This window comes from Salarias fasciatus, unplaced genomic scaffold (assembly GCF_902148845.1).
Source record: "Salarias fasciatus unplaced genomic scaffold, fSalaFa1.1, whole genome shotgun sequence".
Lineage (NCBI taxonomy): Eukaryota > Metazoa > Chordata > Actinopteri > Blenniiformes > Blenniidae > Salarias > Salarias fasciatus.
This window is the reverse complement of record NW_021941390.1, coordinates 78524-149506: the sequence shown is the minus strand read 5'-3', so window position 1 is coordinate 149506 and position 70983 is coordinate 78524. Positions and strand designations below refer to the sequence as shown.

Genomic DNA, 70983 nt, shown 5'->3' with positions numbered 1-70983 from the left:
TCATGTGCAGATCAATCCAATATTTCCATTAAATTGATCTTGACAGGAGATCTGCTTGGTTTTCTGCATTTTATTTCACATGTAATGTATTAAACAGTACATGTGGTGTTAAATTGCAAAAATTCTTTATTCAGGGAGGGGGTTTAAGATGCAAAGGTCAAGTCACAGAAGAAAGTATTTTAATCTGTGAAGGTGAAACCAGAGAAGTGTCTAAAAAAACCCAGTTTCAGTTGATTCTGAAATTTCATTCTTAGTAGACTGAAGGCACAACTGAAGCTACAGAACAATGAGTCTGGTGTCAAATTACATGCCCTTGAGACTGCAGGGAGGAGGTAGTTTAAGGAACTCTACAAAAGTCACTATGGACAGGGCCTCTGTCACTCAGGACAGAACTGAAGCTTCAATGTGAGGCTGATGTCCAATTACAAGAAGCGGAAGGTTCAAAGGCCTGGTTTCAGATCATGTGAATGGATCTGCAGTAAGAAGAGCAATATTAAGAGAGACAAGTCAAAATGTGGAATGACGTGCAGTATATAAAGCCAGTCAATGTAAATTCAAGCAGTAAACTGTTCATTGCCCATACCATCAGTGAGAACAAGCTCAAGGTGCCCAGTGTCCACATCTACTTGAATGTTAAAGGCAGCCACTGCAATATCTGAATCTGAGCTCAATGGGAGAGAAGATCTGAGAATTTAGAGTGTGGAGCTGGAGGACGGTGCATGACCACAAACAATCTTCTGTGTGTTCCAGCTGGAGTTCATAAGGTTCACAGGATTTCTGCTTGGTTTTGGTCCTGGGGCTGATAAATGAGATTTTCTCCTCCACCTCAGCCAGTTACTCCAGGAATATGATCCCTGATATGAATAATGGAGGGTGTTCCTCCCCCCTGGGACCAGGCTTCAGGGACAGCTTTCACTCCAGAGGCCTAGATTAACCTGCTTATCCAGCTAACTTCAGGGTTAACTTGCTTTTATCTTCTAGAGCTAACTTCAGGGTGAACCGCATTTTTCCCTATCCAGCTAACTTCAGAATTAACCTGGTCCTCTCCAGCTAATTTGAGGATTATTAGGCAGTTAGCAGTATGGTCCTCATTAAACATGTCTTGCTGTCCTTGTGTGTTCTAGTGTTACCTGCTGACGTCCAGCAGGTATTGGTGGTTAAAGAGGAGATTCCTTGGAGCCCCAGTGTGGATCAGGAGGACCTGGAGCTGGGCCACATAAAGGAGGAATTGGAGGAGGAGGTCCCTGGCAGGCTCCCTTTCACTGTGGTTACTGTGAAGAGTGAAGACGACGAGGAGGAGGAAGAAGCAAACCTTCCAGGCAGCAGCTCCAGTAAACTGAAAAGAGGAGCAAAAGCTGGGACCAATCCAGACGGCTCTGAGACTGAAGTCAGTCTGCATGATGGTGAGGAGGAGGAGGAGGAGGAATGGCAGGAGCCTTCATCAGATCCTGGGCCTCACAGTAAGAACCAGCTGAAGCAGGGCGAAGTGGGAATCAAACCCTTCAGCTGCCCACAATGCCGCCGGCTTTACACCCACAAACGGTCGCTCATCAAACACTTGAAGACTCATTCGGAGAAAAGCGTGGCAAAGGAGAAAAAGTTCAAAGCAAACACGCAACAAGGGGAGAAAATCTTCAGCTGTAAAGTTTGTGGACAAAGTTTTAACAGAGAGCCGCATCTGAAGACACACATGAGAGTTCACACAGGTGAGAAGCCCTTCACCTGCAGCGAGTGTGGGAAGAGCTTCAGCCAGCAGAGCAACCTCACCACACACACCAGAGTGCACACCGGGGAGAAGCCCTTCTCCTGCCACGTCTGTGGCAAGAGCTTCGGGGGCCCGGGGACCCTCAACCGACACATGAAGGTCCACACGGGCGAGAAGCCCTTCGAGTGTGGCTTCTGCAGCAAGCGCTTCAACCTGAACACGCACCTGAAGAGACACCTGCTCGTCCACACGGGCGAGAAGCCGTTTGGCTGCCACGTGTGTGAGAAGATCTTCACGCAGCAGGTGGACCTGAAGAGACACATGAGGATCCACACGGGCGAGAGGCCGTACGGCTGCGACGTCTGCGGGAAGAGGTTCAACAGCAAGTCCAACCTGAAGAGGCATGCCGCTGTGCACGGCCCCGTGCACACGGAGCCCAGGCGCTTTGTTGTTGGAATCATCATGAAGAGTTAATGGTGCAAATTGACTTGCACTGTTTTGTGTGGCTACACCTGTTGTCTTGTTTTTTTCTGCTGCATACATTAAATGATCTTAGACAGTCTTGATGTGTTGGTTACACTCAGCAGGACTCAGGTCTCATGACCAACAAAAACCACCTTCTGTCAACATTTACAGTTTACTACACGTGACCGGGACTTCAAACAAATGTGCAACCGGTCACGTAACGTCACAGATCAGTGATCTTTTTCTCTTGCAGTTGCGCTCTATGACCACTAGATGGCTCTGTCTCCATTGAAATACAGTCCCTCATAGTCCCATTAAATCAAAGCTGTTCCAGCAGTTATCAGACAAAAACTTTTATTCTGTCATCAACCACTGACACAGGCTGCATGTCCAGGTCCACTGTTTCAGCTGAGAAGCTGCTGATATGCTCACTACGAGTTTTACAACATTTCTTTGATTTTTGTCTGTAAAATCCTGCATGCTAACCTGTGAACCGCTAGCGGTAGCAATAAATATTAGCTAGCGGCAGCAGCAGCATCTCTCCCTCCAACCTGTTGGGCTGTTCAATGGTAACTGGTCTCTGCTGTTGTAAACCACCTTTTTCAGACTGGGCCTCCACCCAGCAGTTTTTTCCACACAGCACTCCTTGTTAGCTGCCATCATGTCTCCGAATCAAATTAAATGCAGCTCTTCATGTGGGCTTTTTTTTTTAATCACGTAACATTACACCATGTATCTGTTCTGTATGAGGATATAACTGCACTACAGGGAACATTTGTCTGACACTTTCATGAAACATCACCCCAAAAAACATGATATATATCAGAGAAAAAAGAACTAGGAGGAGTAAAATAACATGTACACAGTTATAGATTTTTCTAAACAATTTTAATTTGTCATCTGTGTACCTGTTTACATGTGTAGACGTTGACACCTCTATTTTGTATGGCTTTCTCCAAACGGGGGTCACTCTGGGGAACACAGCCTCCACCCTGTAAATCAGGGGTGGGCAATCCTGGTCCTGGAGGGCCACAGACCTGCATGTTTTCCATGTCTCCCTGCTTCAACACACCTGAATCGAATCAACATTCATGGCCAAGTCCAGCAGAAAGCCAGATAACGAGCCTCATTGCAATCAGCTGTGTTGAAGCAGGGAGACATGGAAAACATGCAGGGCTGCAGCCCTCCAGGACCAGGGTTCCCCACCCCTGCTGTAAATGATAAAAACAGCATCAACAAGTCACATTCACCCATTCACACACAAATGGTGAGCTGAAGAAGTGTGACACTCTTTGCAGACTCACAAAGCCAGGAACTCAGATTCTTTACATTAGAAACTTTTTTGGGTCAGAGAGGGGTCTGTTAACCACTGAAATGCTTCCAGGTTTCAGAAAACAGATTTGATTCCCCTCCGTGTCTTACCCAAGGATGCTCAGATGTGTCGGCGGTCATGGCAGAGGATAGAACCAGCAACCTTAGAGACGGCCCCTCAACTGCTCCCCCCCATAGTCTCACCACCAGGTGTCAGCAGTGAGCAACTCTTTCCAATCAGAATGTCCAGAATCTCCTGTCAATACAAATCAAACGAGCATTATTCATGTTAAAAAAAATAAAGTGCTTCACATTGATGAAAAGAAAAAAAATCTGTATTAAAATAGAGCAGCACACACAGTTGCATCCTTGGGAAACTCCACCATTGGGGCCGTCCACACCGGGAGAAGTCGTAGGTTGTGACCATCAGACACAGGTATAAAACGGTATAAAATATTGACATAATACAAATCTTCCAGCCATCGATTTGTGTCTCCCCGCCTCATGTGAATACCCTTTTCCCCACTTATACAGCTGTGTTTAGTGTTTTTGTTGGTTATTGTCATATACCGTTTTACTGCTAATAAGACTGATGAAGCATAATATCACAACAGTGTTGTTGAAAAAAATGCTAGAAGTGGGGAAAAGGGTACTCACGTGAGGCACACATCGATGGCTGGGAGATTTAACTCGGCAGTCCATGTGCACATGCGCAGTCAACGTCTCGACGAGGATTACATAATGGAGGCACATTTCGACAGAACATCGGCTCAGCTCCCTCTTCACCACAGCGGACCGATACGGACCGCATCACTGCAGCCGCTGCACCCATCCGCCTGTCAATCTCATGCTCCAATCTTCCCCCACTCATGAACAAGACCCCAAGATACTTCAAGGTCAAGGTCAAGGTTTATTTCTATAGCACATTTAAAATGCAGAAAACTGCCCAAAGTGCTGCACATATTGATAACACCATAAAAAAAGAAAAAAAAACTCCTCCACTTGAGCCAGGTTCTCTCCATCGACCTGGAGGGGGCAGACCACCTTCTTCCAGTCAGGAAGCAGTCACCAGTAAAAAAAAAAAAAAAAAAAAATCACCAGTTATTAAATTCTGTAATATTCATAATGTATAGTAAAAGTTCTGAAAATTCACTGATAACAAAGAGGAGAGTAATTGTTGGTCTGGACCATGTTAGAGTAATGGGGGGGGGGGGGGGGTGGGGGGGATCTGGACCCTGTCAGAGCAAGGATTCCAAAAGTGTGCTGCGCAAGAAGAAAAATGTAATGGCGGTCTGGTGAAATTATACAATTAGTGTTAATTTTTTAAGTGAGATTTTCCATACAATAAAACTGTCCTTTGTAATCCCTTTTATTTTAAATTAAAAATTATTCGCTTTTGACAGATGTAGAAGACAGCTGCTGTCTTCTACGCACCACAGAATAAGTGCACCAACTCGTTTCATTCCTTCCTTTAAAACTGCTGAACTGGCTGAAACTGGGAAAACTGTCAAGGGCTCTGCCGGACGAAGTTGATTGTCAAGAAGGAGGAGACGGACCAAGAGATAGCCAGTATTTCGAGGCAACAGAGACAAAGAGAAGAACAGCAGTGCAGCGGTTGTGAACCCGGGAAACAACCAGGACACCAGAAACTGGAGGTACCTTCCCGTGGGTACTGGCTGGTTGGCTGCTAGCCAGCAAGCTCAGCTGCACCTTCACCATCTGACAGCTCCGTACCGGACTTAACCCACACCTGCAGGTCACAAAAACTGAAACACTGATTGCTGACCTGAGGGAGGATGTCCGCCGGCTGTCAGTGGACCTCAGGGAGAAAAACGCTCTGCTGGTGGAGACCCAGGCAGTGGCCCACGAGCAATCCCTCATAATAGCGTCATTCTCGGTCATGGCTGATCCAGCACCCCGGGCCCCCTCCTGCTCCACGCTGGTTCAGGGCAAACGATAGCCAAAGTCCACCGCGGTTCTGCCTCCATTTCCCATCTCGAACCAGGTCCTGGCCCCGGCACAGCACCATGACGACAGCAAAGACTGGCGTCTAGCCTCCAGGTCCGCTGCTGGTGTGCCACCGCTCCCTGCCTCCATGATCCACCAGCCATGGCTTCTGTGGTTCCTGCTTGCTACCTGACACGGGGACAGCCCCCGGACCCAGACTCGTGGGTCCTCCATTGCCCCAGATAGGATACTAGACAGAGAAAAACAGTGGATGAACCTAAAAACACATAAGCCATCATGTGATTGATTGTGACTCAGAGGGAATTCCTAAGTCTGCTCAAAGTGAGACAAAGTTTAGACAAAGTAAACTCTTTAAGTCAGGGATGTCAAACTGAATCCTAAAGGACACCCTGCATGTTTCTACTCTCTTCCTGCTGCAGATCACCTCAGTCTCATGTTGGTGTTGTCCTCAGGCTTGTAGAAAAGCCCAATCACTGTAATCAGCTGTGTCACAACTAAGAGAGCTCCAAAACATGCAGGGTCACCGACCTCAAACGACTCATATCACTGATCCCCCCAGTTTTGGCTCGTGATGGGATTGTTTCTCACTTTCACCTCAATGTTCCAATCAATCAAACTGCCCCTGAAATCTTATATTTTATCAAAAAATGAGGGATTTCATGATTTAACATGCATTTCATCGCACTTCTTGATGTATGCAAAACTCTTTGGAAGTTCTGTGACTTTTTTTTTCATTGAATATTTGTAAGTTATAAAGCTATGGATTACATTTTTCCCCATGTGAAAATGTGTTTCAACTTGATCTGACTGAACAGTGGATCCCTTCTGAAACCACCATGTGAATCCCTCCAAACAAACTGATGTTTTCTCCCCTATCCCCTCACTCCACCTGGACCAGCAGAAAGTCCCGTTCTCTGAGCCTGGTTCTGCAGAAGTCTCCTCCTCAAAGCCTGGTTCTCCTCCGAGCCGGGTTCTGCAGAAAGTCTCCTCCTCAAAGCTGGTTCTCCTCTGAGCCGGGTTCTGCAGAAAGTCTCCTCCTCCGAGCCTGGTTCTGCATGTAAGCGGCAGCAGGGTCTAGAGGACTTTCCACTTCAATAGAAACTGTACTGACAATGCCACTCTGGGACTTATACCCAGAGAATGGATGATCTATGGAACGCCATGTCCTACATCAGTGGAGCCTTGTCCTGTTCCTGTAGAGCCCCTCACCACCATGTTATTTTTCTCCCTGCTTCATCAGACCTGAATGCAATGACAGGCTCATCACTGGTTTTGTTTGGTGCTTGGCGACGACAGAATCATTAGATTCAGGTGTGTTGAAGCAGGGACAGAACTAGAACATGCTGGATAGGGGCCTCTGCAGGAACAGGAGTGGGCCCCCTGTCCTAGAGGGTTCCCCATAACAGAGTATACAGCCCAAACGCATACAGCCAGAGTTAGAAAAATACTAATTTAGTTTTTTAAAACATATGAAGGTGACTCTAATTCTAACAATCAAAACTTAAAAAAAATTAAAAAGAACAAAAACAAAATCATTGGGAGCTCCAAGGTGTCTGCCGATGGTGACCTGTTGACCCTACAAACCAACACAAGGAAAGAAAGAACACAAAGAAACAAAAGGGCCACAAGCAGAGGTCGACCGATTCATCGGTTTGGCCGATTAATCCGCGCGATAGGACGTTTAACAAACTATCGTCATTAATGGGCAAATGGCCCCGATAGTGGCCGATGGCTGTTTTTTTTTTTTTTTTTTTTTTTCTGCTCCTTCCCTCGGGGAGGGGCTGCTCTGCACACGCAGCGGCGGGGGGGAGGGAGGGGGGGAGAGAGAGGGGGAGAGGTAAAGAGAGAGAGAGAGAGAGAGAGAGAGAGAGAGAGAGAGACGGAGCGTGAGCAGCGCAGCAGCAGCAGAGAGAAGGACGCGGAGACGACGATACGTATCACTGTAACCCCTCATGCACACTGGATGCAGTCCAGCTCCGGTCTGGCTGCAGTCCGGCTCCGGTCTGGCTGCAGTCCGGCTCCGGTCTGGCTGCAGTCCGGCTCCGGTCTGGCTGCAGTCCGGCTCCGGTCCGGTACACCGCAGCACTGTGATTCACACCACCCGCGGTGTCTCTGCAGTCTGCTGGAGAAGGTTGCCAGATCTGTCGTTATCCCCCGTAGACAATATGGAACCCGTTTTACTCAATAGAAAGCAGCCAAACCGCCGTCTCGGAGGAAAATGCACGTTAAAACTGTGTTTGTATAATAAAAACACATCATAAACACATAATCATTTCATCAACCCGTCCAACGTATTCAAAAAAGAAGCTTGATTTGGCACAAACCCGCCCAGTCTGGCAACATGGAGCTGCTCCGCTCACAGAGCTGCTTTGAGCCATTTTGGAGTCATTTGATTTTCCTGCAGTGACGAAGAACAAAAGCGCTCATTCTTCTAAAGCGTATAATGACTACATGACGTTGTTTGTTCTGTATTCTACCAGAAGAAGTAAAAAAAATAGAATATTAAGGCAAAAACACAACACAGGTTTTATTTTGAAGTCATTTAGGCCCAATCCCAATTCTGTGATTAATCCTCACTCCTCAACCTTGATCCTCAATCTCAAATTAAGTGCCTTCTAAAAACAAGTGTTAAGGAACGTAATGTCACTTGGAAATGGGACAACCCTTAAAGACAGTTACGTCCTTGGACCACAGGGGGCAGCACTGTGCAGCACTGCGCAAGAGGGTAGAAGAAAGCCAAAAGTGCAGTGTTTCTGCGTGGCGGCGGCGGGGGGGGCAGTTTTTGGACTGTCAGGAAGGTGCTATTAGTGGCTAGTGCGATGCTCCTTTGGACCATCGGAAGGAGAGAGAGAGAGAGAGCGCACACGCGTGGAGTGCTGTTTTTTTTTTTCCCCTCTCCGTTGTCCAGGCGCTGCATAATTTAGCGGGGGGGAGGGGGGCCCGAACTGAAAAGGGTCTGGCGGAAAACCTGAAGTGAAAGAGCAGCAGTATTGATTTGGTCAATGATCAATAATTTTGCATGTGTGACCTTGTTAATAAATGCATTCAAATGAATTTTCATGATTTCTTTCTAACAGCCTTTGTAAATATTATCTGTAATAGAAACTTAATGCAATTGCTCCCAAAGTAATATACAACATTTTTATCCATAAAATAACAGCAAAACAAGCTATTTAACAAGCATTCTGGGTTATCCTTAACTCCAAGGTAGGTCTCATAGAATCTCAAAATTAAGGGAGATAACGCCCCTTCGTCTCGCTCCTTTTCTCAACTTGTTTAGGAATGGGACAACACTTCACGGGAGCGCGCATTTTGAGGAATGAGGAGTAAGATTGAGGATTAAGCAGAGAATTCAGATTTGTCCTTATTTTGGAACCCGTATCACGTTTCCTTCTGGCACCCGGCTTGCTTCTGTCTGAATTGACGCAGTAGGGCTCCGGCGTCCAGAAAAATAGGATCCTTGCGGAAAGCGACCAGAGCTCCGCAGAGGCTCCGGAGCCAGACCAGAGCCGGACCATGGCCGGTGTGCACCACAGCATTGATTTTAATGACTACGGATTAGCTGCGTGTCCGGACTGCAGCCGTTCCGGAGCCAGACCGCATCCAGTTTGCATCTGGGGTGAGTGTATTAAAACCTTCACAAGTTGAAAGTCAACATACATAACCTCCTTTGTGGAGGAAATAAGTACCACCTGTTCAACAAGCATAAACATGCATCATATGTTAGCATAAACAGCGACATTTCCACAGCCAAGTTTTACACAACCACATATGCTTGTTAAAGGTGTAATACAGGATTTTCTTCTTTGCTTTGTGTAACCGGCTGGTTAGTGGTGATGCCTCACAGCTGTGGCAGGAACCAACGACCAGCTGGGTTGTGTTGGGGGAGGGAATAAATTCGGCGAGCGCACGCTTCCTCCCCCTTGGCACTTCTCTGTGGGAGCAGGTATGTGGCACAGGCTCTGGCTCTGGCTCGGCGTTTGGCATATATTAATATTTTCTATTTTGTTTCTTTTTAGGTTCCAGTGTGTGGGTCGGGGCAGCCGAGTTGCCTCTGTTGCCTTGTTTTGTCTTGTTTTATTTTGTTTTTCTTTTTTGTTTATTGCCCTTTTTTTCCTTTCTTCTGTTTCTTTCGACTCTGCCCCAGCTGGGTCAGTGCGTTAGCTGGTTGGACTGTTAGGTTGATTTAATTTGGTCTTGGTTGTCTTCTTGGTGTGATTCATTGTAGGAAACACCAGGCAAGGCTCAGGAACAGACCTGGGGGGTGTGCGTTGCTCAGCCGCGTTTTAATCAAGTTGTGTGTCGTTGCTTTTCACCATATTTATCTTTAAGGTGGCGAATATTGTCTGGTTCTGTGTCCACTGGAGTAACAATAAAGTATGTACTTTTTACCCTCTACATAACTGCCTCGACTTCCATTTCTGAGCTGTTCTACATTTCTCTCGGTTACACTTTTGGCGTTGTCGGCAGGATCAGCTCACAATTAGAGGCGTGTGGAGTTTTATTTAGTGTTTGTGGACATGTGGTATTTTACGGTTGCACTGTTTGTGGTTCCGAGCAAGCAGTTGTTGTAAGCAGAGCATAGTATAGGTAGTTTTTTTCTTTTCTCGTGTTTTTTTTCTCTTTCTCTCTTTTTTTCTTCATTTTTTTTTTCTATCAAACAAGGCAACAGTTGGCGCAGCGTGGGACTTGCTGCTGGTCCTGGGTGGCTGCTGACTGAAAACCTGGGTGGCTGCTGCTGAGTTGTTCCACGACCATGGCGGAGGAGCTGCAGGACCTCAGAGAGCAAGTGCGACAGCTGCGAGAGGATAAGAGGCGACTCCAGGAGGAGGTCGCGGCGCGGGCAGGAGCACAGCCGGGTCCGAGTGCCCCCAGGACAATGATGAACACTGCCCCCCCTGAACGCATCATCTACCTCCCACGAGAGAGGAAGTGCCCTATGTTTCGGGGTACTCATGGTATTGGGGTAGATGAGTGGGTGGATGAGGTACAGGCCAGTATGAGGGCAAGACACCTGGGTCCTGATGATCAGGCCAGTTTCATTTTTGATCATTTGGAGGGTGAAGCCAGGGATGAAATCAAGTACAGGCCACGTGCAGACCGTGATGACCCAGAGCGAGTTTTAACTATTTTGAAGGATCTTTATGGGTGCCCGAAGTCTTACGTGTCTCTGCAGGAGGATTTCTTTTCCAGGAGGCAGTTGGAGGGGGAATCACTGCAAGAATTTTCTCATGCCTTACACTGCTTAATGGAGAAAGTTGTCGCTAGCGCCCCAAATAGAATGACTAACTCTGACATTCTGCTGCGTGATCAGTTTGTGGAGAATGTCAAAAATTCTGATCTTCGCAGGGAACTGAAGAGGTTGGTACGCAGCGATTCTTCATTGTCCCTACTGGATGTACGCGCTGAGGCCATTAGATGGGAGCGTGAGGGCAGCCCAGTGAATAGTAAAAGTAGCTCTGTTTCCCCTTTTTGTGGTGTCCAAAGCTCTAGTGTTCAGCGTAACCGAGATGGCCCACCGAGCAGCTCCACTGCTGAACAACTTGCAGCTTTGACCATCTTGGTGCATAAGCAGCAGGAGCAACTTAACCAGCTCACCGAGGCCATTAAGGCAATGCAGGCACCCCTGGGCCCCAGGCAGAGTCGCTCGAGTAACATTATTTGTAGACGGTGTCAGCAAGCAGGCCATTATGCCCGCGAGTGTGATAATGCCCGTGTTTCATCTGGCCCTGCTAATCCCCCTCACGTTGCCAGAACTCAAGCTGTTGCTGTGGCTTCTCAGTCAACGGAAAACTAGAGCCGCCTAGTGTGCAGAGCCAAACACTAGGTGGGGAATTGGCAGGCTCTGCAGACCCTAGCCAAGCAGATGAGGCGCTGGTGGCCCGGTTAATTGCCCCTTGCCCCCAAGTGGACATTAAATTGGCAGGGGTTGAGGTTAGGTGTGTGTTAGACACAGGGTCTATGGTATCCACCATTAGAGAGAGCTTCTTCCGAAAACACTTCAGGGATAAGTTGAAGTCTTGCCACTGGTTACAACTTCGAGCTGCTAATGGTTTGGGGATACCTTATGTAGGCTACATGGAACCTGATGTTGAGGTGTTCAGCAACTTGATTCCTAGACGAGGTGTATTAGTGGTGAGGGACCCCCCAGAGCAGGCCACCCCATCTGAGGCTCCAGGGATTTTGGGAATGAACATTATTAAAGCCTGTTATGATGTTCTCTTCGCAGAGCATGGTCCTGCATTGTTTAACGTTCCTGGTGCATCCGGCGTCCCAGAGGCATGGTTGAGAGCCCTCCAGTTCTGCCAGCAGGCAGATACCAAGACCCCTAGTCCCCAGGCAGGGTTAGCAAGGCTTAGGGGAAGGAGGTCAGTGTGGGTACCTGGGGGTACTACCAAGGTGGTTGCCGTTACTTGTTCAGAACAGTTGGGGTCTTCTGGGTCGGTCTTGGTGGAGCCCCTCACCTCGGAACATGGGCTCCCAGAGGGGCTGTTGGTTTCCCCGGCACTGGTCAAGGTTATCAGGGGCACTGTTTACATCCCGGTGGTTAATGTTGGTGTTACATCAGCGGTGCTTCACCCTCGTCAACCCGTAGGGCTTCTGTCGCAAACAGAGGTTGCAGGTCTGCCACAGGGGGTTAGTGAAGTCAGGCCTAGACAGCCACGGGGAGTTGCCACAGTGAACTCTCAGGTTCAGGGGAGTAGCTCGGTGCAGGAACAAATCAGGGCTCTGGATTTGTCTGTTCTTTCAGAGGTGGAGCAGCATAAAGTGAGGGCTCTGTTGCTGAGTCATGAGCCGGTGTTTTCTGCATACGATGGTGACCTCGGCTGTACCGACCTAATCACGCATGACATTCCGCTCCTTGATGATGTCCCGGTGCGGCAGCGTTATAGGCATATTCCTCCGTCCGAGTATGACACCGTTAAAGCCCACATTCACCAGCTGTTAGAAACCCAGGTGATAAGGGAGAGCTGTAGTCCGTATGCTTCCCCTATTGTGCTGGTGAAGAAAAAGGATGGGACTCTGCGTCTTTGTGTGGACTATCGGCAGTTAAACCGGAGACCAGGAAGGATGCCTTTCCACTCCCTCGCATTGAGGAGTCCTTGGATGCACTATCGGGGGCAAAATGGTTTTCTACAATGGACTTGGCCAGCGGCTACAACCAGGTACCAGTGACAGAGGGTGACAAAGCGAAGACTGCTTTTTGCACCCCATTTGGCTTGTTTGAATTTAAACCGAATGCCATTTGGGTTGTGCAATGCACCAGGAACCTTTCAACGGCTGATGGAGAGGATGTTCGGGGGTGCAGCACTGTCAGTCGTTACTGTTATACCTGGACGACATCATTGTCTTCTCTCCTGTGTTGATGAGCACTTAAGCCGCTTGGACTCTGTTTTGAATCGCCTGCAGCAGGAAGGACTGAAAGTTAAGCTGCAGAAGTGTTTTTTCTTCAGAAGCAGGTTCGGTACTTGGGCCATTTTATCTCGTCAGGAGGGAGTTTCCACAGATCCAAGCAAGATCTCTGCTGTTGCTGACTGGCCGCATCCAACCAACGTTTCGGAGCTCAGATCTTTCCTTGGTTTCGCCAGCTACTACCGACGTTTTGTGGAGGGTTTTGCAACGCTGGCTGCTCCCCTGTATCGGTTGGTTTCTGAATCAGCTGGAACAAAGAAACGGAGGGGACAAGGCCAGGGTTTGGAGGCTGGCTGGACCGAGGGTTGTGAGGGAAAGTTTCCAGAAGTTGAAGTCCTGCCTGGTAAGCGCCCCCACCTTGGCATTTGCTGACTTTCTCTCCCCTTCATCCTTGAGGTCGATGCCAGCCATATGGGTCTAGGTGCGGTGCTGTCACAGGAGCAGGATGGCAAAGTGAGACCTGTCGCCTATGCCAGCCGAAGTTTGCACCCAGCCGAGAGGAACTATAGCTCCATGAAATTGGAATTCCTGGCCATGAAGTGGGCGATTACAGAGAAGTTCAGGGAATATCTGTGGGGTCAGACATGTGTAGTTTGGACAGATAACAATCCCTTGAGCCACCTAGAGACTGCCAAGTTGGGTGCCACGGAGCAGCGATGGGTTGCTGAGTTGTCTGCTTTCAACTACAGTGTCCGCTATCGTCCAGGCCGCATCAACAAGAATGCAGATGCCCTTTCCAGGCAGGCCATGGTTGACACCCCCGACAGGTTCGGGTGGGTCCTCCCGGGTACAGCGGTGCCTGACGTCCTGCGGAAGTGGACAAAGCGGGGGAAGCAGCAGGTTGCAGTGCAGTCTGAAGTGACCGTCCTTCCCTCTCGTACCCCAGCGGATCTGCAGGTTCTTCAGCAGTCAGACCCCACCATTGGAGCCTTCCTCCACTTCTGGTGCCAGCGGAGGGAGCCCAGCCAGTCCGAGAAGCAGGAACTGAGCCCTCAGGTGGGGGGGCTGGTCCGTCAGTGGGGTCGAATTGTGGAGGCTGGAGGTCTCCTGTATCGTCGGCTGTTTCGTCCGGATGGTGGGGGAGGAGGTTCATCAGCTTCTTCTGCCGGAGAGCCTCAAAGAGGAAGTGTTGATGCAGCTTCATCAGAACCACGGGCATCAAGGCATTGAGCGGACCACCGAGTTGGTGAGGCAGAGGTGCTACTGGCCGGGGATGGGCCACGAGGTGAAGGAGTGGTGTCAGCGTTGTGAGCGGTGTGCCCTTGCTAAATGCACACAGCCGAGGGTCAGAGCACCCATGGGTCATCTACTAGCTGCTAAACCCAACCAAGTGCTGGCCATTGACTTCACTCTACTGGAGCCATCCCGAGATGGAAAAGAGCTTGTGCTGGTGATGACCGATGTCTTTTCCAAGTTCACTCAGGCGATACCAACTCGAGACCAGAGGGCAGCGACGTTGGGGGGACGTTCTGGTGAAGGAATGGTTTTACCGTTATGGAGTTCCAGCCCGCATTCACTCTGACCAGGGGAGGAATTTTGAGAGTGCCTTGGTTGAGCAGCTGTGTGCGTTGTACGGAGTGAAGAAGACCCGAACTACACCCTATCATCCACAGGGAAACGGCCAGTGCGAAAGGTTTAACCGAACGTTGCATAACCTTTTGCGCACTCTCCCTCCAGATCAGAAGTGCCACTGGCCCAAGCATCTCCCCCGCTGGTCTTCAACTACAACTGTACTGCTCACCAGTCGACGGGTGAGTCCCCACATTTCCTCATGTTTGGCCAGGAGCCTAACTTACCGGTGGACTTCCTGCTTGCTCATCTTCCTGAGCCCTCTGAGGGAAGAGTGTGTGACTGGGTGGTGGAGCATCGCCAGCGGTTTGGACGTGGCATTTGGGACTGCCAAGGACCAGATGGCGGGCAGCAGCCAAGTGGCGAAAGGAGAGACACGACCAAAGGGTGTTGGATCAGCCATTGGCAGCAGGCCAAGGGTGTATCTGCGGGACCATACAGCTCGTGGCCGTAGCAGATCCATGACGCTTGGGGGGTCCCCGTCTTTGATGGTGGTGAAGCCGCCGGAGCCAGGCGTGGTGGTGTATTCGGTCGCCCCAGTTCAGGACCGGTCTCGGTGAAGCAGGTGCACCGGACAATGTTGAGCCGGCCCTGCCTTGTTCACCTGTGCAGATGCGGTCCAAGTTCTGCGGTCACCGGAAGTGGCATCGAGGTCGCAAAGTGAGGAGGAGGATGATGTGGACGATGGAGTATGGGTGGTGTTACCGGCACCCACAGGTGATCAGTCCACCCCAGCTCACTTAGCACCCGCACGACAAGCGCTCCTGGAGCAGCAGCCTGAGGTGGGGACAGCCACATCCCGCCCTCACACCCTGAGGGACCCTTGTGCTAACCCAGTTGTGCCACGCAGAACGACCAGGACAACAGCAGGGCAGCATTCAAATGTGCATCGTCTTCCAACGGTCAGTGCTGGGGGAAGCATGTCAGGCTACGGCCTCCCAGGTAATGGGGGTCTGGCAGTTTTGGATGAAGGCATTTTTCGCCCCTGGACTTAGTATTATTTATCAGCGGGCCGCTGATAAAACTTGGGGGGGGTGAGTGTAACCGGCTGGTTAGTGGTGATGCCTCACAGCTGTGGCAGGAACCAACGACCAGCTGGGTTGTGTTGGGGGAGGGAATAAATTCGGCGAGCGCACGCTTCCTCCCCCTTGGCACTTCTCTGTGGGAGCAGGTATGTGGCACAGGCTCTGGCTCTGGCTCGGCGTTGGCATATATTAATATTTTCTATTTGTTTCTTGTTAGGTTCCAGTGTGTGGGTCGGGGCAGCCGAGTTGCCTCTGTTGCCTTGTTTTGTCTTGTTTTATTTTGTTTTCTTTTTTGTTTATTGCCCTTTTTTCCTTTCTTCTGTTTCTTTCGACTCTGCCCCAGCTGGGTCAGTGCGTTAGCTGGTTGGACTGTTAGGGTTGATTTAATTGTGGTCTTGGTTGTCTTCTTGGTGTGATTCATTGTAGGAAACACCAGGCAAGCTCAGGAACAGACCTGGGGGGTGTGCGTTGCTCAGCCGCGTTTTAATCAAGTTGTGTGTCGTTGCTTTTCACCATATTTATCTTTAAGGTGGCGAATATTGTCTGGTTCTGTGTCCACTGGAGTAACAATAAGTATGTACTTTTTACCCTCTACATAACTGCCTCGACTTCCATTTCTGAGCTGTTCTACATTTCTCTCGGTTACATTTGATTTCCGGGTGGATCACCTAAATAATTGGGTTTGTCTGTTTGTCAGTCCTTTCTGACGAGCTGGTTTGTAAGGTGGTTTCCATGTGCTTGCGCCCAATAAGCTTCTCCCTTTTGTGCATTTCAGAGTGTTTCTGTAGCCGTGAGCTTCTGAGCTTAGTACTTTACCGATGGCGAGTCTGGACATATAGCACTGCAACTGTTTTGGAAAACAAGCTTTATGTATGAGCGAGGCGGATCACAGAAACTGTAAACAGAGCTGTGCACGCCCGGAAAGGAGGAGATCGCGCATCGCTACGCTTCCCCCGTTACCTGGGAGAAGCAGGAGAGCCGGCCGGATGGTCTGGCGCATGCGCGTTGTTTAAAAAGTGAGTAACAGACGTTTGGTTTCGTCTTTTTGAGAAAATCCTGTATTATACCTTTAAGCTAACAATTAACAACTTGTTGAAAACACACTAAAAGAAAGCTGTCTCTGTGAAGTCAGTTCATCTTAGTTTGCCATGAATCTTAAAGTTTGGCAATTTTAGCCGCTGGTTGAGACAAACCAGCCCCCCCCTAGCCCCGCCTCAATTTTTTCCCACAGATATAATGGAGGTTCTAGTGACTTTGCTATTGGAAACTTTACTGTTCCTGCAGTGAGTTATTTAGGCTATATTTGGAAATGAATTCCAAATTTATTCTTTCAAAAAAGATAGCCTTGTGGTGGATCCACTTTGTGAGAGAGAAGAGATATTCCACAAAGAGGACTTGTACCTTTCAGAGGGGAGGAGTTTCCGGGGTGATTAGTGGTTATGTGTTTCAGCTGTTGTTTGTTTTTAAAGGTGAGTAGTTTTAGTGGAATAAAGCAAGAAAAGTTTTCAGCTCACCTACGTCCCTCGTCTCATTGCTTCAACTCCACATTGGTGACCCCGACGTGTACGAACTGTGTCTGACCACGAAGCCATCCCTGGAACTCCGATGCAGGTCGCTGCCACCGACGTAGTTAGCAGTAATGCTAATACCATCTATGCTGCGGCAGTCAAGCTACCCGACTTTTGGCAGCATAACCCACGGCCGTGGTTCCAGCATATTGAAGCACAATTCCAGCTGCGGGGGATTACGCAGGATGCAACAAAATATTTCCACGTGGTGGCAGCGCTGGATGCTTCCGCCACAGTGCGCACCATGATGCTGCTGGAAGCGCCACCAACAACCGTGAGGTACGAGGCGTTAAAGACATTCCTTCTGGGGCTGTACGAACTGTCGGAGTTGGAGAAGGCTGACCGCCTGCTTTCTCTCAACGGCCTGGGTGACGGCAAGCCGTCGGAGTTAATGGAGAAGATGTTGGCTGTATTAGGATCGGCTGATCCCTCGTTCCTCTTCACGCATATTTTCCTGCGTCAACTCCCGGCGCCTGTCCCTACGGCATTGGCCAGTTCCCCGCTGTCCTCCAGCAAGAGCTACCATGCTCTGGCAGCAGAAGCGGACAGGGTTTTCCTGGCTAACCGCCAACAGTTCGTCCATGCCCTGCTGCCTCACCAGGACATCCCTATGCTTGTGGAGAACTGTGCAGACACTGCGGCTGCGGTGACAGCTCGCTGCCAACCTGATGAAGGCTTCTGTTATTACCATGCCAGGTTTGGAGCCAAGGCCAAACAATGCCGCAAGCCCTGCAGTTTCAAGGTTCGGGGAAATGCCGGGGCCGGCGCTCGCTAGCAGCTCTGGGTGCCGGCAGTGGTTGCAAGCTGCTGTTTATCACAGACTCATTGTCTGGCTGGCGGCTGCTGGTCGACTCCGCCGCGCAGCGCAGCATCCTGCTGGCTCAGACTGTGGACACCATGGCCGGTGGACACGGACCACAGATGGACGCCGCTAACGGGACGCCCATCCGCACGTACAACACCAGGTCGGTGGATGTGTGTTTTGCCGGACGCCGTTTTAGCTGGGACTTTGTTATGGCCGCTGTGTCCACGCCGCTCCTGGGCACGGACTTCCTCTGTGCTTTCAACCTGCTCATGGATGTTAAGAACTGTCGCCTGATAGACGCTGTCTCTTTTGCTTCGTACCCATGCACGCTTGGGGGAGCGGGAGCACTCTGCCTGTCTAATACACTTGCCGCCGGGGACCAGTACGAACGCCTGCTAGCCCGGTTTCCCGACCTAACCACACCGACCTTCTCATCCACCGTAGCTAAATATGGCGTGGAGCACCATATTACCACCGTGGGCTCTCCAGTCTACGCCAGGGCCAGGCGTCTTGACTCTGCCAAGCTTGCTATCGCCAAGGAGGAGTTTTCTAATATGGTGCACTTGGGCATTGTGCGCCGCTCGAACAGCCCGTGGGCTTCCCCCCTGCATATGGTTACTAAGGCCGATGGTGGGTGGCGGCCGTGCGGATGTGCCAAAAACAGCTGTGATCATGCCCTTTGGACTTTTCGAGTTCTTACGCATGCCGTTTGGCCTCAAAGGCGTGGCACAGACGTTTCAGCACCTTATAGACTCTGTACTACGAGACATGCCGTTTTTGTTCGTGTACTTGGACGACATTCTCGTGGCCAGCGCTTCCCCAGAGGAACACATGACGCACCTGCAGCAGCTGTTCCAGCGGCTCACTGACCATGGCCTCATTATCAACCCGACTAAGTGCCAGTTTGGTCTGTCCTCCATCAACTTTCTCAGACACCACATTACGCCACAGGGAGCCGTTCCCCTTCCTGCCAGGGTGGAGGCAGTCATCGCTTTCCCCCGTCCCCGCACCGTGCAGTCCCTGATGGAGTTCAACGGCATGGTGAACTTTTATAACTGCTTCATTCCCCACGCCGCCCACTTTATGCGCCCACTGTATGCAGCTCTGCGGGGTAAAGCGCCTAGGGACGTGTTGGACTGGTCAACGGAAATGGACGAGGCTTTCAGCGCTGCCAAGACTGCGCTGGCAGGCGCTGCTCTGTTGGCGCACCCCTCTTCCACTGCTCCAGTTGCACTCACAACAGACGCCTCTGATTACGCTGTGGGGGCAGTGTGCGAGCAGTGGGTGGGCGGAGTCTGGCAGCATTTGGCTTTCTTCTCCAGGCAGCTCCAGGAGAACGAACGCAAGTACAGCACCTTTGACAGAGAACTGCTGGCCCTTTTTCTTGCCACTAGACATTTTCGGTTTCTGTTGGAGGGTCGGCGGTTCACTGCCTTCGTGGATCACAAGCCACTGACTTTCTCCATGGCGAAGGCCTCGGAGCCGTGGTCCGGCCGTCAGCAGCGGCAGCTTTCCGCGATCTCTGAGTTCACCACTGACATCCGGCACTTGTCCGGCAAGAACAACTTTGTCGCAGACTGCCTTTCTCGGGCGGTTGTGGGCTCTGTCCACCTGGGGTTGGACTATGCTGCCATGGCGGTGGACCAGGCCGCGGATTCCAAAGTCCAGGCCTACCGTTCGGCCCCTACAGCACTGCGGCTGGCCGATGTGGCATTCGGTGTGGCCAACACCACTCTCCTCTGTGACACCTCCACCGGTTGTCCGCGCCCTCTGGTGCCTGCTGCTTGGCGCCGTCGGATTTTCGACGCCATCCACAGTCTTTCCCACCCAGGTGGGAAGGCCTCGGTTAAGCTGGTGGGCGGCAAGTTTGTTTGGCCTGGCCTCCGGAAAGACGTCAGAGCTTGGGCGGGTTCATGCGTGCTGTGCCAACATGCAAAGGTGCACTGTCATACCAAAGCCCCTTTGGCACCCTTCGTGGTGCCCGAGAGACGGTTCGACCATGTGAATGTGGACCTGGTGGGCCCTCTGCCCTCCTCCCATGGATACACTCACCTGCTCACGATGGTGGATAGGATGACCAGATGGCCCGAAGCTGTCCCCCTCTCTTCCACCACAGCAGCGGACATCGCCCGGGCGTTCATCGGGTGCTGGGTGGCCCGTTTTGGCACGCCTGGTGACATCACGAGTGACCGGAGCCCCCAGTTCACGTCAGAGCTCTGGACTGCATTCGCTGACCACCTGGGGGTGCAGATTCACCGCACTATGGTGTACAATCCGCAGGGCAATGGACTGTGTGAGCGTTTTCATCGCGACATGAAAGCCGCTCTTCGGGCCGATCTTACAGACAGTAACTGGATTGACCGCCTTCCGTGGGTCATGCTTGGCCTCCGCTCTGCCCCCAAGGAGGACCTCAAGGCCTCATCCGCCGAGTTGGTGTACGGTCAGCCTCTACGTGTCTCCGGGGAATTTCTTCCCTACACCACGGCTCCCTGGTCAGCCACTTCCCATCGTGCGGTGTCTCAGGCCGTCGCCAATGCCTTTGTTCCTGTTCCAACGTCACACCACTGTTTGCCTCAGTCCTATGTGCCCAAAGACCTGCCAACTGCGAAGTACGTTTTCATCAGGCACGATGGCCATCGGACTCCGCTGCGGCCCCCCTACGACGGACCCTTCCGCGTTCTGGAGGCGGGGGCTAAGAACTTTGTTGTGGACGTGGGCGGTAGGCCAGAGCGGGTCACTGTAGATCGTCTCAAACCTGCTCACATGGACATGGAGGAGCCGGTTCAGTTGGCCCTTCCCCCGCGGCGGGGGCGCCCGCTGGTTTTGGACCAGGCCCCATCGCCGGTCGGGCCGCCGACCTCCGGTGGCACCATTCCACCGAAGCGTACTCGTTTTGGGCGGCTGATCCGCCCCCCACGACGTTGACTGTTTCTTTGGTTTTAGTGAATTCTGGGGGGGCCTGTGTGGTGGATCCACTTTGTGAGGGAGAAGAGACATTCACCAAAGAGGACTTCTACTTTTAAGAGGGGAGGAGTTCTGGGGTGATTAGTGGTTATGTGTTTCAGCTGTTGTGTGTTTTTAAAGGTGAGGTGTTTCAGTGAGTAGTTTTAGTGGAATAAAGCAAGAGAAGTTTTCAGCTCACCTACGTCCCTCGTCTCATTGCTTCAACTCCACAGCCTAATAAAAAAAACTTACCATTTTTTATTAGTGATAAAGAACACAACTGTTTAGAGTATATAAGATATAAATTAATGATAAAGGTTACAGCTTATGTGAGGATGAGAAAATCACAGTTCAAATCCCTTCACTTTATATGCCTTGTTTAACTAGTGTTATTATTTTTTAGGAGCCGCCTGTCTGGAGAAAATGCAGACAAGCTCTGCTTCCTGCACTGCAACCTCAGGCTTCTTAACTGGGAGTACCGAGGGGAAAAAAGGCTCCTACTCCAACTGAATTTTTCCCTTTAGCTAACTTTGGTGTTCTTTTAGGTGTTTAGACTGATGTTCAGTATTTTCATATAATTGTTTATTATTGTTCAGTTATGCAGATTTATTTATTTCAGTATTTATTACTTTTATATCCAGTTGTACATCCAAGATGTATATATTTATTTTGGTATTTATTACTTTGTGTGTGATGCTCACTTTGCAATTTTATACATTTGGATAATGTTCAGTAGTGCTAATAAAGTCAGAGAGTGTTAATTTCCAACAGTATTGAATTTTTTCCGGGGGGCTGGGCTATCGGCCAATTAATCGGCTATCGGCTTTTTCCTGCTCCAAACTATCGTTATAATATCGACCTTTAAAAATCCACTATCGGTCGATCTCTAGCCACAAGCCACTCCAGGACAGAGCCCCCCACTTCCCACTCCAACCCCAAGCTCCTTGGAAGCAGAGCCGTTTCTGGATCATCAGGCTATTACACACCGAGGCAAAATGCCACAATGCCATGAGGCCAAGATGCAAGGCAGAGCAGAGAGCTTTACAGGAGGAGGCCAAAACACACAAAACACAAGGCATATCAGCTACAGGAAGGGACCTCACTTTGGACCCAACCATCAGAATAATCCCCCCACCTCTTCATCAGAGGCCAACATGCTTCAGCCAGCAGCAGCTGTCCAGCACCAGATACACACCCAGTCTGGAAGAAAAACCATTCAGACAGCAGCTGCTCATGTTCTGCACGACTTTACCTCAACCTCTGGAGGGCGGGACAGGAGCTCGGGAAGGCACAGATGGACAGGAGCCAAGGGGTGGAACCTTTATGCTGATTGGACTTCACCCAACCTGGCTGCTTCCTCTGCTACCTGAGACTGACCACACCCCCACACAGTCATGTGACACTAACCAGACACCCTGAACACAACATGAGGGGAAAACTGGGAGATATAACTGCCCTGTTCCATTGAGGAAGTCTCCTCCTCCGAGTCTGGTTCTGCAGAGAGTCTCCTCCTCTTTGGTTTGGTTTGTAATGGGTACAGAACTCAGAGGCAGAAACATCAACTCCCAGCAAAGGTTAATGCTTTCAAAAAAGAGGAAATAAAACCATATTTTAAAGTGACTTGAAAATCAACCAAAGCCAACTTGCTCCATTTAGCCACAAAATGGAACAACGAAGCACAACTATCACCTTTGTGTTCTGGGAGACAGAGAGTTCCTCAATTCCACATTATGGCATCCTTCTGTGCTGGCTCTTGGAGGAGGCGGACGCTTTTCCTATTGCTCCTGATTTTTCTCTCCCTCCCTATTGTCTCTGCTCAGCACTCTGTCTCGTCTTTTTTGACTAGAGCAACCACTTGACTTTATTTTCTTCAAAGAATCAAACATCTCAACCATGGAATTGATCAGCTGGTCTCTCAACGCAAATGATACGATTTTCTCCCAAAGAAGTGCAGGAGTGGGGGAGCCTGTCTGCCCTGACGGAACTCGGCATGCTGGGTATGTGATGGAGTCCCGTGGTCAATGGAGATCCGTTATATGTCTAGCTCCCCTGTCCGTAGAGGATGCAGAAGATGTTTACATTTTCGGATTTATGATGATCGTCTGCTGCTGATTGGCCTGGGCTGTGGTCTGATCCTCTGGAAGACTAAGAAGACCGCCACCACAAAAGACATCCAAGGGTAAATGGACTACACTTGTATAGCGCTTTTTACCCTGCATGACAGAGCCCAAAGCACTTCACATCACCCTTTCACACCATACTCGGTGGTGGTAAGCTACTACTGTAGCCACAGCTGCCCTGGGGGGGGGCAGACTGACGGAGGCGAGGCTGCCAGTCTGCGCCATCGGCCCCTCCGACCACCACCAACCATTCACTCTCACAACTTTCATACTAGGCAAGGTGGGTGAAGTGTCTTGCCCAAGGACACAACGCCAGTTTTATGCCTGCGGGAGCAGGGATCGAACCGCCAACCTTCCGGTTATAAGACAACCCGCTCTACCAACTGAGCTACTGTCGCCCCAAGGGTGGACGGTCTTTTCTAATCAACGGGCAAAAGCTGAGGCTGACCGAATTTGCGAACTCTCTCGAAAAATGGACATTGTTGCTGGGATTGTGGACGATCTGAGACGCAAGATGGATTTCATCACGAGAGGGTTAAACTCAGCTGTTGTCTGAGACGGTTGAGAACCAGAGATAACGGGAAGGTCACAACGACTTCTTCCGACCCAAACAAGATACCAAGAAACCTTCGGACTGAATCTGGCGCCCCTTGGAATTCAAACATCTCCCAGAAGAGGATAAGGACACGAGGTCGCTCTCTATCTCCCACAACTGATCCCCTGGAATCACCCTCCCCTTTCTGGACTGCTTCCTTGGAGGACATACCCATGACAACGGAGGCCATCAGCTGGAGCGCAGAGAGGACGGGCCAACCACACACACATACACGGACTGACGAACTGATAGAGCACACACTTGCACAAACCCCCCCTCCCCTACTCTCAACGTCTCCCCCCCTCTCTTCTGCTGACGACTGGTGGTGATGGTGTGTAGCGCCAATGAAGGCAGCAAACACTGAGCCGCTAGTTTGATAGCAAGTTGTCTCATGTGTTTTTGCTATGTTTGTGCAGGTTGGCTTTTTTTGGTTTCTCACTTCTTATCACGACTCCCTCTTGGAGCTGCGATCTGAATTGATGTATCTTTTTTTTACCACCACCCCCCTCCCCCCCAATTTCTGTCTGAGTTCCTTTAACTCTGTTTCTTTTTCAAGACGGAGCACTGTTACTGGCTGCCTGGGCGTCTTTAAAACCCATGGAATTTCGTTGCACTTGTAACTTTGGTAACTTGTTGCAATGACAATAAAGATGATTCTGATTCTGATTCTTCAGAGATGGAAAAAAAGACACCACACTTTTTGAAAATTACATCCATAACTTATATTCAAACAGATTTGACAAAGTAACAACACATTCAGAGGTTTTCCACCCCGCCAGTTGCAGTGTGTCAAAACAAGAGTCAGTGGTTCAGCTCACCAGACAAGTCTGCAGACGCAATAATTAAGAACAAAAGTTTTCATTTAAACAAATTCCCTGATTTTCTGTTTTTGGTTGGTTTCTTTTTCCATCGCAGTCCAACAGGATGTGGTATTTACAGAGAAAGGCCTTTCCAGGTACACTGGCTAAACCAGACGAGTCCTCAGTGACTGGCTTGAAATCCAAACCCGGGGAAGAAGAGGAGGTTCCAGCGGCGTGTGGAAAACGTTCCCATCGTGACCTGCTGATTCACATTAGAAGGCACTGAAGGTCCACCAGAGCCCACATCAATACAGACAAAACTTCTTTTGAAACAAAAGAAGAAAATCATGAGTAAAGTCAGGCTTGATTCTTTGTCCCAGTCAGATTTAAAGTGATCGCCTGTTTCTTTCCATCCACACTCTCAGAACCTGATGAGGGTGGGAACCAGTGGTCAGCTCCGCAGCAGTTTGGACCCTGGTCAGCCCACTGGGTGGAACAACATGATCCTGTCTGGAAACGTTCAGTTGTTCAAAAGCAGTGAAGTCGCTGAAATGTGGATCATTCATTCCTTTAAAAGGCTGAACGGACAATAAGAAGCAGTTTGTTGAGGTGAATTGAGTCCAAAGGTCACCAGGTGACTGACTTGAATCCACAAAGAGATTTTTAGTGGCATCCAAAGGTCAAAGTTCAGTAGAAAATGGTACACAGGAAGAATGTTGAAGTGAAATGTTGATGCCAGTCATAAAACATGACACCGATTCACTCATAACACTTTTCTAGCTTAATGAACTATATGAAAGGTCAGTAAACCATTGGACTGGACACTCAAAGTACCCTGGGCACATCAAACATAAAATGGATTATTCCAATCAAAGTAAATCTGGAGAGCAAAGAGGAGAAACATCTGAGTTCCTGTGTGAGACCTTTCAGTTTCATCTGGTCCTATTTAAACCTGCAGATCAGGAACAGCCATGTGCATGCATGCTTTAAAGCTGCAGAACCACAGCAGCTCGTCCATTTCCTTCAGTCAGAGACAACAGACTCCAGAAGTCAGCATTATTCAATTAAGCCTTACGTCCAAGACAATGACGTTTCCGACACAGAACTTCAGTCTCCAGCAGATCTCACATTAAAGGTCCATTCTGTTTGACCCGTTTCCCTCTGGCAGGCACTGGCAAGTGCATCAAAACAAAGACAAACGGACTGAAAAACCACTTCTTCCTGAGAGCCGTCACCACCCTGAACTCGGCTGTACAACAACTCAGGGCACTAGCGTAAACGCAAATGTGCAATATTGACAACTCTGCCGCTGTGGTTGCTGCAACTTTCATGTAATTATTTATACTTTTACCTTATTACCTTGCACTGAAGGAGAAGCTCTCCAATTTCGTTGTACACCTGTATAATGACTATAAAAGCTACTCTATTCTATTCTGTTAGTAAAGACTTTTTTTTTACTTCAACTTCAAGAGGACTGACTTTTGGGAAATATGACATGTTAGGAATAAAGTCAAGGTGACCGTTTGAAATGTACTCTTAATTCAACAAAATGTTGAAAAAAATGTGTGGGATTTTTTTTAAACAAATTGATTTTTGGATGTTCACAAAAATTCTAAGTTTCATAAATACAGGATGAAACAAACCAGAAATATTGAAAATGAACATTCAGAATTTTAGGTACAAGGTCAAAAGTTAATGATAAAGTGCAAAAGTTAAATTGAACATATCGACTTCTTTTAACATCTTCCATAACTTCCCCCATTGAAGAAAAAAACAAAATGGAAAAGATGAAAGAAAAAAATCCTAAAAATGTTAAAAATACAGTTAAATCACAAAAACAATTGACATTTTCTGATTAAAACACAAAAAAGGAAAATAAATTAAAATTCTGAGAAATAAAAATCTAGATTTTAATAAAATTCAAAATTTTATAGAACAAATTTTGTTCAACAAAATAAAAACAGAAAATATTGAGGCTGGAAGTGCTGGAAGCCCCTGCCGACGATGCCGTGCAGACGTCCCTGGGTTCAGTGGTGCATGTAGAGGCGAATGAGGCCCGCCTGGTGCAGCTGCTGCCACAAAGCCATCTCCATCCGCAGGTCGTGGTTGATGTAGAAGGCCACCGAGTGGTAGGAGCTGTCGTAGTAGTGGTCCGAGTACTGAGCGTAGTCTGGGGTCATGAAGCCGTACGCATTCACCTTCCAAACCAGAAGAAAAACCAGCCGTCAGGAACATTTCCGGATGCCTCAGCCTGGCGGCCCTGTGCTTGTGTTTCATGTTTCAACTCGTTCCTCCCAAGGTTTTTTGTTTTTGTTTTTTGTTTTCCCCGTTCCCACGGCAGAAAGGTGGAAGAACAGGTTTGAGACACGTAAAACATTTAAGAACTAGAATGTGGCACTCAGAGAGCGCAGACTTCCGCCACAGCTCAAATCAGTCATCAACAACAATAAGAACACCATATATAATAAAAATACATTTTATTTCTCCCCAACACAAACAATGGATGGAAAAAGCAGTTTGTTGCATGTTCATATCTCAATGTGTTTCCTCACAGTGACTGACACTCTGGAATCCCCCTATTTTTGTCTGTTCTGGATCCTGGTATCCGGAATACTTCTGTGATCTGGATCAGCAGCTGATCTCTCTTAGAGTCATTGAAGAACTGATGCTGTAATGTTCTCTAAGCCCCCTTGTCATTTATTGTTGAGTTATGCCCAAATATGTCAAAGACTGCCCTATCTCTCAATGATAAAGAATCCTTGAAAAAATTCCTGGATCCAGACAGTGATCTGGATAATCACCAACATTTAATGGCTTCTAAGTTAGCCCAAGACCCCCCTTTCCACAAAGTTTCATTGCAATCCGTACATTACTTTTTCCGTAATGTTGCTAACAGACCAACCAACCAACAAACCAACAAACCGAAGTGATTGCATAACCTCCTTGGCGGAGGTAACCAGATTCAGAAAAAAACAGCATCAGGCTCCTGTGTTCACTGCTGAAGACAACAACAGACTCAAAATCAATACTCTATTACACTGACTCACCTGAAAGGCATCTTGTCAATGACAGTCAAAACTAAGTCCTGGACTGCCTCAGTGTCCCAGGCTGAAGAATACTTACCAATGCTGTCTGGATTATTTTTGTGCCAGCATGACCTGAACGATTGAACATGCGCTGTAATCTGGATAATAGTGGAGGAAGATGGTCTAATCTGGATGTTGAAACAGTAGATTATTTGTTGAGTGTGACTGATGGAACATGAACATCTGGTGGTGACTGAGTCGACCCCACAAAGCAGGAAATGGCAACCACAGTCAGACTTGTGAGAAGCTGCTTGCTGTGATATGGCAGCCATTTCTGACATACATTGACTCCCTGACTATTGTAGAGGAAACCCAGTGAGTGCCCCCCACCTTTTTTTTCTTTTTTTCCCCTTGTGTACATGTTTACACAATGAAAATTGTGATAAAATTACGAAGCATCCAAAACGTACCTTTATTTATTTCCAGGACTCCCTTGAAAAAGAGGTTTTTAATCTCAATGGGACCTACCTGGTTAAATAAACGTTAAATAAAATAAAAAAATAAATTTATTTATTTTATTTCATTTTTAGTATTTTTTTTTAATTAAAGGTGCTGTAGGCAGGATTTAGCGTCTCCACCATCTTGGTTAGGGTTATCTAAGCAAGATGGCGATTTGAAACCCAGCACAGCCAATCCTGTCCTGTTTTCTCTGACATTATGCCCTTACACAAGTAACTAACCCCTCCCACAAGAACGTGCGACGAACGCCCCTTGACCATTCACGGTTAGAGTCTCATAGGCTCTTCTGATTGGTCAAAGATACCTGGAGCTGTCAAGATTCCTTTTCAGCTCAGAACAGAGAGAGATGGAAACGCTGCGCCCTCGCGGTAGAGCAGTGATGCTGCACTCCTAAAGGATTTTCAATGGATACTCTAACATTTAATCCAAAGAAAACACAGAAAAATTAGCATTAACTAGCAAAATCCTGCCTACAGCACCTTTAAATTAATTGTTGTCTCTGTATTATGTTTATTTACTTTGTGTTTTCCTGTTTGTAACCGGTGTCTGTGTCTGTTGTGAGAGTGAATGGATTGAATGTGTCCGGATTAGGGTGGGTGGGAGGAGGGATTGATTTAGGTAAAGAGAACCGTCATTGTTAATCTTGTTTGAACTGTTGTTCACATAAGTGTTATGACTGACTGTTCTATGCAAAACTTCAATAAAAAAGATTGGGAAAAAAAAAGACTTGTGAGAAGCTGCTTGCTGTCAGTGATGGGGGCGGGGTCAGAGGTCTGGGCGGAGGTCTCACCTGGTCGCAGGTGTGCAGTGCAGCCAGCAGCATGATAGCACCTGTTGATGGGCGGTAGATATCCCTATATTTGGTGTTCATAGCATGCGATCGAAGGAATCTGAAACAAGGATATTTCTCAGGTAGAAGTCTGCAGAACTGGACATTCAGTGGAACCTTAATACCCAAGAAATTTGTGACGATGCAATTTTATACTGAAATGGGATGGAACAATGCACAATTCTGATTGAAGCGTATTCCCAACAGAGCCAATCTGCTCACCGGTTTCTGAGGTAACGGATGAAATCTGGGTGGTACATCTTCAGCTTCTCTGCCGATATGTCTTCCCCAAAGTACTTCGATGGACTGCAGAGAAGAACAGAAACCAGGCTAAAGGATGAGTCACTCTCGGGAGGAAGATCTTTTCACTGTGTTGAAACAGAAAATCGGGTTTCTTCTTTGGATTGCTCAAGGGCTCAATGTCCAAGCGGTAAAAGTCAGACCGTGAGTCACGGTGTGGTTTAAAGTTTGGCTGCACATGGCAGAGCTCCGCGAAGGATATACTGGAGCACAGCAGCAGAAGCCATAGACTCAGCTGCTGTGCTCCGGTATATCTTTCCGCGGAGTGCTATGCTTGTGCAGATCTGTGAGTATCAAAACGCTATTTTAATGGATTGAAAGAAAACACGTCTTTTAAAATGTTTTACAACCATTGGGATTTACTTCACGTGCTAATACGCCGTCCCCTGGACCACTGGAAGGAGGATTTGTCCACTTTCGTCAGTCCGGCTCTGTCTCCTCTTCACCTCCAGCTAAGCTAACTACGATGCTAACAGCTGGAAGCCAGCCGCTGGACGCACAGACACAAAAAAGGTATTTATGAGCTTATCTCACTTTATAAATGATAGGGATAGAGGGATAGAGCATGGGTCCAAAATCTTCGGAGTATTCCTTTAACGTTGTGCTCTCTGATGATGTAATTAGAGAGAGTGTTTCTCTGATGAATCAGAGTCCCTCTCTCTCTGGATCCCAAGGATCTCCATCTGAGGACTCCCATGTTGATCCACCTGCTGTGAGTGGAGCAACACTGAGTTGTTTCAGAGAATCAATCTCTAATTTTCTATCCCATCACTCCAACCGGTATAGCAGAAAGCCACCTCCTCTGAGCCTGGTCTTCAGGTTCCTCCTCCTCTGAGCCTGGTCTTCAGGTTCCTCCTCCTCTGAGACTGGTGCTTCAGGTTCCTCCTCATCTGAGCCTGGTGCTTCAGGTTCCTCCTCCTCTGAGCCTGGTGCTTCAGGTTCCTCCTCCTCTGAGCCTGGTGCTTCAGGTTCCTCCTCCTCTGAGCCTGGTGCTTCAGGTTCCTCCTCCTCTGAGCCTGGTCTTCAGGTTCCTCCTCCTCTGAGACTGGTGCTTCAGGTTCCTCCTCATCTGAGCCTGGTGCTTCAGGTTCCTCCTCCTCTGAGCCTGGTGCTTCAGGTTCCTCCTCCTCTGAGCCTGGTCTTCAGGTTCCTCCTCCTCTGAGCCTGGTCTTCAGGTTCCTCCTCCTCTGAGCCTGGTGCTTCAGGTTCCTCCTCCTCTGAGACTGGTCTTCAGGTTCCTCCTCCTCTGAGCCTGGTGCTTCAGGTTCCTCCTCATCTGAGCCTGGTGCTTCAGGTTTCTTCCTTTTAAAAGGAGTTTTTCCTTTCTGCAGCCTCCTCTTGCTCATGTGGATCTGTTGGGTTTTATCTGTAAAAGCAGCCTTGAAATGACTGTGTTGTATTTGGCGCTATATAAATAAAGCTGAATTGAATTGAACTAAATGAAATAACCCAAGACGACAAAACAAATCCCATCCAAAACAGGTACAAATGTAGTCTAACATTATTCAGAAAACAAACTAATCAGGCAGAAAGTAACTTCAAATCGGTCCAAACTGAGTATGATTGTATCAGATTTGCAGTGAACTCGTCTATAATGAAGTCCAAACCATCTATGAAAGTGGCACAAAACCAGCAAGAAATCATTCTAAAATAAAGTCCACCACTAGCATGTCATGAACTCAGTCATCAGTTTAGCACAAGAAAGTCATGGATTAAATCATCTGTGACAATCTTCGGTTGCACTCCACCCAGTGGTTGTAGCCACAGTTGCATGGAAAATGACAGGGAAAAGACTTGTGGACATTGAGGAGACGGTGGTGCTCACCGTTCGTCCCTCTCGGGGCCCCTCTCCACTACCGTGTGGGTTGCTGCCGCCTTCACCAGCAGGTAATCCCGGTCATGATCTGGCAGGAAAACATAACGGGTTTCCTGTTGAGGGAGCAGAGATGCATCTCACATTCTACTGGCAGATCGAGGCAGATGGCCTTAGTTTCAAGCCTCACCTGGGACACTGGGGGTCCAGTGTATCCGGCGTCTGCGTAGCTCCTCATGGAGTTCATCAAGGTGTTTGTGGAGAAGGTGTAGTGGGTGGTCCGAGACCCCACATCCTGCTCAAAGCCCTTAATGATTGCTCCGTTGGTTCTGGAGATCATAAGTATGTAATCACAAGCATGAACAAGAGGCTGGAAACACTGACTTCAAATGAAATATTCAGTTTCTTTGGAATCTTTCATTACAATACACAGTGACGGGATGATTTACTCCTCAACTAGAAGGTAAAAAGCAGAGTAACAAGCATCGGGAGGTAAGGCACATTTGTCTTTCAATACATTAAAGCTAGGGTTGGCGATCTTAGAAAAGTAGCGTTAGCATGTAGCATCTCCCCAAGGCTCCGCCTAGCTAGCTCCGCCCAGCTCCCACCCCATTGGAGGAGCTCCCGTTGGGAGCGGTGACGCGGAGATGTTCGCGGTGCGTGCGGTGCACGTGGCACTTCCGCGTCCAGTGCGTTCCTGGCGTAACCTGTCCTCAGCGCTTCGTTTTCTTCGTTTTTCCTTTATTTGCACAACGCCAAGGTATGGCGCACTGAACGGTGAGTAAACCCCCAAACATTCGTCTCCGCCGTTCTGCAAAGACGCTCCGTCCTTCTACGCGCGAACTGAACCAGGGTCAGTGCACGCCACTGACATGTACGCGCAGGGGGCAGGTCGAACGGCGAAGGGATTGGATTGGTTTAAAAAAAGGTGTCCCAGCAAGACGATTGGTTGCTGTTTGTCTCGTTTTCCTCCTGCTGTAGATAGCGGATATTTTCCAAACTACTTTATAAACACGCTATGAATTGCTTCCCATCAGGTCATGAAGATCATTTTAACTAGTATTTAAAAAAATGTATCTCATTCAAATCGCCAACCCTCACTTTAATAGAGCTGTGTGTCCTCTGCATCATTCTGACAGGACATGTTCAGTAGAACAGCCAGATTACAGTGCGGGTCAAAGATCACGAGGAGCCGGAGGCCAGCCTCATCTGTGGTGGCCCCAATAACAAAGTATGGAAAGAATACACACATTTTTCCTGCCTTAAAGGATTTTCACTTTTTTTATATATATATATATAATCAAAATTGCAAAATTTTGTGTGACAATTTTTAACAGCAGAAGTAACCAAAGCTACACCACTCTTTAGGAGAGGTCAGTTGTTTCCAAACATGACCTCTCAAGTCACGTGACCCTTTGCTTTGCTAGACAAGAAAACCGGTCTTGTAAACCCCACACATCACTGCACACTTTATTCTACGGTAAACTGGGCTCCTCTGGCTGTACTGGAACCCCCTGCAGCAGGAACTGAATCCATCCAACCTGGTTCCTCTGGAGACTTTAAATTGCTGATGCTACAGATGGTGAGAGGATCAAGAGCAGTTTGCTCATGTTCTGAGCTTCCTCTCACCTGCTTTTAACATCTGCACCGTTCTGTTTTATGTTTTGTGTAGTTCACTTGTAACAGGTCCTTATGTGAAAATGAGACCCTGGGTCTCAATGGAGCCCACCTGTACAATAAGGTCAAATAAAAATACAAAAGAAGCACCAGGAGCAACAATTGCCAACAACAAAGCAAACTCGTCTGCCATGAAATCCCTTCAGTTGTTGGATTGTTAGGAACTGAGGCGTCAGTGGCAAATGTGTGTTTTACTGATCCATCCAGTTTGAACACAGCTTCATGGTCGATAAACCCTCATGGCCCGAAGTGTATTTTCATCTGGTGGATGCACCAGGACACTCGACTCAGTTTGAAGGCTTCCAAGTCATTGAAAGCATACAAATTTTTGTTGTTTTCCTTATTATGTACCACAATGTGGAATGTTGGCTATTCTGTTTCAAGAAAACAAGGGGGTTCGAAGAAAAACCAACTCATCCTGGATTTGTCCCAGTTTTGTTCTTTTGTTGCAATACCAAATCTAAACCATACTTGATTGAAATATTTTATTGCACAAGAACTGAAATGAAATTGTCAAATCCATGTAGAATATTGACAGCAGTACATTGATTTAGTCCCCCAAAACCAATTCAATAATGACATTTTTTATTGTTGTAATATTTTGCGGCAAACAGAGCAACATTTTCTCGATAGTCTCTGTACCAGTTTTAAATCCAATGATTAAAATAGAAAATTTCCACTGTGTCAATCTGAATTGTTGTTGCAGTTTATTTACAGCCGTGTCATTTAAATATCCTGTTGACGATTTCAGTTCTTCAGTGAGTGAAAATGTGCTTTCCTTACTCTGCATTGCAATTTGTGTGACTTGAGAGATGTCTAATTCATTACTCCATCTGATAATCAGGGCCTGCTTTCACAAAACAACCATAACACTAACTTACATGACATTGCGTTGAAGCCCCTCTTTACCCTTCAACTGCCACAGAACCATATGTACGTTCCCATCTCATGATGTGTGTGTTAGGTGTGGAGGGAGCCCTGCTTCCAGAAGGACATCTGGATCACTTTCATGACACCAACCTTGGGTGTAGATTTAATATTGCACTACATATTTACCCCCGCCAGGAGGTTATGTAATCATGTCGGTTTGTTGGTTGGTTGGTTGGTTGGTTGGTTGGTTGGTTAGCAACACTATGGAAAAAGTAAAGGACGGATTGCAATGAAACTTAGTGGAAAGGTGGGTCTTGGGCTAACTTAGAATTGATTAAATTTTGGTGATGATCCGGATCACTGTCTGGATCCAGGAATCTTTTAAAGGATTCTTTATCAGTGAGAGATGGGGATCTTTCACATGGTCGGGCAGGGCCGCCGACAGGGGCGACAAACGCCTGGTTCACAGGATGCGCCGCCTCCGACGCGGGAAGTGGAAAGCGCCGCGCACCAACTGTCAGCTCGGCGCCCCTGTTCACCCTCTCTGACAGTTCATACAGGAGGGTCGCGGCTCGCGCCGTGGACCGCGGCGCTCCGCCTCCTCTATTTTCCTCCGCGACGACCGCTCGCCGTGCACCGCCAGCTGTAAAGCTGGACAGAGCAGATCGCACCACACAGGAAGTCCTGGACGGAAAATACGAGAGAATCCGGTCCATTTTCAAATGAAATGAAGTAAAATAACATTAATTATGTTGCTTTCAGTTTTCCTTTTCAGATAAACACACCACACACACACACACACACACCACACACACACAGGGAGAGAGGGCGAGAGAGGAGAGGCGCCGCACGCACAGCGCTCCGGCTCCGATCACAGTGGTGTGATAATATCTGCTGTCTTACCGGGTGTTGGTGACTGATCTGGTGGCGGAGGGCATTGCCTCTCTGAGGGCCAAATTCTAGTTTCAAGATGTTATCACTAGGAATATCGACAAGATCTTGTGAGCCTAAATCGGCGACAGCAGCTCAGTCGGTAGAGCAGGTCGTCTTATAGCCGGAAGGTTGGCGGTTCGAATCCCTGCTCCCGCAGCCGTAAAACTGTTGTTGTGTCCTTGGGCAAGACACTTCACCCACGTTGCCTAGTATGAAAGTTGTGAGAGTGAATGGTTGGTGGTGGTGGGAGGGGCCGATGGTGCAGATTGGCAGCCTCGCTTCCGTCAGTCTGCTCCAGGACAGCTGTGGCTACAGCAGTAGCTTACCGCCACCCAGTATGGTGTGAATGAATATGCAAATGTAAAGTGTCTTTGAGTGTCCTGAAAAGCGCTATATCAAACCAATGCATTATTATTATTATGAAATCGTGACGAGATTCTCGTTTGGTTGAAACGCTGTCTGGCGGCTCAGGGCAGACGCCGATCGGACCCATGATGGAGATATCAGAGATTCTATCAGTGACCTTGGGGGGGCAGTAGTGCGCTTCTGCTAATGTAGTCCTGCCGGAAACTGACAAGGAGGAGAAGGAATGCAGCAGCAGGTATCCTCGGTGGTGGATGGCGCGTGTTGTATGTATAACTCTGCACACAGCTACAGCGGAGGCAACAGGTGGCTGTGGCAGGGGTGGAGCCAGGGGCCCAAGACGCCCCCGCCACTTAGAATGGGTTTCGTAGCAGCATTTGGGTCCACAGTGGAAATAATGAATGGCAACTAAGGATGGGAAAACACAAAGACAATATGTAAGAACTGTGAGGAAATAGAAGTGAAGATCTGACAGCTCTGGGCTCTCTGGACTGAGAGGACGACTCTGGGTCAGGTCACCCGAAAGAAATATGAGGGATGGAACCCACACGAAGCTCACCAGGCCATGCATGACTGGTACCCAGAGGAACCAAACATCTAGAACACCAAGCAGAAGAACCAACATCTAGAACACGGAGCAGGAGGAACCAAACACTAGAACACTGAGCAGGAGGAACCAAACATCTAGAACACTGAACAGGAGGAACCAAACATCTAGAACACTGAGCAGGAGAACCAAACATCTAGAACACCAAGCAGGAAGAACCAAACATCTAGAACACTGAGCAGGAGGAACCAAAATCTAGAACACTGAGCAGAGGAACCAAACATCTAGAACACTGAACAGGATGAACCAAACATCTAGAAACACCAAGCAGGAAGAACCAAACATCTAGAACACTGAGCAGAGGAACCAAACATCTAGAACACTGACAGAGGAACCAAACATCTAGAACACTGAGCAGGAGAACCAAACATCTAGAACACTGAGCAGGAGGAACCAAACATCTAGAACACCGGAGCAGGAGGAACCAAACATCTAGAACACTGAGCAGGAGGAACCAAACATGTAGAGACACTGAGCAGGAGGAACCAAACATCTAGAAACATGCACGGCAGGAGGAACCAACATCTAGAACACCGAGCAGGAGGAACCAACATGTCGAACACTGAGCAGGAGGAACAAACATCTAGACACATGAGCAGGAGGAACCAAACATCTAGAACACTGAGCAGGAGGAACCAAACATCTAGAACACCGAGCAGGAGGAACCAAACATGTAGAACACCGAGCAGGAGCAATGAGAAAATAAACACACATCTAGACATTTAAAAAAATTAAACATGCAAATCAAAATGTGATTAATCCGGATTAACTATGGCAATTCAGTGAATAATCATATTATTAAAAAATGTTTTGACAGGGCTGGTGTGAAGATCCCTGGTCGTGTTCCTCCCAGTCCTCCAGAAAACTCAATTCTATTTGACCAGATTTCCCTGTTCTTAGAATTTAACCTGACATCAGATGTGTCCAGTCAAGAAGGAAGTTGTTTTGAATTCTGGACAGCTGCTCCACTCCCAACTTGAAGCTGCTCCCCTCCTCCCCTGTTTCATTCTGACCTCGCTGATCTAACTGAAGAGTGGAGGAGCTGATCGATCAGAGCTGCTGCACTCCTGGTCAAAACATGAAATCAATCTTTCTTCACTCAGAAGTTAACTCATTAAAAGTGTCTCTGGTTCCCCACAGAGACTTAACCTTCAGTAAACCACCAGGTGGCATTAAGGACTAGCTAGTTTCACACTGAGGCCAACGCAGAAACTGTAGTCACATGAGAGAAACCATGTTTATTCTTACCGATAGACTTGTTCGTTGCTGCTGGCTGTTTGATATCACCAGTATGTTGACCCTAAAGCTTCATGGGGTGTTTTTATTCTGGTGCTTCTTTGAGGGCTGCTCCCTACCTTTGGCTATTTAGCAGCAGGGTAACCCTAAGCCCGAAGTTCAGTCAGATAGAGGAGCTATTGAACAGCAGAATGAGGGATAAATGTGGAGTCAGACTCTACCTGAAGACATAGTGGTGAGCATCGATCTCTTTCCCTTTTTTGGAGTCCTTCAGTACCCTCCATTTCCCACCACAGCACAGCGGCTGCATTCAGAGTTGTTACTACGACTCCTCCAATCGTCCAACATCTGCCTGTTAGCAGAGGAGCTGAGGACCGAGAGTGATTCCACCAGTGCTGTGGGCGACAAAGCGCAGGTGACAGAGAATTACCTTGACCAGAGAATTATGTAAACCTGCACACCTGTGCAGAAAACGAGCTGATCTGGACAGAAACATTGTGAGGTTGTGAGTTTTTAGATTAGCTTTTCAAAGGAAAAATAATTAGGAGTGGTTTCCAGAACTGGAGAAGAGCATTTGTAGTTATCAGTGTTGACAGGTTTTGGAAATGAGTGCATCTGTATTGGTGAGCGAGCATCATATAAAGTGTGTGAAACTACTTCATTTGGCTTTGAGAGGGCTTAGCAGCCGAGTCCGTAGGGATTTTTAAATCTCAGTTGAAGACCTACCTCTTCTCACTGGCCTTCAACTAGTTTTAGCTTGCTTTTAGTTTGTTCTTGTCTTGATTAAGATGTGTCTTATTGATTGTTTTATGAATTTTGACTTTTATGCACTTTTTATGTCTATTGTTTATCGTTTGCACTATGTGAAGCACTTTGGTGCGGCTAAGCCATCTGTAATTGTGCTCTATAAATAAAGCTGACTTGACTAGCTTAGTTTGTCTTTAAGATTTCATTCGACTGCAGCTGAATAAAGGAACATGTAACCAAGCTTTACTTGGTAGTTGATCCCTCCCCAACCATGTGCTCCTGGGTACTGGCTCAGGCGCTGGTGCTCTGCAGAGGTCACATGTTTGGCCCACTGCAGGACTGGAATACGCTCCAGAAACCGCTCTCCAAAGACGGTGGCTCCCACCCGCTGTCCGAATGCCGTCTTTGCAGTCCTACATGGGGATGCAGAGAACACAGGCGTCAAACCACATGCAGATGCTACATCTCTGATCATGGTCCGCTCGCTTGCCCACGTTGTGACCTTCCAATTTTCGCTGGATCTCAACTGTTGTTCAAACAGAGGCTGAGCTTAGATTCAGTCAGTCGGCATCTAGCCAAGTCGGGCCTATTTGTAGTTCATTGTCCACTCTTCCAGTATATTATATATTTGCTCCCAGTCTGTGAATCGAAGCACGAGCACCCCCCCACCCCCGCCCCGCCTCTGCCCTTCATACAATCGGATACCTGCATCCACTCAAAGCCCACAAAAACACCACGAAGAAAAAAAGGACTTTATCAGCGTTATCTCGTGAGTCAAAAAAAAAAAAAAAAAGACAGAAGCTGGGCAGGCACCCGAATAATATTGGATATGCGTTTGATTCATGGAAGGAACTTCAGCTGCATTTGGGAGTGAAAACGGATGTTGACAAAAACCACATAATATGCGCTGTGGTCTTGCAGTAAACCGCGACGTAGTAAACAGCATGAGCATCCCTGGTGCAGCGCTGTGAAGCCGGACATTCTGTAAAATGTTTGTGGCGCTTCCGCGCCGCCTTGGCTGGTGGCTGCAGTTCCCCGCAGCGCCTGTCGTGGCAGCACTGAGGTACATTTTGTAAAGCTGCCTTAAAGGAATACTCCACCAAAAAACAATTTGGCCTCATTTTCTACTCACCCTCATGCTGAAAACACTCTGGAGCAATTTTTTGTTTGAAATGCAGTTGGAGATGTTTGGGGACTTTCGTGGTCAACAAACAGGGACCGACAGAGCCCGGCAGAAAAAATGGTCCATAAAGTCCACAAAACGTTCCCATTTCCCTTCATACTGCTCGTCCGCTGTAATCCAAGTGTCCTGAGCGCCTAACGTCCATAATTAATTCTTAACGAGGTCATTTAGTATATTTTAAGAGCCCAAACAGTGTGCTCTCATACTTCTCCAGTGCATGTCTGCACGTGCACCCTGAACTACGGAAGCCTCGCCAGACCAAGCAACACGCTTGTGCCCTTTCAGCAGGACACCGAATTCAAAGCTTTAAAACAGTAGCCAATCACTTTTGTGATTGTCCACAGCTCCGTCACTCACAGCAGAATATAAACAGCAGAACTTCTTTTTCTATGCTTGCTATTTAGAAAAGTAGTCGCTGAAAGAACGCAAGCGTGTTGCTTGGTCTGCCGAGGCTTCCGTAGTGCAGGGTGCGCGTGCAGACATGCAGTGGAGCTGTATGAGAGCGACCTGTTTGGGCTCTTAAAATGTACTAAATGACCTCGTTAAGAATTAATTATGGACGTTACGCGCTCAGGACTCTTGGATTACAGCGGACGAGCAGTATGAAGGGAAATGGGAACATTTTGTGGACTTTATGGACCATTTTTTCTGCCGGGCTCTGTCGGTCCCTGTTTGTTGACAACGAAAATCCCCAAACATCTCCAACTGCATTTGAAACGTCAAAAATTGCTCCAGAGTGTTTCTCAGCATGAGGGTGAGTAGAAAATGAGTCCAAATCGTTTTTTGGCTGGAGTATTCCTTTAAGTCCCTTTAAATACAAAAATACGTCTAGGTTTCCAGCCAAAGAAAGAGTTTCTCTCCCTGGGAGCAGCCATGACTCCAGCAGCAGGTGGTAAAATTCATGGCAACGCGGGTCGTTTCATTCACGGTTACGCACACTAGATGGCGGTCAAACGACATTTACAACAAAATGTATGCTTTTGCAAATGAAAATGATTGTGAAATAATTGATAAACTAACAATGTTGATCAGAAATGAATAAAGCAGCATAAGCATAATGCAGTACAGGTATTATGTTGTGGCTGTGATGCAATACAACAAGTATGATCGAGTTCGTCATGCAGCTTCAGTCTCCCAGGTTTCCACTGAATGGGTAAAAATAAATTAATTGTACTGGCTGACCAAACTTCAGGGGTGGAGAACATTACAATAAAATCATAATGCAGGCGACTGGTTTGATCAGGCGGCGTTCCGCAAATGCCGCCTGATCACATGATCTGGTCACATGACCAGACAGCCGCTCGCGCTGCCGCTATCGTAGGTAAGCTACTTGGTTCAAACAGAATGTCAAACATGAAGCTCCAGGTCCATTCTCCACCTCTAACCTGTCAGTCACCATCATCACACAGTTTGTCCTCCAGTCCCCCGCCTGCTACGTGAGGAGAAGCGGCGCATGAAAAAAACTGCAAATGGTCACGGTGCAGCCGCATCGCAATTAAAAAAAGAGGCTTTTGGCCAAGTTGGTAAGCAGCGTACAGTCAAGTCGGCGCCGACCAACTCGGTCACATGAGAGCCCCCCCCCCCCCCCCCGAGGCCGACTTGGCTAGATGCCAACTTGACTGTATCCTGAGGGCGGTGCTGAGTTGGCCAGGGCCGACTTGGATTGGTGCCGACCTGACTGTAATCCCTCGTGATCAAATCCATCTTGCATCTCAGATCGTCCATAGCCCCAGTGAAATTCACACTTGCTTGGGTTATATTAATAATGTAATATTGGGTTGAACAATGTATGAGCCTGTATCCAGCGGAGTTTTGAAGAAACCAGGCTGAATTTTCTTTGATGTGTGAAAGGTAAAAATGAAAGTTTCTTCAGACTCACTGTTTGCAGAGGATGTCTCCATTCATGTAGGAGCGCCAATGAAGGACGGCTCCGTAGGGCCAGGGGCTTTTGGAGGTCGCTCTGTGAGACTTTTCGCCTGACCTTCGGTTATGGGTTTGGAGATGTCGGGGACGCCTTTTTGAGCCCGTTTGGTCGTGGCAGCAGCCATAGGACTCTTCAAAGCTCCAGACTGCACAGCTTGGCCAGAAGAGAGGTGTAGGGAGGCCGGGTCAGCTGCTCATCGCTGCCTTGTGGGTCAGGAGGAGGAGTAAGCTGCTCAGAGTTCTCAGAACTCCTGTGGAAGGCAGAACAGTCAGAAGATGAGATGAGCAGCTCACTGCCAAAAACAAGTCACCTGAACCTCTTTATCGCCGTCATGTGCTGCGCTCGACTTCCTCAAAGGGAGGGAACTAAAGACCAGAAATATGTACTGTGAAGCTTAAAAACAAAACACACGGATGGACCTGATTTATTGTTCATATGCCTTATTCTTACTACATACATATTTCAATAAAACTCACGTTATGATGGTGCTATGCGCTGAATAAAGAGGTCCCATTTTAAAAGGTGCAACAAGTAACATTACAACACAACGTTCTTCCCCTCCCCTTCGGAGAGTGTTGCACCGGCTGCACCCGGGCGGAGGGGCAGACCTAAAATATGGAGTGCAGCAAGTGGCTCCTTTGGCAATCTCCAGAACTCACATATTATTGGTTCTTGAACCAGGAAGTAGTGATGGGTTAGCCCTGCCCACCATACCTCTCAGTTTGAAAGAAAAAAACTTGACCGAGACACTGTTGAGAAGACAGTGTTTAAAAGGTATGTTTCTTCAATGGCAGGGGACTAATGGGAACCATTTTAATTTTCATAGTAAATCTCTTACTTACTGCACTGGTTTCCGGTAAGGACCAGACTGAGTCAGGTCAAATAAATGAGGCCCTCATCCTCCAGTAAACAGGAGTTTAGTGAAAGAGTGAAAGTTTCTCTTCAGCCAAACAGCCAAGTTTGATTATGATGCTGAGGGTCAGCACAAAAGCAGAAGATGGACTTTTTTTTGAAGTAGCCTTGTATTTCTGTTTCTCCACAGTCAGCTGCAGTGGCAACACTAGTTTAGATTTCCATATAACATCGGTTTGAAGAGGCATGTTATTAGCCCTACAATCAATCTGGAGCTCCAAGTGACATTCAAGAAACTTTTATCGATCCCCAAGGTTCAGTCATTGACGAGCTGTTGTGGACTGTTCATGCCACCATGTTTACTGGTCTGATGTCAACCTTCTCACTCTGTTCTGTCTGTGGACTGTTCATATAGACACTACACTGTGATTCATTGTTATTATCAAAGTCATTATCTATCTTTGAAATGTTTACCAATCAATGTAACATCTTGAAGCCTCTGAGGCAACTGTTGTTGTGATACTGGGCTATACAAAAATAAACTGATTGATTGATTGATTGATTGATTGATTGAAGGAGGAATTCAGTGCAGCGCTGTTGTGAAACAGCACACGGCCATGCACGAAGAGGCACGCCGCACTTGAAGGAAAGAAACAGGGTTGGGGTGGAGTGCATGAAAAAGAGGGATATCATTTCCAATTATAATTCAAGATGGAATCATTGTAGGTCCATCAATACAGTCTAAGCAGGGATCCTCAGACTTCCTGTCTCGAGACACTTCTTCCAATTCTTCCTGGAGGATCTCGATATGTTCCTAGACCAGCTGAGAGACAGTCTCAGCGTGTCCCAGGTCTTCCTCAGGGCCTCCTGCCGGCGGGACCTGTCCAGGATTCCTCCCCAGAGAGGCGTCCATCCCAAACAGATGCTGAGCGTCCTCAGCTGCTCCTCTGGATGTGAAGTAGCGGCTCCACTCGGAGCTCCTCTCTGGTGATGTAGCTCCTCCTCCTATCTCTAAGGGAGAGTCCAGCTACCCTACGAAGGAAGCTCATTTCAACTGCTTGTATCCGGATCTTGTCATGACCTCAGCTGAGGGTAGGAATGTAGACTGATGGAAAATCCAGAGCTTGTCCTTTCAGCTCAACAACTTCTTCACCGCGACAGACCAATAACGATGCCATCACTGCAGACACTGCACCAATCCGCCTGTCAGTCTCACCTCCATCCTTCCTCCACTCAAATGAGACCCAAGATACTTGAACTCCTCCAATTGGGTCAGGGTCTTCTTCTGGTCCAGGACCATGGCCTCTGATTTTGAGGTGCCATTCTTCATCCCTATTGCTTCACAATTAGCTGCAAACCGCCTCAGTGCATAGTGGTCCAAGGTTTAATTAAGCCAGCAGGACAACGTCATCTGTAAAAAGCAGAGACGAAATCCTGTGGTTCCCAATCACCCCCTCCGGAACCTGGTCCCAGAACCAGACCCTCTCTGCTCTCTGGCTGTACCTAGAAATTCTGTCCATAAAAAACAGAACCGGTGACAAACTTCAGCCCTGCCGGAGTCCAACATGCACCAGGAACAGGTCCAATTTACTTCCGGCAATGTGAACCAGACTCCTACTCCGGTCCTACAGAGACCGGACGGCCCTGAACAAGGGGCCCGGGAATCCATACTTCCCAAGCACCCCCCACAAGACACTCCCTGGTCCTGTCCATTGATTGAATGAGACAGCCTGGACCCTGGTAGCTTTACTTAACCTTAACCCCGGGCTCCTATCATTTGGAACCGGCTACCAGTTCTATTTCATGCAGGATTTTATAACTACGTGTCATTGACCACTGTTTCTCTTGTAGTCTATGTACTCTGTTTTTTCATGAAATGATGTATATACAAGAAATAAAGAATGTATCTGTCTGTCCTTTTCTTTCCCTTTCTGTCGCCTCACCCCAACAGGAACAGCAGCCTCCTCTAAGCCTGGTTCTGCAGGTTTCCTCCTTTTAAAAGGGTTTTTCCTTTCCACAGTCACTTATGCTTGCCCCTGTGGATCTGTTGGTTTTCTCTGGAAAAGTGTCTGGAAATGACTATGGCATAATTGGCTCTTTATAAAGCTGAATTGAATTGAATTAAGGGAAAGTGGTCAAACTCCTATCATGGCCCTCAGGTTACGGGATGCATTCAACTATACACAAAAGAAACTATTATTTTCTACCACCTCATGTCTGACAGAATAGGACTCGGGTGCAGGGCAGGATAGAGGAATGGAAGTATGTGTGATGAGTTTGGAGCCCAAGAGTGGGCAAATGAACCCTCCCTGAGGCAAGAGGTCTCTCATTCAGCTGGTTTATTCGTGATAACGGACCTCAATCCAGCCGTCAGGGTCCCGGTGTCCATGGGAGTAGGTAAAGGGTGGAGGAGCTTCACTGTGCTTGAAAAAAAGAGACCCTTAACAGTAACCTTGAGGCTACAGCGAACGGGTGGGTGGGTGTGATTGAACCTTTGCATTCTGTCAGGCATGGTGTCAGGTGTCAGGTGTCTCAGTCATTAGCCAGAGGATAATTAATTCGTCCTCTGTTGGAATCCACCTTACGATTCACTTCAGTTCCACAGTCATTCCAAATTGTCCATTTCTCGACTGAATTCAGCGTCGCGGTTAACCTCTCTTTTGAGCTACTTGCTGATCAAGGCCTTCAGCTGCTGGAGACATTACTGCTGTTCTTCATTTTCCAGAAACTTGGCCCAGCATAATCCCATCAGAAGCGTCATCATAAATCCCAGTATGTGGACGTCTGTGGCGTCATTATTGTGCCAAATTCTGTGCGCATAAAATCATAATCACACACAATTAAAGCGCTCTCTCTGCTGCGCTGTGCTGTTGAGTGTTGGCACTCTGGGATGGGCTTTGAGTTGACACCACTCAACGCCCGTCCTTTCTGATTGGTTGCTCTAAACGTGTACGGTCTTCTGGTCAGAGCCAATCAGAGGTTAAGTAGGGCGGGTCATCATTATTTGGCAGCAGAATTGGAAAATTGAGGAGTAAATTCACAGGACATAACCTTCTTTACAGTGATTTGATGACTGTGGAGAAGACCGGGCTGTTTCCTGGGAGGAAAAAACTAATAAACATTTTCATGGAGCTATCATGGCAGAGCAAGTAAGTCCTACACAGTCTCTCTCAGATTTCATTTGATTTTACACCAGGGTCAGTGGAGTGCTTCTGTTTTTTTTTTGTTTGTTTGTTTTTTTTTCTTGTTTGTTTTTAGCAGATGGTATGTTGATAAATTTCATAAGTCACAAAGTATTAGACCCATTTAAGACCTACATGTTTAGGGCACCCAATCAGAAGCCCGTCCCCAGAGCGCCACAACTCAACACCGTGCAGCAGACAGCCCAGACATGTCACCGGCGCTCGCGCTGAGAAGCATCGCCCGTGCACACAGTGCTGTAAGCAGAACTATGCAACTTTTTTTACGTCAACAAATGTTTTTCAGAATACCTGTGGGGGTAACAAAGACGTGGTGGTGATTGGCCGGTCCCTCCCCTCCCCCCGGTGTCTGTCCTGAAAACAGCACTTGCAACTTTCAGAGAGCTGACCGACTACATCTCACGAGAAAACCGCTTACGTGCTCATACGCAGTACCGTAGCAAGGGTCCCCTGGGCCCCAGTCCCAATAAAAAGTAACAGGGGCCCCGTCAGGGACTGTGCGACGGGCGGTTGTTCTGTGGTGTCATGAACCGTTGGAGCGTGGGGGGGTGGGGTGCTGCCGTTGCCCTGGTGTTCTGTCAATTTTTTGGGTCAAACTGTTGGCCCACTTTGGGGTCCCTCCTGGCTAGGGGGCCTGAAGCAATAGCCGCCTTGCCTAATGGCAAGCTACCTGTATGCTCATACGGGAGTACAAGTATAAAGCGCGCAGAACAAATGAAACCCTCGCTAGCGTTAGCAACGCCACCCTTACGCCAGGAACGCACTGGGCGCCGGCGCTTGGCTGTTCGCACTGGAGGCGTGTCTGCTGGCTGCTCTCCGCCGGTCACATCGGCACTCGGCTGGCAGTCTGCTCTCGGTTTTCACATCTGTTCCCTCTGTCTCTCTGCCAGGATGGATGTGTGTGTTTCAGTGACCTGTGGAGAGAATTTTTCTCCCTCCTGTCCTCTTTTTTCTGCTTAACGTGAATCTCTGTTGCTGTGTGTGTTGTGTGTGTGTGTGTGTGTGTGTGTGTGTGTGTGTGTTTGATTGGGTGCGTACGTACATATGTCTGTGTGTGTGTCCACTCTCTTGTGATTAGACCCAAGTGACAAATTATAGACGGACGAGCAACACCGTCCGTAACTAATCATCATTTAATTTATTTTATTTTGAAAATTGACCGGATTCTCTTGCCTTTTCTGTTTCCGACTTCCTGTCTGGTCCGATCTGCTTGATCCAGCTTGACATATGGCGCTCCCGGCGCTCGCGGCTCGTGTGAAAATAGAACGAAGCGAGCGGGCGCAGCAGAGCGCGAGCCGCGGTGCACGCGGCGCTCCACTGCGCGTTGTGTGCGGCCAGCCAGATAGGTTAACATGGGAGGCCATCGAAGCGCCGTTGCATTCGGGCCGTTAGACGCTCACGATGGCAGAACCAAAACACAGAAAAATCAAAGCCAAGTCGGCCCTCGCGGGGGGGGGGGCTCTCAAGTGGCCGAGTTGGTCAGTGCCGACTTGACTGTAAGCTGCTTACCAACTCGGCCAAAAGCCTCTTTTTTTTAGTCACGATGCAGCTGCGGCGCGACGATTTGCACAGTTTTTTGACGATGCACTCGGATGTAGGTTTTTTTTGTTGTTTGTTTTTTGCCGCGGCGAGAGCGCAGATTTGCATTGCACCAACCTAGTTGATGTAAACAACAGTGAAATATATGAAATATCTGATAAAAATTGAATAAATTTTAAATAAAAATTGGAGGAGTCTGTGCCTTCAGAGCGGACAGAGCGGACGTATATGAAACTTTTCCTAATCTCAGCTAACGTGTTTTATTCTGGTGTAAATCCAATCTGTGGACAAAAATAGATTTAAGATATTTAGTGATTTAAATAAGCGCTTGTGTTTGTCACACTATCCGCTCAAAAGAAGAAAAAAACAAACACAAAGCAGAAAAAAACACACATGAATAAGCTGTCTGATAAATTCTAAGACATTTAACTGTTTCCCTCCTCCGTACTGTAGAACTTCATTTTTCTGCCAGGCTCATCACAGTCCTCACAGTCTGCTGCCAGAGAGAGGTTGGGTTCACGCTGACGGAGATGCCGAAATGAATGAATGACCTGAAGGAATGAGCTCTCCGCTTATTCCTGTAGTGGAGATGAACGTCATAGGGGATAGGGGAAAAACAGGTCAGCTAGATAAGAAGGCGCAAGGCCATTAAGACATTTAAAAACTAATAAGAGAAAGGAAGGGCGTGATGTTGTTCATTTACCACTAGTAATTCTTTTAAACACCTCAGGTGAAGCTTGTGGACGAGAGTCTGACGCTGTTGCTGGAAAAAAGAAAACTCCGGCAGCAACTCGACGGCAAACTCTGCAGAAGACCGAGAAACTGAAGAGCAGAGATCCGAGAGCAGCACAGAGAACACCAGCAGCTCTTTAAACTCGGGGCTGTTCTATCTTTGACTTTAGTTCATAAAAAAATCATAAAATTAGTACATTTAAAACCTTAGTTTATGTAAAGTGTAAAACTCAGAGAAACTGTTTTATCTTGCACTTCATTTCATTTAAAAACCGTTAAAATAAGTTCATTTTAAAAAGTGTAGAACTTAAGTTGTTTGTTTACGTCTTGTATTCAGTTCATTTAAAAAAAACTTAAAATTCAGAGAATTGTTTATCTTGCACTTATTTCATTTAAATAAGTGTAAACTCAGAGTTGTTTGTTTTATTTTTCAGACTGTTATTTTGGACCTAAATATAGTGGCTGGGCTGCCTTTTTATTAGAAATAAAATTAATTTTCAAAAATAATCTGTCATTGCATTATTTTAAATTTTATGTATAATATCGGTATGCGAGTATCGGTATCGGTGAGTACTGAAGATGAAGTATCGTACTCGTATCGTCTGAAAAAAGTGGTATCGCACATCCCTAGTTTAAACAAGACGTCAAACATGAAGCTCCAGGTCCATTCTCCACCTGTAACCTGTCAGTCACCATCATCACACCGTTTGTCCTCCAGTCTCCCCCTGCTACGTGAGGAGAAGCGGCGCTGCCGGCACAAAAAAAAAAACCTGCAAATCGTCGCCCGCAGCCGCATCGTGATTAAAAAGAGGCTTTTGGCCGAGTTGCCCCCCCCCCCCCCCCCCCCCCCCCCCCCCCCCCCCCCCCCCCCCCCCCCCCCCCCCCCCCCCCCCCCCCCCCCGAGGCCGACTTGGCTTTGATGCCGACTTGACTGTATCCGGAGGCGGTGCCGAGTTGGCCAGGGCCGACTTGGAATGGTGCCGACCTGACTGTATCCCCCCACTCGTCACATGTAGCCAGCAGCCAGAGTCCCGTCTGAGCTGACAGGACCCCCCAATCTCTGCCTCGTTAAAATAATTGTCAACAGCGTTGACAGACTCATTGATCAATTCTATTCTGAATGTGAAGTTTCGAAGATCAAGTAGAGCGGAGCTCCAAGAGAGACAAAGGACGAGGCTGCAAGAGGTGAAAACACGGAGCGGGGGTTTGAGATGTAACTGCGTCCTTAAGGAATGAGGAAAAGAATGTATATAACATATGAAAGCTCTAATACAACCTGGAGGTGAACTGTAACCCCTAACCCTCCCAGCTGTTCGGCCCCACCAGGAGTAGAAGACTCCAGCTGACGTCCAGAAACACTTGAACTATCCTACTAAGTAGCAATCAACTGAAATTATTAATGATTGTGTTTTCTTCTTTTTCTTTTTAACTAAAAACAAGCTGTTTTGCAATCAGACAGCCTCTGAGCTTGTTCACCAGAATCTCCCATCAGGCTCACCAAACAAGCACAAAGGTAAAAAAATAAAATAAAAAAGATTAAATGAGAGTCATATTGTTTGTAACTGTCCAGTGTTTCAGTAAGACCAGCCTTTCTGCAGATTGGCTGAAGTTCTACATCAGCAGGTTTTCCAACGGTGAAGGTGAATTGCAAACATCCATTGTTATTGAGGACTGCAGGCAGTGTGTTGAGTTCTTGTGTTTGCAGAACTGCTTGGATAGCCAACATACTGCTGCCAGTACACTAAAATGATGAGGAAATGATCTCAGATCAGAGGATCATTGGTCAGGATGTGCATGGTCTAAAACCACATGCCAGTCGAACTAATTTCAAACTCTCTCATGTCCCGTACATCACATCCTCTTAGGGGCGCTGTGTGGCTACTTGTTTTGTCGCGAAGCTGGAGAGACTGTTAACAGAAGCGTGGGACTGGCTCATCAATGGGACGGGTTTAAGTAGCATCCTGACTGGATATCAGCGCTGGATCATAACATTTACTATTGTGCGTTAGATTTGCGTTGGTAAATTCTTTGTTTTTGTGCCTGCGTTAACTTTGTTATCCCTGTTCTCAGCCTGGAAACCATGACATGTCAGCTGCAGACATGCTGCTCCCCTCGTTAATAACAAATCTGGGCCCCTCCCCCACCTAATCGCCTGAATCCACTTTTGTCTGACCTCTCCGTTCTTTGGAAACGAGTGAAAATTAAGATAAGGCTGCTTCAGCCCATTAGAAAAGCAACCAGGTACTTGACAGCATCGTTTGTTTTTAGCTTGTGGCAGCGCTACCGGAAGCAAAGTTACCCACTGATTGCATATTTCCGGCTAAAAAAACCAGGAAGTGTGAAAACGGTCTACTGGCCCAAATATAAGAGGTATTGATTATTTGATTATAAGAGGATATTTTCCAGGAATGGTTTCTCTAAAACGGGGTGGTGCTCTGATGGAGGACTGGATGGAGCCAGAGTCCCGGGGAGCTGGACTGCCTCTGCTCCATGCAGTGGCTCCGCCCCCGTTAGGGGGAGCTAGTGAGCTGGACAGAGTGTCAGCCTGCAGCAGTGAGAGAAGAAGACTGAGCAGTGTGGCTGCTGCTGGTTTTTCTAAGCTTCATTTCAAACAGCATCCAGAATACCTGCCTGTCAGTACTCGAGTATACTTAGCTGATGTTCAGGATGGAGGAGGAACTGATACTCGTGAGTTTGTCAGTTTGTTTTGAAGTTTCAACCCAGATGCTAATTCCATTAGCATGTCAATGGCGTTTCCATCAATAGTTAGCATTGAGCTAGCGGCTCTGATTTTAAATACTGACTGGTTTAGTTTCAGACAGTGATGTGTGTTGTGGTACATCTTGTGTGTTGTTCACTTCTGTGTTTATCTGGTTGGTTTCAGTTTTCCAGCCTTCAGGAGAAAGTAATAAAAGCTCAGAGCAGCTGAAACCTGCTGCTTTCTCTCTGAAGAACTGTTCTCTACAGGCCAGACTGAACCCAGCATCCAGGAGGATGAATTATTCATGTTCAGGAAGTTTAATAGAACTGGAATTCGATGGTTATGATGTTATTTACATCATTAATGCAGTTATTGAACTTTTTGAGGTACTTAATTGTTGCTTATTTTGAGAAAGATAATTTTTTTAATTTAATACTGCAGTAATATTTTTAATCTTAAATCAAATGATATGTTATCTCTGCTGTGAGTTTTTGAGTTTAGAATAATTATACAATAAAAAGTTGTTTTATGAGTAACCTTATTGTCTTCAACATATTTTTATTTTCACAAAATGATATTTGAAAAATAGGGGTCGTTATAATCAGTCTATATTCGGGCCAATACGGTATTTAACTTGAAACTCTCCATTGTCAAACTTTTCAGTAAATATTCTCTTATATTGGAGTAGATGTCAGAATTTAATTTACTCAGTCAGTGCTTTACTGTTTCTGTTAGACAACTGGAGCTCTTCATACAGTTTATTTTCCTCCAAATGAATTCAATGGAGGCTTTAATCCAGAGCTCAGCCCACTGCAACAAAGCCTGCATCTCACATCCGTGAGCAGGAGACCACCTCCAGGCCAGCCGAGCGCTGTGTGGATCCTTTGTTGGCACCACAATGATACAACTGGTTACAGACAAAAAAAAGCCCTCATACCACTCACGATGTAGTTTCATGACGTTCTTTTTTCAAGCTCGTGATTGTTGGAAAAAGTGTACAATGCTACATGAAGAATGAGTTTGGAAGAGGCTCCAACTGCTGCTTGTGTTATGATGCTGTCATTATTCAAAGTCAGACTGAGGTGTACTCACCTGAACACCCCCGCTGAGAGTCTGTAGAAAGGTCCCAGGGGTCTGATGGACCAGGACCGTGGCCCCTCCAGGTTCAGACGAAGGACGTAGACACACAGCAGGGAGGCGCCGGTCAGCGTGGCGAGGAGCACCTTCTTCTGCAGCGCCATCCTCCACCCACTGTCACCAGGAGGCAGGCCTCCTGCAGGCACATGGGGGGGGCTTACCAGGATCTGAACTCTGGAGACAGGAAGAGACAGAAGACTCAGGACGCAATGCTTCAAGAGCGAAATAATCCCATTTTCATCTTTTCAGTCAGCATCAGCATGTGTCAGTTTTCTGCTGAGTCCCATCAGAGTCCAGCTCCAGAAAACGTCGATGGAAAGTGGAGAGGCTGGTCTGACTAATCCCTTTTTAATGAAACCTCACTCGTCACTTCTTTCAGCTTCAAACTTCAGCACCGAAGTGAAGTGGAACCGCTGTCAGCTGACCCACACAAATGCAGGAAGCAGAAGTCGGACTGTGTCACAGGAAACCAGCGCTCATCCGGACTGCTTCAACACATCTCAGCTCTGTGGAGCTCAGCTGCTCACGCCCCCCTGCTCGCAGATTAATAAATAACCGACCTGGTGACGGCGTGCAGCGCAGGGTTCGACTCCGGCTCAACAGGGAGTGGAAAGAATGTGTTGGAGTGATAAACTTGCGTCTCTGATAACACACGGAACAGGAAACCCGAGTAACTGCTTCTTCTCACAATAAGGGAAGACAGAGACCCTCCGAGCTGCATGAGGAGAGTCTCCTGTTCCACAAATATGTTTCAAGAAGCTTCAGCGAGGCTGATCAGGTAGAATAAAGGAAGAAGTGTCAAACTACGCCTGCAGCTGCTCTCAGCTCTCCCCTCTCCCACCGCCTCACAGACAGAAGAAAGAAAACTCACCGGCTGCACGTCTTCTGTCCGCAGAGACCAGGCCAGCTTCAAAAGTTCAGCAGAGATCTGCTGCCAGCCTGCACTGGACTAGGACTGGGGCTGGGGCTGGAGCTGGAGCTGGACTGGACTACAGCGAGAGCTGGAGAGGCGGGACACCTCAAGAAATGAGCAACAGCGTGCGGCACTTGGTCAACCCCCTGAACTCAAGAGCTGAGGAGAGGGAGGGGGAGGGGAGGGGAGGAGAAAGGAGTCCACTGCAGCCTGCAATCAAGTTAGACATGAGCAGACAGCTCTGAAATGCTCAGCGTGTGGAGACCTTGAACAACACAAGCAACATAATGACACCACACACAACAACCAGCAGAACCCATGCAGCAGTAAAACTATTAACAGGATGACTAAAGTTCCCAGAAAAATAAGAGAAGAGCATTAAAACTGTATTTGGGACGAAGGTGTCACTCTGGAGTGGGAGGGTTGACACGACACAAAGCTGCAGATGAAGGACAGATGTGTCAACACCTGTGAAGACAGACACTGCACACTGCTGTGAAGTGGAACAGCTGACGGCCCATTCGGTCAGTTAAGCTGTGGACGATAAGCTTTCTTTAAAAGCTCATTTTAAAGGTGTGTTTAGGAAAGTGTGGAACTTGAAATGTTGACCAATGCGAAGCTGAGCCCATTCTGAATCAGCCTCACAGGAGCGGTGCTTCTCCCACAGTGAGACGTGAGCATGTCGATCCAGAAGCGCTGCAGTGGTGATGTGGATCTCTGAAGGAAGCTGTCAGCTGGAAGGATGGATTAGTATCTTTGTGATTAAAGGAGGACAGTCGTATCAACCATACATACACATGGAGTTATGTTTTGCAAATGCAATGAAATTTGAGCATGGTTCACCGTGCTCCGGAGATAACTACACTCACCAGCAGAGTCCTAAATCCTCCCAGTCGTGACGCCAGCTGACGTCAAACTGGGGTGTTCCCCTGCATCTGGGGGGGTCTCCACAGTACGTGACGGGTTGGTGACGGCAGGCAATGTGAGTGTGTTTAGTTTAGGGTTGACTGCCTGTGTGTGTGTGTGTGTGTGTGTGTGTGTGTGTGTGTGGGAAGGGGGGGGGGGGGGTTGGGTTGACTCCTGCTGGTCTTGGCTCCCTGGGCCTGGACCCCGGGGCCGCTGGGGGTCCCGGCCGGGGACCAGTGCCTGGGCATCTGCCTGGAGGAGTGGCTCGAATCTGGGCTCTGAGAGCCTCTCCGGCCTGCTTCTAGTCTTCTCAGGGGTCAGAGGTCCACATTTGCATGATCACGCTGATCTTTTAATCACTCTTCACATTCTTCCTGTGGACTCGGTTACTACTTTGTTTTCTTGTGGAGGGTCAGACTAACGGTGTGGTCTGCAGCAGGCCTCTCCTGATGCTCTGCTGTAATTTCATACTGGATCCTCAGTTTTCACGCCCCAGTTTTTACTGCCAGCTATATTCTCCACCAAAGTCTGGGGGATTCCCTGTCATGTCTTCATGTAGGTGCAGCAGCTGACTGGAGTAAAAAAAAAAAAAAAGACTGTCCATAACCTTGCACTCTCTACTTCTCTCACCCCCTTTGTTGTGGTTGGCTTGTCTGTTCACTTGTTTGACTTTCTCTCCCCCTGTCAGGTCAAGCAATATGATGCATCAGTACTCAAAATAAATAAAACAAATTTTAAAAAAGCATGTTTAACAAGAGGAGCTTCATACTTATAAGCGCCTCTTGGAAGATCAAATCTGTCAGGCACAGACTCCATTCTGCTGCTTTCCATGCTGGACAGGACAAGTTAAAAAAACAAACAAAAAACAAAAACTGTCCGATGGCCAACCACCGGTCGAGGCAGGCCCCGCCCAGAAGAATGACACCGTGAACATTACTCAGATTATTATGGAACACATTTAATAATCTGACCAGCTGTTTGGCATTTTTACACCCAAGTGAAGAATCAAGGAAGTGTGTGCTGACGGGGCGTGGCCGAAAGGCTGGGGTACAGAGAGAGAGAGAGAGAGGGAGAGAGAGGGAGGAGGAGAGGGAGAGAGAGAGGGACTGCAGGGGACACATGATACACTGACCCTGCGATAATGGATTGTCTCTCACCTCCTGCCTCACCCAGGGCTAAAAGAGTCGCTCCAGAAGGAGGGGGCGGAGTCTCATGAGCAGACAGATGATTGGGTGCTGTCAGGCAGACAGCCGCTGTGCTGCCCGGAGTGAACCCGGGGCGGCTCTCCAGGCAGTGTGCCTTTTGGGTTTGTGTTCCTGAACCATGAGATGGGAAACAAAAAGGACTGACAAAATGTGACCAGTGGGGGACTGCACAAAGTAGGATAAAAACATCCAGGATAAATGAAAATGCGCGGCTTGAGTCAGCCTAGTCGCTGTTTTCTCGGATAATCGGTTGCATGTTGCTGAGCCAGGATTGAAAAGACGCGGCTTACTCAAGCCAGGTGTGGAGCATCAGGATCAGGGGCGTCACGGCGTGCTTCAGAAGACCACGACATCGATCACAGAATCACAGATTGAAAATGGAACAAGGACGAGCGTCTTCCTTCACCGGGACGAGCAGCAGTGCGGACTGTACCGCGGCTGTCGGGGGGGCTCACTGAAAAAGGGGGGTGCCCCAGAGCGAGGACTTTACACAAAACACATCCATCATTCCAGCCTGTATGTCTGCTTGAAGTGATGTTTAAGGCACAGCGCCCCCACACTTCAATGGTGAGGACAAGGTACTGCATGCAGGCCGCAGCTTTATTAAAGTGAAACCGTGACGCCTCAGATCAGACCCAACAACGGCCTCATTCTGCTGTGATCCATGATTATGGTCATACAAAAATAATAATAATATGAGATACAGGAAATACACGAGGGAAACAGCATTTTACCAATATTTCTCTCCCCCCCCCAAAAAAAAAGAAATTCACAAATCATGTCTTCTGGGGGCCTTATGTCTCAAAGGGGGGCTGAGACCACCCCCTGCCCCCCCCCTCCCCCCCGTCGTAGTTCGCACCCTGATGAGCAGGCCCTACTTCTTCAACTATATGAAGAAGTAAACATAGAATATACAAGAAAGCAACACGAGTGTTGTAAAAAAGGAGAGGAAAAAGCCTGGCAGTTATAAGGACCAGCTTAATGCGTAAGTAGTCCCAACATTTAGAATTAATAACTGTCCTCCCACAGACACTGTCATTACAGTTCAAGGATGCAGAGCTGATGACTTTCAAGTTCACTAATCCCCTTTCCCACTGGCCAAAAAAACCCATTTAACCCGCTAAGTCGTGGCAGTGGGAAAAGGGTTGACGCCGGGATTTCGACCCGGGTCGTTGACCCTGCAATCGACCCAGTAAATTCCCGGGTCAGGTTTCTACCTTTAGGGGAGGGACACTCCGGGAACTTACCTGATGACGTCGACGCAGCGCGGCTAAGTTAGCGCGCTAGTTGTTGTTTCTGGACAAAGCTGAGATTTGATTCGTCAAACTGACCCAGAAATGGCAAGTAGATCGAGACCAGAGAGCTTCCCCTGATGCGTGGGGAAGAGGAGATTCGGTTCTACAGGTAACAGGGACTGTTTTCCGCTGCATTGTTTACTTTCGTTTTGCTCCGTCGTGCTGATGATGTCATCAACGTGGGACACCATCAGTGCGGGGAAAAACGCAGCGACGGCTCGCCAGCAGGAGGTGAGAGCGGATCTGCAGGCGGAGGGAAAGAAGTCTAAAGAGGCGATAGTTAGCGGGTCGCAGACACGGGTCGACCCGCTAGCTGCAGTGGAAGGGGTTGTAATAAAAAACTGGTGTTTTTCCTTGTATGTGGCCCATAGAAGTGCATGTTACTCAGGTTATGTGAAGTAGAGGGTGTCCCCGACTAAGAATTTCCATAGTCGAATCTGATTCGTCCGATTCTGCCAATAGTCGACTGATAGTCGAATCTATCATCTTGTTGGCGGAGCTGAGAGGGATCGAGGGGAGCGGGGGGGGGGGGGGGGGAGCGGGGGGGGGGGGGGGGGGGGGGGGGGGGGGGGGGCGCGGCAGAGCGGGCCACGGGGAGTCGGAGCAGCGCAGCAGAATGCAGAGCAGTGCTCACACAGCACACGGAGCGTCGGGGCGCCTATACCCACAGCCGGCCCTGATTGCACGATTGCACTAATAATAATAAAAAATACAAATAATGAAAAAAAAAAAAAAAAAAAAAATCAGCGCAGCCAGGTAAAACAACACTTATTTTTTTCCTCCACACTGAAACCACAGACTGGAACAAAAGTGTAGGTGACTCCAAACATCAAACAAATGAAGTATAGTTCAAATGACCAGAACCAAACCCTCTTCTAACAAACGGGCTAAAGCATGTTATTTATTTGTATCTATCATCTCTGCAGATAAGCTCACATTTTTTGGGCTAAACAGTATTCTCACATTATCTGCTCAAATTAAATGAAAGGCTTAATTGCACTGTGTCGGTCCGTTTCGGCAGCGCAACATCCATGCAAAAACAAACACTAAATTAAATAGAATTAGCCTTTTAGATAAACTAAAAATAATATTATAATAATAACCTAAAATATTACAATTAAATGAAATAAAAGTCAGCATTAAAAAATGAGAATTGAGTAACAGAACCGTCTTTTAATAGCCCAGTTATCTGGCTACTTACCCGTTTAATGTGGAAAGCCATGTTGTTGTGGAGTGATATGAAAGGACACAATCTGCATTTGACTTTTTTGGATCATCTTTGACTTGGTCTGAAGTTCTGTTTTTTTCCGACATTGTAAGACTTTTAAAGTTCAGCCAAATCACCACCGAGATGCTGCTCTGTGACGGGAGCTCTGCGCAAAATGGGATTGTGCCACTCACCATGGTGGTTGATTCACAAACACTAAATAGATAGAATATTGAATAAAACTACAAGTTAAGTAAATTTTCCGCAGTGTATTTGATAGGCTAACATGTATATCAAATAGGCTTTATATCATGTTTATTTGGGGAAAAAAAACAAGCAATTCTATGTAAAATCAGTCATTCAGCACCCCATACAGCTGGAATGGAATGGTCCTCGTTAATAATCACATTTTTTTCGATGCTTCGACTGCGTGATTGGTAGTCGAATCAGGCCCCTTCGAACGAATCGTCGAATCGTCGACTATCTGAGGACAACCCTAATGTGAAGTATAATTAAAGCTCGTGTTTGGAGTTTTGAAAGAGAGAGGTTTTTTTAATCCAATGTCTCGAGGTTCCCCCTCCCTCTGCTCTCATGAGCGACCAAGCCACGCCCCTTTAATTGTGCACGCTATTATCTGTGGGGTGAAAATGAGAGCCTCCAGTCCTGCAGCATCCTCCATGTTGAGCTGTTTCCGGTGGATGTTCAGCAGACGGTGGATATATCTGCTGCAGAGCTAACTCTCCTCTGCTGGGCGAGCGACGTGCTCTCTGGCTGCTCCAGCTGACTGACAGCAGACAAGGCGGAAGCTCGAAGTCTATTGGCTGACGCTGACCGGCGCTTTTTCGGATAACATGGGGGTCTATGAGACGAAGGCGGGGCTCATAATTACATTTTTATATTGCTTTATGCTAATATTATATTGTAGTATCAAACCAGACTGACACATTGAAGCTCTGTTAAAAAGTGATCCACACGTTGGAAACGAACAGAGCGGAGGTTGGCACCTGGTTAACACGAGTCACCAGCAGGAAAATCCCATTTCAGGTTTTTCTCTCCAATTTGACAGAATCCAGAAGAATTTCCCAGTTGATTTTTAAGTACCATTTATGATATATGGACATTTATTTTTGTGGTTTTGGTGAATCACCCATTTATTAGATGTTTGTTATTCATTTATCATATTTGGTCAAATTAACTCAATATTAATCCATTCACTGACTCGTTTTGGTGTTGACAGCAGCCAGTTGAGGCCTTCCAGCTTAATGAGGGTCCGTTCGACTCCTCAGGTTGGGTTTCCTCTGAGAAAGGGAAAGGAAATACCAAGAGAGAAGGCTCGTCTGAGCCGGAGGAAGAGAGAGGGCTGGAGGGAGGGGAACAAGAGAAGAACGAGGAGAAGTGGGTCAGCTCTGGACGTGGTTCCAGATGTATAGGCGAAACATCCCGAGGGAGGTTTCAACCCGTCTCCATAAGGCCAGCAGCACTGGTTTTCATTCCCAGGAAACAAACTGCCATTGGCCGACATCTGAAGAATGAAATAATCCATAAAATCATTTCTGGCCGTAGATGGGATTCCTGAGGAGTCTTCTGGATGCTGAGCGGTGACGGGATGATTCGAAGGAGGACACAAACAAGCAACAACTGTCTGAAAACCACCAGGCCTTTTTATTTTTCTTCAGTTTCACAAAGGAACAAGAATCAGAAGACGTGTGCGTTCAGGGTTCACCCACAGTAAAGAGAAGCCGTAGAGGACGGCTACCTGATTCCTGGCTGTCTGTGTTGTGTGGGTGTGTGTGTGTGTGTGTGTGTGTTGTGTGTGTGGTGTGTGTTGTGTGTGTGCGCGGTGTGGTGTGTGTGTGTGTGGTGTGTGTGTGTGTGAGAGAGAGAGACTGGCATTTGGGAGGCTGCTCTTCATATTACTCAAAAGCACGACTTTCACTCATGAATTCAATAAAGATCCCATCAAATGAAAATGAAATCTGTTTCTCTTCATCTGTTCAGTCTGAGTAGAAATAATTCTCTCAATTTTATTCCTGTATAACAGCTGAAAACTCACCCTACACTTGGCGGCATGTCCTCATTTTGGAGCCAATTGGAATGTTTGTTTTCATTCCTTAGCCCCGCCCCTCTCAATTTTAGCAGAGGGTCTTGTCTTTCTTCACACAGCAGCTCAAACGGGTGCTGGTGTGTGACTGAACACGCCGTCACTGAGAGAAGAATACACTCCAGCAGACCACCATTCCACTTTAAAGTATTTTAGAGGCAAAGAAAACGTAAACAAATGACACCAGAACCCAGCTGGCGGGGTAACTGAAGAAACGTCAGCTCGACTCTTAGTGGTTCAAACAGGAACGATGGCGTCCATCAACAAACCCAGACAGCTCTTCACTGTGCACACAGGACGCCATTGTTCGACAGCTCGCTGGCTTTGTTTTGGCGGTCAGCTGGTGACACTGTGACACAAACCGCCGCAGTGCTTCAGCGTTTCCTGCTGCAGAGCCGAGGTGCCGTGACAGCCAGTGCTTCTCTGCTGGGGAGAGGAGCTCCAACGTTCCCATCCGAGCTAATTGTGGCTAAGTTAGCGAAACCAGTCAGCTGACCCACCTGAAGACGGTAGACGAGCTGACTTTATGATAACAGTGGCGATGGATGAAGAAATATAGCCGAAATGAGCGACTTTGCAGAGATTATGTCCCGCGCTGGAGCCCCCTTGCCGTGGCCCCCGCTAAATCGGTTGGATCTGAATAACTTCTGGACTCCGAGCTGCACCATGTCTGTCTGAGTGAGTACATGAGCAGGACACACCTAGAAATAAGGTCCAGGTGTCAAAAAACCGGAGTTGCCCTTTAAGTGTTTTATTGGTGGCGGGAGCATGAGGTGTAGGTACAGACTTATTTCCCGGAACAAGTCAATCATTGTTGGAGCTGAACAGGACGGATCTCAGCACTTCTATTTGATTGGACAGAACTGAAGAATGGCTTCCTTTCACCGTGAGATGGACAGAGGAGTGAAAACAGCATTACATGATCAGCAGCTGATCTTTCAGTCAGTCGCTGGTTTCCTGCAGTGACTCTACGAGTGAAGGCAACACGGCGCAGGCTCTCTGCTGACCACGGTCAACGGACGCCGTTCCCACGGCAACCGGCTGTAAAACTGAGATGGAAATAAGACACAAGGACAGCAGGGAGGAGCATGGAGGAGCAGGGAGGAGGGGAGAGGGAGGAGCAGGCAGGAAGATGGAGGAGGATAGAGGAGGCATCAGACCACAGAGCAGCTCAGCTCTGGTCTGCTCTGCCTTCTGTCCACATTCCTCCTCCTTCCCTCCAACATTCACAAACCTCCAAAGCTAAACTACAATCTTCTGACCTCAAACATGAATTCCAGTGTCTCGGTTCTCTCAGCCTGTCTCGGTTCTCGGTGGCTGGGGTAGGGTGGTGCTGGAGTGGGGGGTAGGGTGGTGGTGGGGGTAGGATGGTGGTAGGGAGGGGGTGGAGTGGGGGTAGGATGGGTGGTAGGGTGGGGGTGGAGTGGGGGTAGGATGGTGGTAGGGTGGGGGTGGAGTGGGGGTAGGATGGTGGTAGGGTGGGGGTGGAGTGGGGGTAGGATGTGGGGTAGGGTGGGGGTAGGCTGGGTGTAGGGTGGGGGGAGGGTGGTGGTGGGGGGAGCATCAGCCTTCAGGCAGCTCAGGACTGGACACAGGCAGAGACAGTCTTGTCTCAGTCGACTCAAACATCTGGAAGTGTTTGACTGGGCTCTGTGGGTGAACATTCCTGCTGCTGACGCCTGCAGCGGGGGGGTGGAGGGGGGGTACACTCAGTCCCAACAACTGAAACAGGACACGTGGAGCAACCTGGTCTTGATGTTGAAGCATTCCTGCTGCGTGTTCCTTCATGTCGGGGGGGCTGGTGGTTCCATGGTGAAGTGAAGGAACAGCTACTGAGACTCAAGTCCCGAGTTCTGAGATGTTCTGCTAAAATGTAAACATACCAACATGCTCTGCACAGACCAACACATTCCAGTCTCTCAGGCATCCTTCAAAATAACATCAGCTTGAAAATGATATGGAGTCCATTCAACCCATCCAAACTGTGTGAGAAGTCCAGCCTTTCTGTAGGTTCCCCGCCCGAACCACATGCAATTAAAGGTCCGCTTGATGAAGGGTTCAGGACCCTTCTGGGGAGAGGACACTCAGGGGACTGTCCTGGGGGGTTTTTTACATCAGGTCCAGTGCTGAACATCTGGCTATACTTAATAAACAGCAATAATCAGTCATTGGCATTTTTCACACAAAGTCGAATCAAAGAACCGGTGTGAGACGGACATAAAGTCCCGGACTCCAAAAACATTTTGAATGATGTAGGACAAGACTCCATCACTGGTTCACCTCAACTTTCTCACTGGTTCTTCCCTCTGAAGCTCCAAGGTTCGGACTTCTGGAGGAGGAAATAAAACACTCCTCAGGTGGGTGACGGGGTGGTGGGGGTCTGCATGGTCACTTCTCCAGCAGCTGCTTCCTCTGCTGCTCCCACAAGGCCTCCAGGTGGTCCGCCCTCTTTACAGCAGCCTATCAGAGGACACATGTGTCTTCAGCCTACCAGAGGACAGATGTGTGTCCCAGACCGTCTACCTGGTGCTGTTTCCGCAGGGCACATACGATCTCCTCCTTCTTCAGGATGGCAGACTTGACTCTGGAGGAAACAGAAAGTGGATGGAGCGTCCTGTTCTGGGACACGTCAGGTTCACCACATGAAGAGGGAGCCTGCTGTTGAACGTCAGTGGAACAGGAGCGTAGCAGTCGGAAGATATTAGCTTCAGTTTCAGCCCTCCAACATCCCGTTCTGAAGAGTTCAGCCCAGTCCAGCAGGACGTCTCATATGAACATTTGAAACCAGATGTAAATGTGATTGGTCCAGCCTGTCACTTGACCTATCACGTGGACAGAGGAGGAGCTGTGATTGGGCGATTTATGCAAAACTTTGGCCCAATTCCAATTCTATTTTTCGCCCGTCCCCCCTAGCCCTAACCTTCCCCTCGCCCTACAACTTGAAACGGTAGTGTCAAGGGTGTAGGGCCTGAAATTCCCCCCTAAGAAATGGGGACACCCTTCCAGATCATCACACGTCATCAGTAGTCGCCCGTGACGTAAGTAAACTGATGCTGGTATCGTTTACGATGCGTCTCCAGCTGCACTGAGCTCCCTCTCCTGGCAACTGATTGTTTTTTTCTGCTTTTTCTGTGTTGCTGCATAAAAATGTTAATAATAATTCATACAAATTAGAAAGAATGCATTTTATATGCAGTTGGCATTACCAGCTCCAGTTTAACTTTTTTTGCTCCAAAATTAATAAATAGTATAAACATGTGAAAGGATTAAGCTGTGTGGAAACATCCTCCATCAATATTGCACAACAACTAAAATAAACATTTTGGTCAAACCAGTAGGTTCTGTAAAACAAAAAACGGACTCTCATATGTATAAACTAACCATAACAATAGTAAAATGTGCAAAAGGGTCCTACACACCCATGGTTGGACAAGGATTCATTATTAGCATCTGGCAAAAAGGCTCAAGAAACGCTCAGTTCTGGCTTCACTCTCTTTGTGGCACTTCTGCTTCTTTGCTCTTTCCTCTTTCAAACAGTGAATCAGGCTGTTGCTCTTCTTCCTCTTCTTAGAGGAAGGGGTGGAGGGGTGGAGGTAGCCATGGTGGAGGTGAGCTGCAGGTTTCCATGGATGCGCCTCAGGTTAGAGGAGCTCCCTGAGGTAGAGGAGCTCCTTGAGGTAGAGGTACTCCCTGAGGTAGAGGAGCTCCTTGAGGTAGAGGTACTCCCTGAGGTAGAGGAGCTCCCTGAGGTAGAGGAGCTCCCTGAGTAGAGGAGCTCCCTGAGGTAGAGGTACTCCCTGAGGAAAGAGGAGCTCCCTGAGGAAGAGGAGCTCCCTGAGGTAGAGGCGCTCCCTGAGGAAGAGGAGCTCCCTGAGGTAGAGGAGCTCCCTGAGGTAGAGGAGCTCCCTGAGGAAGAGGAGCTCCCTGAGGAAGAGGAGCTCCCTGAGGTAGAGGTACTCCCTGAGGACGAGGAGCTCCCTGAGGAAGAGGAGCTCCCTGAGGTAGAGGAGCTCCCTGAGGTAGAGGAGCTCCTGAGGAAGAGGAGCTCCCTGAGGTAGAGGAGCTCCCTGAGGTAGAGGTACTCCCTGAGGTAGCGGAGGCTCCCTGAGGAAGAGGAGCTCCCTGAGGTAGAGGAGCTCCTGAGGAAGAGGAGCTCCCTGAGGAAGAGGAGCTCCCTGAGGAAGAGGAGCTCCCTGAGGTAGAGGTGCTCCCTGAGGAAGAGGAGCTCCCTGAGGAAGAGGAGCTCCCTGAGGAAGAGGTACTCCCTGAGGTAGAGGAGCTCCCTGAGGTAGAGGAGCTCCCTGAGGAAGAGGAGCTCCCTGAGGTAGAGGAGCTCCCTGAGGTAGAGGTACTCCCCTGAGGTAGAGGAGCTCCCTGAGGAAGAGGAGCTCCCTGAGGTAGAGGCGATGCCTGAAGTGGAGGCGATAGAGGGGCTCGGCTCTGGGGTCTCAATCATTCTGGGCTCAACCATTTCCTGAAAGAAAGAAAAAAGGAACAAATGAGAGGGATATATAATGAATGAATGAATTAATCATGCCTTTATTAGTCCCACAAGGGGAAATTTCATGTCTGCCCCGGCAGACCTTTATAGGTGCCTGACATGGGCGAAAACAAAACAGGAGGAGGGGAGTGTGAAAAAGGTACATCGTTACAGACTGAGCTTCCTAGGGGAAACAAAGTTAGTATGAGGGACCAAAAAAAGAAACAAACCCACACCACACCAACAGCAGAGACATGAGCAGACCTGCCAACCTTGGTGAAATTTTTGAGTACCACTTGCAGGGACAGTTGTTGACCGGGTGGGGGGGGGGGGGTTTATTAAAGGTGGAATACCAACATTTTCTCGAAAAGACGAAGCCCCACGTCTGTTACTCACTTTTTGAACAACGCCATGCGCCAGACCATCCGCCGGCTCTCCTGCTTCTCCCAGAAAAGGCGGAAGTGTACGAGCGCGACCTCCTCTTCTCGGAGTGCACGGCTCTGTACAGTTTCTGCGATCCGCCTCGCTCATAAATAAGCTTTTTTTTTTTCCGAAACAGCTACAGTTTCATTATGTCAGACTCCGCCCATCGGTCAGTACGAGCTCAGAAGCTCACGGCTACAGAAACACTCTGAATGCGCAAAAGGGAGAAGCTGATTGGGCGCGAGCACGGAGAACCGCCTTACGAAAGCAGCTCGTCAGAATTGATTGACAAACAGACCCACCAATATTTAGGTGATCCACCCGGAAATCAAAATGTTGTATTACACCTTTAACAAAGATTTAACAGATGTTTCTGTTAAGCTTCAAAATGAAGCCTCTAAATGCTGCTACGTGTCCTTTAACTGAGCATTTTTATGCTGTGTGTGTCCATTACTAAAACCTTTATAAAGCCGTCAACATTGTGTTTCAAATTAACTGGTTTCCTTGTTACCTGGTGACCGACTTCCTTTAGCACTTCCTGCTGCTGCTGCTAGTGGCAGCAGATGTTGAAATCAGGCTCATAAAAGGTCTGAACGGCTTTTTGTCTGGTTTTTAACATCTATCAGCAACAAGGGACGTGAAAGAAACCCAGTCGCCAGTTAATAGGGAATCAGTTATTCCAAAACACCGGCTTCTCTCCGGTTTCTGGACACTCCTCCTCCGCTAGCTAGCTGCTGCGTTCAGGTGACTGGAGCTGCTGCGGAAAAGTGAAACTCGGTCGTTCACATGAAGGCAGCTGGACTGAGGAGACACTCAGGAGACACTCAGGAGACATGTGAAGGAAGCGAGGGACAGTTTGCACAAAGGAACGGCTCTCAGACAGCTGAGAACCGGCTCTCGTCGTTCACTTGAAAGAGCCGTTCAAACGAACGACTCGTTCATTGAACGCTGCAGCGCTACAGGCAGCACGTGTGTTTCCTCCCGGTTCCAGAGCTGCGGCGCACCAGACTAATTTACCAGTATTTTTTTCAACGTGACAAATACAATGTGTGCCGTGACTTGCGTGACAACACACCGAAATGCGTGACGCTTCAGAGCCCTGCTGCTGCATCGTGTTGTCAGACATGAGGACGTCCACGGTCCACATTTATAACAGCGCTCACAGACGTCCTGCCAGCTTTTTGCGTAGTTTAATGAGGCGGAGCGTACCAGTGTATTTTGATGTCAAATTGCGTAGCTGCTACGCAAATGCGTACAGGTTGGCAGGTCTGCATGAGGACAGCTGCATCCGTTCAGCAGAATCAGCTGCCTCAGGTCAACCCCGCTGTCCGTCAGCAGGAGGGTGGGGAGGCGGTTGGTTGGGGGTTACGGACATGTCGTGGTGCGGGTGTGAGGCTATCAGTTCGTCAGTCTATGTATGTGTGTGTAGTTTGGCCCCTCCCCTCCGCATTCAGTTCACAGCGACCCCACTGGCAGATGGTGGTCGCTTGTGGAGACGACCTCGACGGAAGCAGCCCAGAGGTGAGGCGGGGTGGAATTTGGAGAGAGAGTTGAGGGTCATCGATAGTAAGCAATCCTGGGCTTGAATTTCCAGGAGGTTGTTTTGAATTCCAAGGGGCGCTGGATGCTGTTCAGTTGGTGTCTTGTTTTGTTGTGGAAGGAGCCGTTTGGACCTTCCTCTGCTGGTTCTCAGCTTCTTCCAGACAAAAGCTGGTTTTAACCCTCTCGGTGATGGTGACATCCAACTAGCGTCTCAATCGTCCATAACCCAAACTGTCCAGCTTTCGAAAGACTTCACTCAAAGGTCAGTCTCAGCTTTTGCCGTTTGATTTGAAAAGACCGTCCTCCCTTGGACGTCTTTTGTTGGCAGCGGTCTTCTTAATCCTGCAGACGATCAGGCTGCAGCACGAGCCGATCATCATATATCCGAAAATGCAAACATTTCCCTGCCCCCCACAGACAGGGGTGCCAGGCATGTGACCCCCTCCACTTGTCCCGGGCGTCCATCACATACCCAGCATGCCGGGCCCCGTCCCAACTGGCAGGATCCTGCTCCTCTGCTCTGTGTTGAAATGATCGTATCAATTTCGTTGAGAGACCAGCTGATCAATTCCATGGTTGATAATTTGGTTAGTTCGAAAAACCAAGTCGAATGATTCCTCCAATCAAAACAGACGAGACAAAGGCAGCAGCAGCAGAGACAGTAGGGAGGGAGAAACACAGCAGGGAGTGATAGAAAAACCATCCGCCTCCTCCGAGAGCCAAGCAAGAAAGGATATATGCCAGAACTAGGTGATAAGCCACAAAAATAGGAACTGTAGCTCACCAATCACATCATTTCACATAAACAGCATTCTACTGTTTAATTAGGGGCGAGCCCTCAGGCGAGGTGGCCCATTAGGGACCGAGCCCTCAGGCGGAGGTGGCCTCATTAGGGACCGAGCCCGGGGCGAGGTGGCCTCATTAGGGACCGAGCCCGAGGGCGAGGTGGCCTCATTAGGGACCGAGCCCGAGGGCGAGGTGGCCTCATTAGGGCCGAGCCCTCAGGCTAGGTGGCCTCATTAGGGACCAAGCCCTGAGGGCGAGGTGGCCTCATAGGGACCGAGCCCGAGGGCGAGGTGGCCTCATTAGGGACCGAGCCCTCAGGCTAGGTGGGCCTCATAGGGACCCGAGCCCTCAGGCGAGGTGGCCTCATTAGGGACCGAGCCCTCAGCGAGGGTGGCCTCATTAGGGACCGAGCCCTCAGGCGAGGTGGCCTCATTAGGGACCGAGCCCTCAGGCTAGGTGGCCTCATTAGGGACCGAAGCCCTCAGGCGAGGTGGCCTCATTAGGGACCGAGCCCTCAGGCGAGGTGGCCTCATTAGGGGACCGAGCCCGAGGCGAGGTGGCCTCATTAGGGACCGAGCCCTCAGGCTAGGTGGCCTCATTAGGGACCGAGCCCGAGGGCGAGGTGGCCTCATTAGGGACCGAGCCCTCAGGCGAGGTGGCCTCATTAGGGACCGAGCCCGAGGGCGAGGTGGCCTCATTAGGGACCGAGCCCTCAGGCGAGGTGGCCTCATTAGGGACCGAGCCCTCAGGCGAGGTGGCCTCATTAGGGACTGAGCCCTCAGGCGAGGTGGCCTCATTAGGGACCGAGCCCGAGGGCGAGGTGGCCTCATTAGGGACCGAGCCCTCAGGCGAGGTGGCCTCATTAGGGACCGAACCCTCAGGCGAGGTGGCCTCATTAGGGACCGAGCCCGAGGGCGACGGGTGGCCTCATTAGGGACTGAGCCCCTCAGGCGAGGTGGCCTCATTAGGGACCGAGCCTCAGGCGAGGTGGCCTCATTAGGGACTGAGCCCTCAGGCGAGGTGGCCTCATTAGGGCCGAGCCCGAGGCGAGGTGGCCTCATTAGGGACCGAGCCCGAGGGCGAGGTGGCCTCATTAGGACCGAGCCCGAGGGCGAGGTGGCCTCATTAGGGGACCGAGCCCGAGGGCGAGGTGGGCCTCATTAGGGACCGAACCCGAGGGCGAGGTGGCCTCATTAGGGACCAAGCCCTCAGGCGAGGTGGCCTCATTAGGGACCGAGCCCTCAGGTGAGGTGGCCTCATTAGGGACCGAGCCCTCGGGCGAGGTGGCCTCATTAGGGACCGAGCCCTCAGGCGAGGTGGCCTCATTAGGGACCGAGCCCGAGGGCGAGGTGGCCTCATTAGGGACCGAGTCCTCAGGCGAGGTGGCCTCATTAGGGACCGAACCCGAGGGCGAGGTGGCCTCATTAGGGACCGAACCCGAGGGCGAGGTGGCCTCATTAGGGACCAAGCCCTCAGGCGAGGTGGCCTCATTAGGGACCGAGCCCTCAGGCGAGGTGGCCTCATTAGGGACCAAGCCCTCAGGCGAGGTGGCCTCATTAGGGACCAAACCCTCAGGCGAGGTGGCCTCATTAGGGACCGAGCCCTCAGGCGAGGTGGCCTCATTAGGGACTGAGCCCTCAGGCGAGGTGGCCTCATTAGGGACCGAGCTCTCAGGCGAGGTGGCCTCATTAGGGACCAAACCCTCAGGCGAGGTGGCCTCATTAGGGACCGAGCCCTCAGGCGAGGTGGCCTCATTAGGGACCGAGCCCTCAGGCGAGGTGGCCTCAGTAGGGACCGAGCCCGAGGGCGAGGTGGCCTCATTAGGGACCGAGTCCTCAGGCGAGGTGGCCTCATTAGGGACCGAACCCTCAGGCGAGGTGGCCTCATTAGGGACCAAGCCCTCAGGCGAGGTGGCCTCATTAGGGACCGAGCCCTCAGGCGAGGTGGCCTCAGACCTGAGGCCACCTCGCCTGAGGGCAAGTCCTCTATTGTTCTTCCTTCGTTTCTTATTATTGATTATTCCGACGTCACTTTGATGCCAAATTTGACCCCCCTAAACATGCACGAAAACTCACCAAATTTGGCAGGCACATCCGGATCGGCGAAACATTTGATAAAATACAAAATTAACCCCATAACCCCATCTGCTCTCTAGCACCACCTAGAAACAGTAGAATAGTTGCCTAACTCACAGGAATGTCGTAGAGATCAAACCAACGTTCACGCATTCGTCTCCTCGAGATCTAAAAATAACAATTGGATTTTTTTAACCTAAATCCAACAGGAAGTCGGGTATTTCCCTTTCAGTGTAAAATTTGGCAAAAAATGACTCCTCATTTAAAGGGGCTGTATCATGCTATTTTAGCTAGTCCAAACCCTAGAAATGGCATTAACATGGTAATAGTTTATTTTTGGCGCTAAGGAAAAGTCATTTTATGTGAAATAAAAGATTTTCTGGGGCTAATTCTGAAACCCGGAAGAGAAAACGTTCCGTTTGACTGAAAATCCCGCCTCCCCCCCTGTGGACTTTGACTGACAGCTACTTCAACCAATCAGCGCTTCAAAACAAATACGCTAGCTAGCTTTAGCTCTTTAGCTCTAGCTTCTCTACACACAAAGACACGCAAAAATGTCTTTTCCTGTTAGAAACTCACGAAGCGCAGACTCATCAGACCCTTCAGACTCTTGCTCCTGCTGATTATTGCTTTAAGACGATGGTTACAGTTTATCTTCCGTAATCGGAGTTACATAAAGCGGCAATGCTGATTGCCGAGGGCCTGCGGGGGGGGGGGGGGGGGGGGTTAGGGGAGCCATCTTCACCGGTGTGACGTGAACGTGGGAACGGAGGGTTTTTCTGGTGCAGGAGGGGCTGCCTGTCCGAGCAGCACAACAAGGAGGAAAGCTCAAACAAGCAGGCACGAAGGAAAAAAAGTGCCTTAGGTGAGTAAATAACTATATAACAAGGTTAAAACATACAAAAAGTGAATTTTGCATGATTCAGGCCCCTTTAAACATTATCTTGTCTGAGACCGCTTGTCGTAGATACGTCAGAGTGGCGGTGAAATAATAGAGGACAATTTTCTCTTCAGATATTGTTAAAAACTTTTTCAAAAGTCTCACGGTGTGGATGCTGTTAACCCTTAGAGCAGGGTGGGGAACCCTGGTCCTGGAGGGCCGCAAACCTGCATGTTTTCCATGTCTCCCTGCTTCAACACAGCTGATTGCAATGAGGCTCGTTATCTGGCTTTCTGCTGGACTTGGCCATGAATCTTGATTCGATTCAGGTGTGTTGAAGCAGGGAGACATGGAAAACATGCAGGTTTGCGGCCCTCCAGGACCAGGGTTCCCCACCCCTGCCTTAGAGTTTGAAGTCTGAAAACGCACTTGAAACACTTGAATGGACACTGCTTCCCGCACGAATGTCGTAGAGAAATCAAATCAACATGGATGCGTTCGTCTCGTTGAGATCTAAAATTCACCAATTGACAACCTTGTCGTAAATCCAACAGGAAGTTCGTGATTTCCTGTCAAATCAAATTTACCTCAAAACTCTTCACCCCAAAACCACTACAAAGGACTGTTTGTCTTTAGGAATGTCGTACAGAGATAAAAAAACACACTCATGCGTTCGTCTCGTCGAGATCTACAACTTTCGTGCTGACCCCCATGACCTAAATCTAACAGGAAGTCCGTGATTTCCACATTCTATGTAAAATTTTGCTCAAAAATCTCACCTTCTTCACCAATTCAGGCTTCTACTGTCAAAACTATAAGTCTGACTGCTGTGAAAACTTGACAGACTGAAACACAACTAAATTTGCTATCAAATGTGACAGTTTTTGTTCACTTTGGCAAAAGGGAATGGATTCAGTAGCTGTTTTTTTACCAAAGAGAAACTGTGTTTCTGGTCTCCCACTCTAACAGCATGTGACAAATTTCACCATATCTGGGCATGAGAGCAGCTCTGAGGGACCTCACACCAGCTGTAAAACATTCTGCATGTTGTACCTGGTTTCCACAGCAGATGGCGCACAGTGACCATGTTTATGGAGGAGTGGCCTGGACTTCAGTCATCAAGGTATGAGGACGGCCTCAGTCAGGCCACCTTGCCAGAGGGCTCGGTCCCGTCCAATGCCGCTTGCGGCTTAAATTTTTGTAATGCTTCTCAGCAGCCTTACCAAAAGACCTGGAACAGGATCCTCAGCAGCCACAAAGGATGAAACCAACAGAGGAGGGTCGATCGAAGGCCTGGCACCCAGCACCTCCTGCATGTCCTCAGAAAACTGCCAGGTGGCGCCACTGTCTCCCCACTATCAGTTCCTGATCCAGTTTTTGGAGTTTTTAGGTCCTGGAACAAACACATATAAAACCCCCACATTGCAAATCATTATATTCTGTTTTCAGGACCATCTTATAGTGGACTGAAGTGGACTTAAGGATTACGAGCTGTTATGCATCTCACTAAAATTCCTCTGATTACCTTGTATTTTTTTTAATTTTCCCACTTTTTTGCAGCTTGCTGAGGGGCGACCTTCCCCTGAAGTCCCAGGTCGCTGAGAAACGCCCTGTATGAAAAGTAAAGTGAAATATGAGTGAAAAGTTCTGACACAAAAGAGGGCTACAGCTGTTATATGTGAATAAAAGCACAAGTAATACGCTGTTCTGATCTGCTGCCAGGCTGGTTATTTTATTATATAACATTTTCACAATTGTCTGGTTGATACGCAGCACTGCTGTGAAGGAATTATTCGTTCACAACCCACACGTTTCATTCTTCATCAGTCATATGATCCCAGCGGTGCTCGGTGACGTTAACGTTACAGGTGATGCTGCATGATGCTCCGGTCATGTTCACTTTACTAGCGGAGCACAAACGGCACATTTTCGGGTTGTCTTATACGCTCAAAGCAGAAAAGCAGGCTAAGGTAATATCAATAAAAACACTTTTTATACACACACGGTCGTAAAGAAATTAAAACAAGTTAATCGTTAACGTTACATGAGCAGATGCACTTAACGCTACACAACTAGCTGTCACGTAACACTGCAGCGACCTTAAAATAGCATTTTGGTTGTTTTTTTTAACAAAAAATACTCACATTTGTAGATTTCTTTGGCTGCCGCTGGTGTTTTCTTCACCATTTTCCAGCGCAACGTGGGAAATTTCACATCGCCCTCGTTTTCTAGTGTGCCCCGGATAATCGCCGGTTCGAGGGCCAGATCGCCCTCGCCCTCCGCCCTCCCCCTCGGTCTGAAGGGGAGAAGTAGAATCGGGACGCCACTACCACTTCATGTGAACACGCAAAACGAAGGGTAGGACCAAGGGCGAGGGTTAAAGGGAGAACTGGAATTCACCCTTTAACTCATAATAAAGAATCAGCATATGACTTGTGAAAATCAGTCGGGTCAAGAAGAAACTATTGACAGAGACCAGAACCAGTTCTGAAACCAGGAGCTTTGTTTATTTGCAGTCTGAAAATCTGCATTTTTCAATGGGTTCCAATGAGACCCAGGCTGTTTTGAAACCAACATCACCGCCCCCTGCTGGAATTTCCCCAGAATAACAGCTTTTCTGCACTTCAGCATCATCTTCCTGTTTCATGAGCGGAGGCTGGCGCCTGCATTCATCTCATTCTTTATCTAATAAAAC

General features: G+C 48.4%; 3 protein-coding genes and 1 long non-coding RNA gene across 9 annotated transcripts in view; 1 reads left to right on the top strand and 3 right to left on the bottom strand.

Moving 5' to 3' along the window:
• LOC115385530 (gastrula zinc finger protein XlCGF8.2DB-like) overlaps positions 1-2267 on the top strand; it is a 3493-nt gene extending 1226 nt beyond the window's left edge. Inside the window, exon 2 of the mRNA XM_030087596.1 lies at positions 1125-2267. Within this exon, the coding sequence (XP_029943456.1) occupies positions 1125-2179 (1055 nt within the window). The 3' untranslated portion in view covers positions 2180-2267. The remainder of the gene's footprint in view (positions 1-1124) is intronic.
• A 21923-nt stretch (positions 2268-24190) lies between these two features.
• st6galnac (ST6 (alpha-N-acetyl-neuraminyl-2,3-beta-galactosyl-1,3)-N-acetylgalactosaminide alpha-2,6-sialyltransferase) lies at positions 24191-52859 on the bottom strand. The gene is given in 12 exon segments (XM_030087597.1): positions 24191-26485; positions 28623-28722; positions 28884-28967; positions 30787-30890; positions 30965-31103; positions 36682-36736; positions 36739-36855; positions 37445-37620; positions 40270-40564; positions 50431-50649; positions 51347-52122; positions 52258-52859. Coding segments are annotated over 9 exon segments (972 nt in total). The 5' UTR covers positions 40296-40564; positions 50431-50649; positions 51347-52122; positions 52258-52859; the 3' UTR covers positions 24191-26314.
• A 6678-nt stretch (positions 52860-59537) lies between these two features.
• The window catches only part of cep131 (centrosomal protein 131), an 88319-nt gene continuing 76873 nt past the window's right edge, over positions 59538-70983 (bottom strand). For all 6 annotated transcript variants that reach the window (XM_030087599.1, XM_030087598.1, XM_030087602.1 and 3 more), the window contains 2 exons: positions 60626-60686; positions 59538-60562 (listed from right to left, as the gene is read on the bottom strand). In XM_030087599.1, coding sequence (XP_029943459.1) covers positions 60491-60562; positions 60626-60686 — 133 coding nt within the window. In that variant the 3' untranslated portion in view covers positions 59538-60490. The remainder of the gene's footprint in view (positions 60563-60625; positions 60687-70983) is intronic.
• LOC115385534 (uncharacterized) lies at positions 62451-70222 on the bottom strand. Its single transcript, XR_003931145.1, has 3 exons — positions 69814-70222; positions 69512-69681; positions 62451-62576 (listed from the first exon to the last, which is right to left on the bottom strand). It is a non-coding gene; the product is annotated as an uncharacterized LOC115385534 (long non-coding RNA).